The 72,089-nt window shown below is 39.2% G+C and overlaps 3 protein-coding genes across 3 annotated transcripts in view; all 3 read left to right on the top strand.

Moving 5' to 3' along the window:
* The first annotated feature begins 22,639 nt into the window (after positions 1–22,639).
* Positions 22,640–32,348, top strand: LOC134616601 (butyrophilin subfamily 3 member A2-like). Its single transcript, XM_063461497.1, has 6 exons — positions 22,640–22,826; positions 24,936–25,277; positions 25,608–25,812; positions 28,191–28,255; positions 29,591–29,710; positions 29,824–32,348. Exons 1-6 carry the CDS (start codon positions 22,778–22,780, stop codon positions 30,321–30,323), a joined length of 1,281 nt encoding a protein of 426 aa, XP_063317567.1. The 5' UTR covers positions 22,640–22,777; the 3' UTR covers positions 30,324–32,348.
* Positions 32,349–35,381: 3,033 nt separating this feature from the next.
* On the top strand, positions 35,382–40,333 carry LOC134616608 (butyrophilin subfamily 2 member A1-like). The gene is made up of 6 exons (XM_063461510.1): positions 35,382–35,517; positions 37,271–37,609; positions 38,131–38,344; positions 38,594–38,658; positions 38,873–38,986; positions 39,230–40,333. The coding sequence occupies exons 1-6, from the start codon at positions 35,412–35,414 to the stop codon at positions 39,652–39,654; spliced, it is 1,263 nt and encodes a 420-aa protein (XP_063317580.1). The 5' UTR covers positions 35,382–35,411; the 3' UTR covers positions 39,655–40,333.
* Positions 40,334–65,936: 25,603 nt separating this feature from the next.
* Positions 65,937–72,089, top strand: part of LOC134623076 (low affinity immunoglobulin gamma Fc region receptor II-like) — a 7,252-nt gene continuing 1,099 nt past the window's right edge. Inside the window, exons 1-3 of the mRNA XM_063468293.1 lie at positions 65,937–66,036; positions 71,174–71,462; positions 71,540–71,784. Coding sequence (XP_063324363.1) covers positions 66,006–66,036; positions 71,174–71,462; positions 71,540–71,784 — 565 coding nt within the window. The 5' untranslated portion in view covers positions 65,937–66,005. The remainder of the gene's footprint in view (positions 66,037–71,173; positions 71,463–71,539; positions 71,785–72,089) is intronic.

Raw genomic sequence — 72,089 nt, forward strand, 5'->3', positions numbered from 1 at the left:
AGCTGCTGTGACAAAATCTAAAACCTCAGATAGAGATAACAGGTATCACACAGTAACTGTGAGATGAGCTCTATCTGCTAATGAGAGGCTGAGGTGGAGAGGGCTAAATGTGGCTCATCAGCTGCTTTGCACAGTGCAAACCCTTCATCTGTAATTCTGCCCTGGTCAGTGCATCACATGTGTCAGTTCCATTTCAATAATACTGAGAAAATTCAAGATCTTTTAGTGAATCAGTAAGCTGCAGTAACAGTCATGTTAAATAAATCTTTGTCTCAATCACAATGATTACAGGACAGATTAACTTTAACTACAACTTAGTGTGCTTTGTTTAATGCTTAAAGAAGCATCCATGACATTGTCACCTTATTCTGTTCCCTTTGTTGTGGGATTTTGTAAAGCGAGTCTGAAGTCCAGCTTTTATTTTCAGGGTTATTGTTTTGGAGGAAGGAAGGTGAGCCTTTACAACAGTTATCAACTATTCAGAGACATGTTCACCTGAGTTCAGGTGATAACAGGGAGCATGTCACAGGCTGCCAGATCATAGCTACTGATGGTTTTCTCATACACAGCTGGTGCTAAACTGGGATTTACCTCATCCGTTATGTCAAGACTTGTTCTTTTTTTAAAATCACTGTTTATAGTGAAGATCCGGGAGAAGGCACACAGTTTAAAAGGAACAATCACAGCACCTTCTCAGCACTCCCACAGTAAGTCCACCATCTAATGCTTTAAGGTGTAGGGTTTTTTGTTCGTTTTACTTTATGCATTTTTACATTGTCGAAAGAAAACTGTCAACCAGTCAGCGTTTAGTGTTTGCTGTGCAAATGATTGTCCACAAATATAACCAAATGTGGCCTTACTGTCACAAGCAGTAAGGTACTAAACAGTTTAAGCACTGGTTTAGTAACCTCAATGAGACTCCACAACTTTGCCCTCGCAGTTGTGTTTCTGATGAAGTGTTTTTTTTTCTTGCTCTGATATCATCACAGTTCTGCTCGGGCTGCTTCAGGCAGAAGCGTATGGATACATGTTTGAACTTGGCTGGGCGATATTGCGAAATGTGACGTGTTGGTTTTAATAAAGTTGTGTGGATGTCGCTTTAATTAACCCCTGACCTGTTAATACCTGTGATTTTCTCCTCCGTCACCACGCTCCCCATGTTTGACTCTATATTTCACATACGAGTGTTTTTCCCCCAACATGCCATTGTCTAAGCAGTAGGGCCTTGAATGTGGAGAAACTGGTTAGACTGCGGATATTTTTTTTTGTTTTTTGCAAAGAACAAAGACAAAAGATGAGCACTGTCACACACAGCAGGCCAGAAACATGCAGCTGAGGAACGAAGAAGGATAAAGAGTCAAAAGATGGCAAAAGGAGTGCCACGCCGAGAGAAAACCCCTCACAGACAAATTAGAGATATGATAACAAATGCAGAGAGGAATGAGAATGAGGGCCCAGCATCTTCACCTGATTTTTAACCTACGTGGCTTCAGGATTGACAGTAACGTCACAGCCTGACTCACTGTGGAGTGGACTGCTGCTGTAGTGACAGAAGAAACGAGCGTTGTAAGAAATCTATTTATTCACTTCCATGCATACAAATAAATGATAATGATGTTAACAGAAAATGACATTAGAAGTTAAATAAAAACAGAGTAAGTGAAAGCCTTAATCAAAAATCTTCTTTGGTCATTGTTGATTGATTTGTGAATATTTTCTTTGTGAGTTTTACAAATGTTGTTGTCGTCAATAATCTGCACAAAAAACTACAAAGACAGTTCTCTTTCGACAATGTAAATATTCATAAATTACATACCATCACTTCCACCTCTTCTTAAAGTTAATACAGAGTTCTATACTGATGGCATGAAGCTGGCTTTAATAGCCGTCGTAAAGTCTTGGGTTTGTTACAGCTTCACCTTGATCACAAACTACGCCACTGTCGAACTAAAACATAACATAAAATTCAATGAAATAAAGACATAAAATGATCTATATAACATACAAAACATACCTCGCTGCCTGACCCATGCTTTGAGGCAGAAATGAGCACTTTACAGATACTTTTAAGAACAAACTTCCTCTGAATTAAATTAGGTCTGGTCACCAGCTCTGGATGAGTTCCAGGTAGTAGACCAAACCCACGGAGTCAACACGGTAGGTGTGTCCAGTGGAGTGGGCACGGAGCAAATCTGGACCAGTAAGATTTGAGCAGCCACCACACAAAGATGACAGCCAAACACACTCCAGCTGGGTTGCAGTTGCTCCAGTACAGTAACAGAAATAGACTATTTAACAATACAGCATGTTACAGATTCAAGAAATAGTACTAATATATACAAATCATGCTATAATAAATATCAAGGATTGACAGATGTGATTATAAATAAATATCAAGAATATTTACAGCAGCACAGAGTACAAAAGAGCGTGTTAAAAAAGGGTGTAACTATTGCAGAGTGTACAGTGTGTTAGATGGAGGAGTTGTACAGGGAGATGGCCATGGGCAGGAATGATCTCCTGTGTCGTTTGTGGTGGTTTTTGGTAATCTCAGTCTCTCACTGAATGTGCTCCTGTGACTTGCCAGCACGTCATGGAGTGGGTGAGCATTATCCAGGATTGTCTTTATTTTGGACAACTCCATCCCCACAACATTACTGGCCTTGCGGATCAGTTTTTTGGGTCTGTTGGTATCTGTGACCCTCAACCTAGCCCAGCATGCAACAGCATAGACGACAGCACTGGCCACAACAACAAACTCAAATTTACTGACCTCCAGGTCACACCTGCAAATCCATGCAGTGTTAGAGCTACTGAGGAATGTGCTTGTTGCACATGTACATTCTCTGTTATTGTGTAAGTCATCCTTTGTTCCCGTTTCAAGAAATACATGAGGGGAAAACAATGGTGTTTCAGGTTTTTAGCGATGTCAGTTTCCGTGTATTGATTTCCCCGTTCTGCTCTCTTATGTTTTATTACAGCGCTCTTGAGCTGACATTATATGTCATCTCATTTTCACAGCCAAGGACGCAAAGCTGCAATGTTTATTGAACTAAACCGGGCCTAGAAATCCAACCTGAGGCACCGTGATGACTTAGGCTGCTCAGAATACTTGCCTGGAGGGTTTCATGCTTCCTCTCCTGTTATCTTTGTGAATTGTTGTTGTTGTGGAGTCACTAAATGCAACAAGGTCTTCAAATTAGCTTTCAATGCAGCAGTCATGTTAACATGTATCGTCCGTGTTGTATAAATAAATAAAATACAAAATAAATAAATAAAACACAAAACAACATGTCTCCGGTGACCTCCTGCACACGATTACTTGTTCTCAGTCAGTCACGCCCTCACTGGGCAGCCTGCCAGAGTCACTATCAGAACTTTACCAAGCCTAAGTGATGACATTTGGTGTTGTCTTTGCTTGCATTCCAATATTTTCTTATAAATCTTTTTACTAATGAAAAACAATAGAAAAATATCAGCAGTGAGACACCGTAGTAATCGTGCTGTAACTGTAGCCGTTGTTGTGTGTAATCCTCTTCAGGCTAAACTATTCACACTCAAATATGTAAGGTAATTTATCCAGCTGCATTAATTTAATCAGTAGACGTGAAACTATGCATGCACTGTAACTCTTTATAGCTGCTGAAGAGCTTCACAGAGTTTTCTTAACTCTTAGCCTACAGTACTCCTCTGTGTTGGTAGCATTGGGCACTAAATGCGCCTCCACAGTGAAACAGATATATCATGCAGCGTGTTTGCTGTTTGCCTTTAAGCTGAGCAGTGATTTGTAATTCTAGATGTTGTGGTTTGATTATGGTCCACTTGGCTGTGGCTCACTGGATTATCAAGCATTTTTGTTGTCCTTGTTAGAGGCATTTGTTGTTATATTCTGTTTTCCTTCTCTCATCCCAACCAGTCGCAGCAGATGGCCGCCCCTCCCTGAGCCTGGTTCTGCCGGAGGTTTCTTCCTGTTAAAAGGGAGTTTTTCCTTTCCACTGTCGCCAAAGTGCATGATCATAGGGGGTCATATGATTGTTGGGTCTTCTCTGTATGAATTATTGTAGGATCTACCTTACAATATAAAGCACCTTGAGGCGACTGTTTTTGTGATTTGGCGCTGTATAAATAAAATAAAATTGAATTGAAAATGTTTTTTTGGATAACACCATAATTTAAATAATTGAAGAAAGTTATTTACTTTTATCTCTTATGTGTCATCTTTCTAATTGTCCTCGCACCTGTGTTTATGTTAAATCTCTCTCTCTCTCGCTCGCGCTCTCTCGCTCGCGCTCTCTCTCTCTCTCTCTTTCTCTCTCTGATATGATCATTGTTCTGCTCTGGCTGCTTTGAAGGCAGAAACATATAAGTGGAATACTTATTTTCCTTCCCACATTCACGAGCTGCTTACTCATAGGCCTCTGTCGATTGTGATGTTTTTACCTCCAAATATAAAACACATTGAGACGACTGTTGATGTAATTTATCTCTATATCAATAAAACTGAATTGAATTGTGTGTCTTGTTATTAGTCATAATTGATCTTATCATGAAACATTCACTGAATCTGACAAGTTTCTTATTTCACAATAGAAATTTTCACGCTTCAATGTTAATGTCGTTTAAACTATACGAGAATAAAACTGTTACTTTATGCCTCATATTTACTTTTATCTCTTATGTGTTATCTTTTTAATTGCCCTCGCAGCTGTGTTTATGTTTAAAAGTTTTCGTAAAGTATCCACAAGTCTTTTTTCTCTCTCTGATATGATCATTGTTCTGCTCTGGCTGCTACGGGCAGAAGTATGTAAGTGGATTACTCACACGTGTTTGAACTTATTGCGAAATGTGCTATGTTTTAATAAATTAGTCCGGATGTTGGTATAATATAAATGATCGAAGGATGTTACGCCTAACCTGTTAATACCTGTGATTTTCTCCTCCGTCACCATCCTACCCGTGTTTGGCTTTATATTAAGCACACGATTGATATTTCCCCCAACCAGACGAATGTGGACAAACTGGTTAGACGGGCTGAGGTTAGAAAAAGCATTCAGAACAAAGACAAAAGATGAGCAATGCCACACACGGCAGGTCAGAAACATGCAGCTGAGGAACAATGACGGATAAAGAGTCAAAATATGCAAAAGTAGCGCCACGCCGAGAGAAAACCCCCTCACAGGAAATCAGTCAGACATGTTGGGCTATAACAAATGCAGAGGGAGACGAGTAAGTGGCCCGACAGCTTCATCTGATTTTAACACTTAATAAGTAACACTAACGAAATCCTGACTCACTGTTAATTAAGCTGATCTTTATTTAGGCGCTTACATGCAAATGATATGAACATAACTGTAGAAAAAGTGAGGAAATAAAAGCTTTATTCAGAAATCTTTTTTGGTCGTTGTTCATTGATTTGTGAATATTTTCTTTTGTATTTATACAAACACTCTTATCAATAATCTGCACAACAAACCACTGATTGACAGACACATTTCTTTTGACAATGTAAATATTCATAAAATACAAGGACGACAGCCAAACACACTCCAGGTGTAATGCAGACAACAGCAGGAGTTCCCAGACCCTTCTCTTCACAAATCTGTTTTAAAACCGTCTTCTCGTGTGCGGTTCCTGTGGCTAAGTTTTAACCGCTGAATCTGACTCATTCTTTCATGAACATTTTCCTTTTCATATTTGCACCCGGCAGACGCAGGTTATCATCACATCGCGCCGCCCAGGGGAATTTTGTATTTCAGGTTTCATATTCCAGCTGCGATAAGCGTATTTATTATCACTGAGTAGAAATACACCACAACAGAAGCAAATGAGTTCACGCCATTGAATCTTCCATCCGCTATGACCGACTGGTTTTAGTGCTGATCTACGGAGCGTTTTATAAAGCACAGATGAAATCCCTGGAAATCTGAAAGAACTCGAAAAACTAAACAGTAATGTTCAGGATCACGTCCTCCCCTGAATGGGTGTTAGTGTTTTACAATGTTATATCAGCTGACTTTCTTTTTTGAGATAACCTACAAGCTTTGTTCGGAAAGTGTTCGTCTAAAAAAGATAAGCGTGGCTATTTGTTATTGTATCTGCGAAATGTCTGAACGCACCGGAAACATGACTGAAATGTGCAGTTAAAAAAATCCGGGGGTTACATCCCCGTGAATATTTCTTCTTCTTTCTCCTGCAGGGGAGAGAAAAGTCGAAATAATAGATGAAGCTGGCGTCGATCGCGCATCACTGACTTAGCGGAATGATGCAGCCAGCGTTACACCACCCTGGGATATTTTCAGGGTGGGGTTGGGGCTGTGGTTCTGCTGAAGTTTCATCCAGTTTGAACACAACAGTGATGCAAATAAGCAGCACACGTCAGGGCACTTCTCCCCGCAGGCCTCCGTGAAAACATGCTCCGTGGGACATTTCTGGCCTTCGTGTCTTAGTCTTAGTTTTCCATTTTCGGGGAGCTCAGGCTTCCTGCTAATAAACATTAAAAAATAAATCGATTATTCTTGGCGGGACAAAAAGCACGTGTTGAAAGCATGGGGACACTTTGCCACACGCTTGTCACATAAAGTTAATTTCGTAAAACACATCAAACATTTACTAAGTACAAAAAATATTCAAAGCACGATTGCGAATAAGTCTACTGTAGAAAAATGAAACAGGATAAATGAACATCAAACATCAGTCTTGTAACAGTTGAACAGATCATTCCATCATTTTCCATTTTAGTGCGGCTGTAAAAGTATTCAATAGTTAACTCTTTATGAAGTTTAGACGGCGGCCTTTGTTTGTTTTAAATGGCCGAGCACCCTTTTCATTATCTGTAAAACTGTGACTCATCCGTCCTTCAGCTCCTCTGTGGACAGAATCCAACAGATGATTGAAGGCGTGTGTCGCGCCTTTGAACACGGAAACTAACACAGAGTGTTAGTTACACTCAGGTGTGTCCGCATTGTTTGACTTGTTTCACGTCCGAGCTAGTTCAATAAACAACCTAGTCCAAATTTTTACCACAAGCCTCTGGAAGTGGTTAAACAGTTCCTTTATTACCCACACACATCCAAATAAACCAAATCTCAAACTCATGTTACGCCTCTCATGAGACGGACACGCCTCTCCTAAGACGAGAGAGAGCTCACACCACACGCTGAATAGCCTCCACTCTCTTTCTCTCTGAGCACTGAGATCATCCTTCCTGACCTACGATGTCGGGTGCTGCAGTCTCCGTTTTTTTTGCTCTCTGTGTGCTTTTTGTTGGCTGCTGTGGAAAACCTGCGATCCTGGGAGAGTCTGTAGAGTTATCAGCTGATGTGAAGTGTGAAGCGCAAGAATTCAGTCTGATCTACCGGCTGAGGGATGACAGTCCTCGGACTGTGGCCCAGCTGGTAAACGGTGTCTGGATCCCGGGAGAGAGCTACACAGAGCGGGTGGAGCACAGATCCACGCTCAGCTTGTTGCTAACCCGTGTGAACTACAACGATCAAGGCTACTACGAGTTCACCTGCGCCGGGCAGCTTGTCACCACCATCCAGCTGGAGGTCCTCATCATCTCCAACAACAACCTCTCTGTGCCTGAAGGAGAGATGCTCACGCTGCCGTGTTATTTCCACACTGAGGGGGACTCCGTGGACTCTGTTTTGTGGGAAAGAGACGGGGAGCTAGTGCTGAACCACAGCCTCTCCTCCGGGAAGCTCAGACATGGGATCGGGTTTGAGGGCAGAGCGTCTGTGAGGTCTGACTGGTTTGTACTGGGAGACCTGTCACTGACGGTGGAGCGGGTCCAGCTGGAGGACCGAGGTGACTTCTTCTGCTGTGTTAATAAAGTCAAAAAAAAGAGCGGGAAGTGGAGAGAGAAGGGCAGCCCTGCCGCTGTGAGAGTGACGGTCAGTGAGAGGAGCACCCCTATCAGCAGGACCTCTGCTCCCGTAAGTACACCTCATTGCTAAGCACTGAAGCACATCACAGCTGCTGAGTCAGCGCAGTGGGTCTGACATTATTTCATGTTTGTCTCTCTGCAGCCCACGCGTGAAGCAGAGACACACACGGCAGCTTGTGTCACTCCCATCATCATCACAGCCTTCATAACCCTGCTGCTCTCTGCTGCTGCTGCTGCTGTGTGCTTGGTGTGGAGGAGGAAGTCCCGCAGATCAGGATCCACACCTGAAGGCTCTGATGGAAGAACTGCCAGTGATGTGGAGACGCAACCCGTTCTCACTCCCGAGGCGTAAAATACTAGACGATACCTTTCGCTGAGAGGAGCCCTGACAGAGGGACGTTCATCGGATAACTGAAGCCTGTGTGTGGTTTCTACACAAACACGACCTCTGCTGTGATACTCTTTATAAAAAATGTTATGGATTTTTTTGTATCTTGCTCCTTGCTTTAGCCTCACTTCCTGTTCCTGTAGTTTATAAGTTTTATAAGATGTAAATATCAGCTTTTCTGTCAATAAATATTGATTTATAATTTTACTGTTTGATCGTGTTCGTTTTATGTTTTCGTGTCTTCCAGAGTGTCCCTTTGCCTTTTCTCCAGAAATCTGGCAATATTAAAATAATAAATGAAACAAATAAATAAAGTAGCTTAAAAAAACAAAACAAAACAAAAAAAGTTAAATGGAAATGTGGAAAACTGCTTTAAGAAACAAACAAAAGTCAAGCTAAGAATAAGAGACAAAGCCAGACAACAGGTTGGTTGGTATGACATCGACAGATCAAAGGGTGAAAGGTCAGAAAGTACAAAAATATCTCCCAGCATGCCCCTCTGCCATCAAAACCTCCCGTTAATTGTTTTCACTTTAAACAGTGCTGTAAATGAGTAAATACATTTCGATAATGAATTTTAGCTCTGCATGAATCAAGTTAGACTTCGGCAGTTTCACAACAAACAGTCGTGACTTAAACGTGTTCGTCCAACTTTCATGTCAGCTTGGAAATTTACAGCAAACCGGTTCATGTGCATGTAGCTGCTGTGCTCTGCTGTTCTGTATTACTTTTCGTCCCACGGTGAGCCACTCTGTCACTCTGAAATGTATTTGGGACTCAGCCAAAAAGTAACAACGGGGAATACTGAAGCTGCTTGTGTTTAGTTTGTCGACACAGGCCACACCATGACATCGTGTGAAATTTTAGACAGATAATTTACATCACAGCCTCCCATGAAATCTGTCTGAAAGCGCTGAATTTACCTATTCCTGTAGTTTGTGTCAGATTTCTGCAAATGAAGATTAATCTGAATTTTGAAGTTTGTTCGGTTTTTGTTTGTGACAAAGTGCTTCTTGCCCCGCTAACCAAGCAGAGATTTGTTTTTGTTGGCATCCCAGTATTGTAAGAAATCTATTTATTTATTTACTTACATACAGTGGCGGTCCTAGCCTGTTTGGCGTCCTGGGCGAACACTCGCTCTGCGTGAGACTGAGACCAAAAAGCAACTCACCACACAGGAAATCATTCCTGCCCGTGGCCATCTCCCTGTACAACACCTCCATCTAACACACTGTGAACACTGCAATAGCTACAGCCTTTTTACACATGCTCTTTTCTATTCTGGAATATTCTTGTCAATTTTCTTGATATTTATTTATAATCATCTCTGTTAATCCTTGATATTTATAATTAAGTGATCTATATATATTAGTGCTATTTCTTAAATGTGTAAAATCTGTAACATAATGTATTGTTTGGAGTTTAGTCTGTTACTGTTACTATTTTTATCATTTCTTCTTGGAGCAACTGTAATCCACATAATTTCCTTAGGGATTAATAAAGTATTCTGATTCTGATTGTTTCAGGATGACCTGACCTGCCATGATCCAATGACACATCTGCTTACCTGGATCTTTTGCTCGTTTCTCCTCTTCTTTTCTCTTTTTTCTAAACTGAGCACCTGATGGCTTTGAACTTTTCTTGTCCATCTTGGTTTTAATTTTGCACTCCAGTATGAACACCCATCCCTCAACCCGAGGATCACCACTACATAACCTAATAGACCTACACCTTAGTTCACAGATTGCGGTGTATTTCTGGGATTTCGCACAACCCAGGATTCAAATCATGACAACATAATGGGCTTGGATTTATTACATTATGAATGAAATGTGCTCTATTTGGAAGCAGCCGGCCCCCTCTGTGGGAGCCAAGTTAATATAGTTCATATATTTTAGTATTTATATTTTGCTGTTGTTGAACTTGTTGGTGTAATTAATAATTTAACAAGTAAATGCATGTTTATGGTGGTGGAACTAAAATTATTTTATTGCTGTGTTGGTTTGGTTACGTAGTAGGCTACCATGAATACATGTGCCTTAAAGACTTGTGTTGACAGTTAAAATCCAGGCGTCACGGATGTATGCAAAGTAGCGCATGCGGTGCGGGAGGTGGGAGAGAGAAAAAGAGTTAATACGGCTTAAGCTATACGCGGCAGCTGGGGAGAACAGAGCCAAACGGTTTTCCTACCGTAGTAGGTTATTTTGTTGAGGATAAGTTAAATCTGACCACTCCTGTAAGATGACCAGCAAACTGTGGAATAAATTTTTTGTTACATCTTTTCACATCGGATACCACCAGCTCCATCCCCACAACATTACTGACCTTGTGGATCAGTTTATTGAGTCTGTTGGAATCAGCAACCTTCAACCTGCTCCCCCAGCATGCAACAGCAGACGACAGCACTGTCCACAACAACAAACTTAAATCATTGACCTGCAGGTCACACCTGCAAATCCATGCGGTGTTAGAGCTACCGAGGAATGTGCTTGTTTCATTTGTCATACTGTGTACCTTCTCTGTGACTACATGAGTCATCCTTTGTTCCCCTTTTCAAGAAATACATGGGGGGGGGGGGGGGGGGGGGGTGACATCCTGCACACGATTACTTGTTCTCTATCAAAGCCACTCCCTCGCTGGGCAGCAGGGGCGTCACTAGGATTTAAGGACAGGGGGGGCTTAGCCCCCAAGAGATGCACACGATATGAACGAATGTAGTGAATGAGCACAAAATTTCACAAACAGAAAAAGTCTGTTTTATAATACAGTACAACAAGAAAACAGAGGAAATGCGTTTGCTGCATCAATAACAAGAAAAAAACTGAAAATAAAAAAGTACGTAATTTTTATGGCTGCAATCACCAGTTACTTGGTGGGTGGAAGTATCAAAGAATAACGTCTGTTTTTAAGAGTCAGAGTCACTATGTTGTGACTCTGATGCTGAAGCGTGTCTTTTTCAATAGACTGTGAAGCAAGTCTGTGAAGTCTTTTCTGACCCATTGTTTGACGCAGCCAAATGCATCTGAGTGTTTGTCCTTAAGTGTGTCACACACAGCTTGTTTACAGATAAAAGCTTCTGCCAGGTCTAAAGTCTCTTTCTGCAGGAATTTGTGGAGTCCTTCGGTTACAGAAAGAATCAACTGAAACATCAGTAGTGCATAGACTGCTGAGAACTTGTAGAGCTTTGCTCTGGGACCAACAGCTATGGAGGATCCAATTGCAGATAGGCACTCCAAAATGGCAGGCAATGTCTCAAGAACTGCACTGATTGATTGCAACTGACATGCCCAGTGAGTGTTTGAAAGGTGCACAAGCTCAGTTTTTGTCAATCCAAGCTTTGCATGAGTCTCCATGAACTTATGATGATTGGCCAGGGAGGTGCTGAAGAAAGAATACACACACTCCAACAAGCTGAAAAGCTCCACAGCCTCTGGGACAGCCTTGCAAGAATTGCACAAAACCAGGTTGAGTTGATGAGTATAACAATGCACATAGATAGCCTCAGGATGGAGCCTTCTAAAATGTGCTTGTACACCTCCAGTGGAGCCACTCATAACGGCTGCACCATCATATGTTTGTGCTACACACTTAAGTTCTGCAAGACCATAGTTTTGGATCTGCTGCTGAATCTCATTTGCAATGGACTGGCCATCAAATGATTTTATCTCTGCAAGTGCAAGGAAACCTTCACTGCCCCCTCTGACACGTACCTGACACAAACAGCTAACTGCTCTGCCTTTTCATTCCTTTCCTTATCTGCCATGATGGCATAGACTTTGTCATTTCAGATACAATGACACGAGCAACTTCCTGGACACAACAGTCAATCGTGTCATTCTGGGATGTTGGCAAGAAATACTGTGCATTTGATGGGGGATTATGTTTTTGAAGAAAAGGATCAAACTCCTTTAAAAGCTCCACGCACGTAAAAGCTCTGTTTGGGCTGTCTTCACCTTCATCACTGAACAAACTATCATGTTTGATGTTTTTGCCAAACACTCTAAGTGGGAAGCAGAAAGCTGCATTCTGGTTGACTGAATATTCTAACCAGTTGTTCTCTTCAAACCAGCTGTGTTTAAATGCTCGCTTCTGTGTACCAAAAGTATCATGTGAATAGCTCTTCAGCTTTACCTGTCTGGGCCTGTGTCTTTGTCACCTAAATCAAACCCTGTAGTAGAATGAGTTGCTGCAGCTGCTTCATCATTTTCCCTCTCTTGGCCTGTTTGCTCTCCTCTCTCTGTATTAACTTGATCTTCCTCTGCCTCTCGATACATTTACTGCAGCTCCTCTGTCTCTCCTTGCTCTCTCTGACTTGAACTTGCCTGTTGACCTTTTTCTCCCTCAGCCTCTCCTTCTGCCTGCTCCTTCAAGATACATTAAAACATACTGAATTGTAATGTAAATTGCTAATATCATGACTTCTGTTCACACGCCACAGTAAGTTGTTGCTCCCAAATATTTTGAAGTTACAAACATTACATGAGCATGCAAGTGACTAAAATGGTTGCAATTTAAAGCCCTGAAAAATATTACTAAATCACTTGAACTGAAGTAATATTAAAATAGAACCCTCAAAAATGTGAGTCAGGCTAATTTGACTTATATATATCTTTGCTCTATCCGCTTTCTCACCTTGACTCTACTAAATAAAAGCTTAAGTTAAATAGGTCTTATATGTTGTACCGTGACTGAAATCTTTCATATTTCATATCCATATTGAGTTCCATAAAATTCAATTCAATTCAATTTTATTTATATAGTGCCAAATCACAACAAAAGTCACCTCAAGGCGCTTTGTATTGTACAGTGGTTAGCACAATAATAAATACAGAGAAAAACCCAACAATCATTTGACCAAATTCTAATCAGACTGTCTGCATCACAAATGACTCCATCCCGTGAAATCTTTGACTCACCTCTCCAGCAGAGGTCTCTCCCCTCTCCCTCTCTGTGCTCCTCTGCCCTGACTCCTACAGGTTAATGGGGATGGAGGAGTGATTATTATTATTTCCACTGATGATAACCATACCTGAATGAGCTCAGCTCGATTTTTCAGAGCTAAAACGAGTGACAGAAATTAACATTATGCTAACAATTTAACTTAGTGCGCTAGCCAGGTTTTTATTTATCAAAATGGGGAGCACCTGTTTCATTAATTACATGGGACTCTCTGCTGTTAGCTGGAGCTAACTAATTGTTACTACCAGCCAGTGATGAAGACTTACGTTCTTGCGTATATCCATGATTTCTTGCTGTTTGCAGCATGTACGCTAGTGTGTCCGCAGGTGTATACGAGCGGAGTGTAAAGTAGCAGTGAAAACGAGGACTGGATTTTCAGTAATGTGGATGTCCCCTGTGAACAACTGGAACGGATTGGATAACGAAGCACTGATGCTACCTTAACAGTGTAAAGTGAAAGGGACCGACCGAGTTATGATCACATTTTTTGAATAGCAACAGGTTTATATTATTATTTCTTTAAACTCATATTCCAGCATCTTTATATTGAATTTGTCTGCAAGTTCTGTTAAAAAAATAGAATAACTTAAAAAAAAAAACTTTAAAAAAACCCACCAAATTATTTAGGGGGGCTTAAGAATATTTTAGGGAGGCTTCAGCACCCCTAAAATAGGTCTAACGACGCCACTGCTGGGCAGCCTGCCAGAGTCACTGTCTAAACTTTACTAAGCCTAAGTGATGATATTTGGTGCTTTCTTTTTCCCGCATTCTAATAAGTTTTTCTTTTTACTGACTAAAAACAATAGAAAAACAGCAGCAGTGAGGGATGTGCGGTAATCGTGCTGTCACTGTAGCTGTTGCTGTGTTTAATCATCTTCGGTCTAAACTATTCACATTCAAATATGTAACATAATTGATGTAATTAATCCAGATAAGATGACAGGTTACAGTCAAATACCTGACGTAGGAATGTTTATTGAACTAAGTTGGGCGTGTGCGAGTCAAATCCTGGAGAGCTTGATGGTTAACAAAGCGTGCAGACAAACAACCACGAGTCGCCAACAGTCACCGAGTAACGGAGAGTGAAACGTGGAGGACTGACGACACTTGCTTGATTAAAAGGTAAAAAGCAAAGGGATGCACCAGCCCGAGAGATGCATGTTGCTGTGGGTTAGGCTGTGATAACCTCACTGTTTTCAGTCAAACTCTCTTACCGGGCATCCTGCCAGTCATTATCAAAGCGTGACATCAAGCCCAAGCGATGACATTTTCTTAGCTCCTTTTGTTCGTAATGATCTCTCCATCCGCCTTGTTTGTGTTTGGCTTTGTACTACACACAAACAGCGGCGTGAGGGATAGACGATTTAAATCTTGATTTTACTTTTAAATCCCTTTAATCGTGTTTCAGTTGTTGGTTTAATTTCTCTTTAGAATTAATGACGCTTTAAGTCACATTATTTTACTAAGTACACGCTGACAGACCGTCTAATCTTTGCAGAACAGCCTCGGGGTGTTATCGTAACTCTTAGCCTACAACACTTCTGTGTTTGTTAAGATTCACCGGAAAATCCGCGTCAGCGGTGAAACAGATCAATCACGCAGCGTGTGTGCGGATTGTCTTTAAGCACAGCAGTCATTTGTAATTCTAGATGACGTGATTAAAAGTTCATTTCTTCGACCTGTGAAAGTTCAGCAGCGTCTGCTTTTACAGCAAATCACTTTATGACGTTGCTGCTCTGGTATCAGCATTTACTGAGCTTTAACATCAATCTGGATTCCTGGCTAGTTTAGCGTTAGCATCCTGTCTGTGCCGGTGCTTGCAAGTTGCGTTAACATTATACTGCTGTTGAATCTGTACCGGAGCAATCTCCCTTTACCATCGCGCTCTCATCCTTATGTGCAATAAAAAGGCTGTGCGTACATCAAAAAGTAAAAAAACTCAGTAAAACAGTATTTTACAAAAATGCAAAATAATGTTTTTTTTTATTAACCTATACTCATTATTTTACATGTATGGCAATTTTAAAATAATATAGGTAAAATAATTCGTTAGCATTATTTGAACAAGTTACTAAAAAAAGTCATATTCAAGGTAAATAAATATGTTTTGTATATTGTGCTTATCAAAACTGGGATCAGATTAAAATGTATTAATTCTCACTTTTTTAAAATCTGCTGTAGATATATTTTTTTAAATATTATGTTTTAAAACAGCGCCGTTCACCTCTTTGCTCTGGTAAACCTTATGTTTACATCTCTTGGCCTTAGTTCTAATGACATATGTGAGCGATGACAAGAGGCTGTGACATCTGTCACATCACAGGATTTACGAGTTTCTTTTTGCTAGTGCAAAAGAGTTATTCACAGACGTCACAGCAGACAAACAAACAACGACTTCTAGTAGACTGAAAAACAATAGGAAGATATGTGACACAAATAAAGTAAGCAGACATCTTTATTTGAAGTATGAGTTTTCAAAGAGTATTCACCTTACCATGTTTACATCTATCTATCTTTTTCTGCTTTTTGTTTGATAGATGCAGTGAAGAGTGACAGACACAAAAAGCAGAAAGAGAGAGGAAAGGACGCAACAAATGGCCACGGGTCAGATCGACAGTTTCTGTAAAGTGTACACGTGTTTTTTCTCTTTCTGATATCATCATTGTTCTGCTCTGGCTGCTTCAGGCAGAAGCATACAGTTGGATATATGTTTGAACTTGGCTGGGCGATATTGCAAAATGACATGTTGGTTTGAATAACGTAGTCTGGATGTCGCTTTAATTAACGCCATTGAAGAACCCCTGACCTGTTAATACCTGTGATTTTCTCCTCCGTCACCACGCTCCCCGTGTTGGACTATACACACGAGTGTTTTCCCCCTAACGTGCCGTTATCTATCTTGACGAACCGGTTAGACTGCGGATATTTTTTTGTCGTTGCAAAGAACAAAGCCAAGAGATGAGCACTGCCACACACAGCAGGCCAGAAACATGCAGCTGAGGAACGAAGAAGGATAAAGAGTCGAAAGATGGCAAAAGGAGTGCCACGGCAAGAGAAAACCCCTCACAGACAAATCAGAGATATGATAACAAATGCAGAGAGAATCAGAAAGTGTCCCAGCGTCTTCACCTTCAACCTACTTGGCTCCAGGATTGACAGTAACGTCACAGCCTGACTCACTGTGGAGTGGACTGCTGCTGTAGTGACAGAAGAAACGAGCGTTGTAAGAAATGCATTTATTTATTCACTTACATACATACAAATAAATGCTAATCATGCAAACATAAAATGACAGAAGTTTAAATAAAAACAGTAAATTAAAGCTTTAATCAGAAATCCTCTTTGGTCATTGTTCATTGATTTGGGAATATTTTCTTTTGTGATTTATACAAACGCTCTAGTCAATAATCTGCACAACAAACCACTGATTGAAAGACACTTTTCTTTTGACAACGTAAATATTCATAAAATACAAAATACAATTTAAAGTATTCGTAGCTGTTGCATTGCAGTCACATAATAATTACATTTCAAGTTCGAAATTAGGCACTTAAAATGGTTTCATGTTGTGTTGTCGCCACCTACTGGTGGACCTGAGAGTTGTGCTTGTGGCACGCATGCTTTTGGCGGGTGTTCAATTAAGCACGCATTCCGCCAGAGACTGAGGACTCCGTGTATAAGACGAAAATATGGACACTGCGTATCTGTGTTTTCATTTTGTATTAGTTTTTCACAGTGTTTGCTGGGAAAAAAAAGATTACTGGACAAACTCCGTGTCGGTGCGCAGCGACATCCCGGGACTGCGGCTGTATTTGGCGAAGTGTACCCCCTTCTTCACTCTCACAGTTTCCAGGAAGAACAAACGAGTCTCCTAACATCACTTTCACATATGGCATACTCCCCTCAGAACACTCACGAGGAAGAGCGCAGGTAAGAGCAGCTGAAGCAGCTCCATAACGGTGCTCTCTGTGTCCTACAGTGATTCCAGCCCTCTTATTTCCATGGCAGCTCTCTGATTGGCCACGAGAGACTTCTCCTTAACGATGCTCTCTGGCTGTATCCCAATTCAGGGTCTGCAGCCTTAAAGTACGCAGCCTAAGGCCGGAAGTGCGAGGCTTGTGAAATGGGACGGTCTAGCCTCCTTCGCGCTGCCCAGGTTGCCTAGCAACCACGATAGCTGGAAACGTGTGATTGACAGAAATGTTGTTTGTTGTTTGTTTGTTTCTACATGAGCTTTGTGTGATTTAATAAGTATCTGAGGCTGAGACCACAGGACTGTAAAACATGATTGTTGGATTTTAAGATTAGCTAGTAAATAACAATTATTTAATGTTGTACATGAGACTAAAGTCAGTGTAAATATGATATGGCCAATATTATAGTTATTATATTAATCATTATAAGTTATTACAGCAGTGAGTTTTAACTCTCAAATCAAATCACTTCTATTGTCACATCACATACGCAGATACACTGGTACAGCACATGTGAGTGAAATTCATGTGAGTGAACTGTGTGTCAAATACTGAGCTTCAGTAAAGATTCAAGTTGCAGTTGTTTATATGTCCTATCACCTTAAATCTTCACTCAAATGATGTAACACTATAGATCAACTTACCTCAGAATATATAAAGAATATAAACAATTACAGCAATATGATGAAACAAACACAGCAGTACTACTAATCCAAAATACTCAAAGCTTCATAGAACTGAAACACACATTTATTTTTAGCTCCATTCTGCAGCTGATACATACTTTAGGTTTCTGAATATTAAACTTGTTGCTGCCTTTCATAGTGTGTAACTTGAAGGCCCTGAGTACTTTCTCCCACACTGAAAACACTGGAATGATCAAATTATTTGAACATTACCTAATAAGACTGATTCAGGACAGATAATTAGTTATGTTAAACTTTCCTAGCAGTCCTTCACAAACAGGGAACAGTCTGTCTATTCTCTCCATCTGTCAGCTGCTGCTGGCTCTTCCTCCTCCTCTTCCTCACACACTGCTGAGTTTGTCCTGGTGGATCATCAGGGGTGCAAAGCCTCACAGATGATGTGCAGCAGTGGGTCCCTCAGTGTAAGTGTCACAGAAGTGGCTTATGTATAAGACCTTTGATAGATGGTTCCAGCAGTTAATGTTGTTGCTTGTATATTTCTGTGGAATATTGTAAAGGTGCGTTTATCTTGTATAGGAGACATGTTTATCTTGTCACAAAGAACAAGTTTTGTTACACCGCTATTATCGCGAGGTTTGGGCGTGATATTATAGCCTGTGAGCCCACGTTTAATAATCACACTAAGGAGTGCAGCGAGCCATCTGCAAAGGTCTGGTTAGTATACCAGCTGTACAAGGTATTTGCTATTTGCTATAACTGTATTGTAATATTGGGAAAATTTGTAATGTATGGTGTTCTAATTATGTTATGTTTTCATTTAGAATGCGCAAAACTGTAAAGGTATTCTTCTAGAACCTCCGAAGTGGCAGGCCGCCACGAGGTAATTTTTTGTTGTTAAATCACTAGTGTTACCTTTGATAGACTGAAGCGCTTAAAGCCTTTGTGTTTTATGTTTGTAGTTTTCACGGCGTTCAATAAAAGCAGCGAAGCGCCCGTCTCGAAGAAGCCGTGCCTGTGTTGTCATTTCGGAGTTATACTCAGTAAATGGAACTTCGTTTCAATGATCTCAAAAACTCTCAATGGAGAAAAAGTAAACCTGGACCGAAAAACACACGATCATAGATTGACTTGCCCAGAGATTCTTTATTGAAGCAGTGTGGGTCATCTTGACAAAGAACCTAAAAAAGCAGCCATCTATTAAAGAAGAGCTTTGAATGCCTGGAGAACTATTACTGAAGACTACTAAACTAAATGAGAAGAAAGATAGTTCAGACTGTGTTGAAGAATAAAGGTGGTTATCCTAAATATTAACCCTCTGATGCATAGTGGTCACTGGAGTGGACAGCTACTAAAACGTACATATCTCTTTAATGCATTGGTTTCTATAGTGGAACTGCATATTAGCCTTTAGAGTGCTCTCTGCTGCCATACTCTATTGAGGTCAATTCAGTGTTCAGTTAGTGCAACTGCAAGTAAATTTCCTCTGAATCAAAGATGGCAGACAAACTGTCACCCCTGCCGACCACTGCTGGCATATTCTGTCAATCCTTCTAAACCAGGGGTGTCCAAACTTTTTTCGCTGAGGGCCACATACATAAAAATATAGGAGGGGCTGGGCCACTTACTAGAAATTAGGTATATAACCTTAACTTTACTGTATTAAAAATCATTTAAAAGTGGTCAAATGTGTTATATTGTTGAATATAATTAAAGACAAAACTGCCTTCATCACAGTTTTCCATAAATGGATCTTTATTGATTTATTCAGAAAAAGCTTTGGTAGCTCATTCTCAGAACAACAGCCTCAGATTTCTTCTTAGACAGAAGATTTACAGCACAGAGAAAAAACAATAAAGGGGAAAATGGGACGGGTACATTTCAAGTTTGTTATTTAAGTTCTTAGACTTAGCAACACAACTATTAACGTTCGTTTGAAACGATTATCAGCATTAACAGACTGAACTGGACTTAATAACAGGAGTCCATATAATTTTAGTAAATTATTCTGGTGAGTATCAGCTGCGCTGGGTATGTAAATCGGGCCATCCAGCTGCAGTGCTGATCGAACGCCACTCGTGGCAAAAATCCGGACAAATGTCACCTGACCAAGGAGCAGATCTGCATCAGATGAGATCAGCTGACTTTGCGTGTGCGTGCGCTGTGCACAGCGGTGTGTACTCTGTGTGTTAACAAGAAAAACGCATATAAGAAAGTGGTGCGCAAAAGCAGGGTAGTGACAGAATTAATGCACATTATTGATATTTGAAGCATGTGTACTTGCACATTAACACACGGGTACTGTGGAATATATTTTTACTCACCTAAAGTGTCCACTCCCCGCAAAGAAATTAGCAGCTGTGCGGTGTCTGTGGCATCGGTGGTTTCATCGCATGCGATGTAGTAAAAATCAAAAGCACAGCTTTATCAGACAGTTGCAGTTTAATGTTGGCTGACGAGTCTTCAATGCGTCTCACAACTGGATTTCTTGACATGCAGACGTTGTTGAAGTCCTGCACTTTTTCCGGGCACATTATTTCGGTGACTTTAACGAGGCCGTGTTTTATGAGGTCTCCATCTGAAAAAGGCTTGCCATGTCTTGCGATGAGTTGGGCGACCTCATAGCTGCTATTGGAGCCTTTTCCTGGACAATTTGAGCACGAAAAAAATACTGTTGCTGACCCTGCAGGACAGCTAGCATTTGCTTTAATTTCTGCTCTCGCTCAGCACCAGTGTAGGATGCATAGGCCTGATGTTTGGTTTCATAATGACGTCGTACATTATACTCTTTCATAACTGCCACAGTTTCAGTGCAAATCAAACAGATACACTTCCCCTTGAATTCTTTGAAGAAATATTCACTCTCCCACCTTGTCTGAAATTTTCTGCATTGACTTTCTATCTTTCGCACTTTAGTTCTGCCATGTTTAGTAACTTGGGGGTAAATTTCTTCTGTGATTTTCCTTTTTGGTGGAGCAACTGCCTTGATCAACAGCAGCTCCCCCTGGTGTTAAAACTAAGAAGTGCAATACACTCAAGCAAAAGCTGAAGTGCGGGCCATATTCTATTCAATTTATAAAATTACTTGCGGGCCAATTAAAACTGGCCCGCGGGCCGCAATTGGCCCGCGGGCCGGACTTTGGACATGCCTGTTTTAAACTAAAAGAGCCCAACAGGTAAAAAAAATATGATGATATGCAGTAACATCTAGGGAAGGATATTATCTGTTTGGAACAAGAAATTGTTATGTCTAATATGTAGAAAACTACGATTAACCATGTGTCCACTGAAGTGGACATCATGCATTACCCACTATATTTTTTTAACATAAGTCATAAATTGTTTCACTGTTTCTTGGGACTGTTTTGGTTATAAGTAAGCGTATAATTGTTAAATTTATAAGCTACTCATTTAAAATATATATTTTTGTGCAGACCAGCTGTAGTTTGAGTTACTATAATAATTATTTTATCATATTTTGTAGACTTCAAATGCAGCAAAGAATAAGGCAGCGTACAGAATAGTCCAGGAAATTCCATCCAGCTCAAGTGATGATGATTTCATTGATGAGTGCAGTGATAGTGAGTTCAGTGATAAGTCCAGTGATAAGTCCAGGGAGTGAAGGTATGGGTGAGAGCAGGAACCTCAGGCTATATGACAGGCTATAGCCTGTCATATAGCCTGAGGTTCCTGGTTCGACAGTTCTGTCATCCACATGGTCTCGTCCTGTGCTGGCCAATCCCCTAAAGTGTTACCAACAGATGGGTCAAGAAGGAAAAAAAGATGATGATGGTCCAAAAGCCCTTCTTTGTGGCCCTTTACAATCAACACATGGGTTGGGTTGATCTTGTTGACCAATGTCTGGCAATGTACCCCCACAGACGTCGAAACAAGAGGTGGTACATCCGAGTGTTTTTTCATTTTTTGGATGTGGATGTAATACTGTCCTGCATCGTTATAGAACTGTGTAGACTCAAAAATGTTTCTCTTGTTGGAGATAGTTTGCCATATTCAGGTGTAGGATTCACAGCTAGGACTGTTGACTGGTTTTGTTATTTACGCCCAAACATTGGGGCTATACGAGTTGAAAGTTCCAAAAAATTGCTGAGATGTTTTTCAAAGGATACAAGCAAACAAGTGTTTGTATATTTACAATAAAACACAAGGTAATTCATTTTTACAGTAAATTTACAGTATTTCATGCTAAGTGCTCGGGCGCATGTAGTCCACTGGAGTGGACAAGTTTATAACTTTATAAAAAAACATATATTTGGGAAAAAAAGAGTTGAACATTTTTTTTCATGTCCTGAGAAGAATAAAAGCACTTAAGAAAAAAATCTTGACCAAGGCTTTCATAATTCATGCATCAGAGGGTTAACTTTCAAGTTCTTTAGATTTGCGCAAAGCCTTTTTGTTTTGTTTGTTTTACGTGTGTGTTTTCATGTGTTTCACCATTTCACCCATTTCATATTTTCCTAACAAAATATAAAGAAACGAGGGGAGTGGCCCGAGACTTTTGCACGGTACTGACCCGCCCTGACCGGTGTCTGACCCGCAGCCAACGAGCCTTCGGTCCGCCTCCCTCAGTCAGCTGATTAGCAGCAGACGAAGTCAGTTGAGTTTCGAGTTAATTTTTGTATTTTAATTTAAGCCTTTCTAAATAGTTTCAACGGACTTCATTGATTCAAATCTCCCAAACGCAGCAATAAATAAATACAATTTAAAAATGTATGATAAAATTCTTACCGACCCTCCTACTTCCTGCTTTGCCAAACCGTAGTTCGCTATTTTGCTTCAGGCTCTTCCCTGGAGAGGTTATACGGGAGAGTTTAAGAAAGTTTGGGGCCTTTTATACCTTTTTTTTTTTATCTCCCCTCTTTTTTTTTAAATCCCGTGGATCCAGCAGGTCACTTTTTCCGTTTCATCCATGTGTATAAACGTGTTGCTGCTCGTCGCCGCCCTGTCTTCTTGCGCAGGTAGGATTTGGATAAAGGCCACCGTACAAGAGTGGTTCGGGTGTGGATGGCTTTTCCACGTTCCAGTTTCCAAACCAGGCATTAATATACTTGTTATAAAAGCCGCCGGGGACGATCTCCGTGCAGCAGCTGTTCGGTCAAAACGAGCCCGTTCAGAAGGCAGAAGTTGTCAGAGAATAGTCAGGTTTTTAAGGTTTCTTCGCACTTCTGTTGATTCACGGAAAGCTTTCATTAGATGGAATTACCGAACAAAGTAAAAAATGAATTGTTAATGCGTAAGTCGATGTAGCTTTCCAAAAATGCAGGCAAAATGTAGGTTATTATTGAGGAGTGACAATGTAACTTAGGAGTGTAAAAGGGGGAGGGAAAGGTAAGGGCTGGAAAAACCTATCTCCTGTTTAGTATATGAGAAAAAAGACACAACTTATAAGATCATAAAACATCCCATAATTGCGAGACTACAGCGCTATGTTTCGAAAAGAGAAGTCGGTATATCTGAGAAACTGAGATAACGATCTCACAGGCCTGCGTTTAAAAGTTACGACTGTGAAGTCGGGCTTTAAGGCCTTAAAGGTCTGTCCCTGCTGGTTCTGCTAACACGAGTGTGGTCTTGTGTCGTCTATTATGTGTTAAAAGCGTCGACTTCAGTGAGCAGACGCTTGCATTTGTCAAAAAGATTAAAAGGTAAAAACAGGAAGTGTTTAGCTTTCGATGACTGGCAGGGAGAGTTTCACTTCCCCTGGGGGAATGTGGCCCAACTTGGTTTGGCGTTTTGTTTTAATCCCGTCAGACTGGAGGGTTTCCCAGCATGAACAGCTGTTTAAGGTCGTGTCACAGCGTGTTAAGCGGATTTGAATGTGTCATAAACGTTTGTTTGTAGTTCTTGCTGCCAAGTGTGAAACCGATTAAGATAAGATAAGAAAAGATAAGATGGTAAAGTCTTTATTAGTCGCAGAGATTAGAAAGTAACATTGTTTTAGTAGCAGATTGAACAAATATAATAAGAACATAAACTCAATATATGATTAAATACAGATGAGCTTATCCTAAGGACAATGACACCATAACAATATAGAAAAACATTGTACTACCTTGTACTGTAGGTATGTGACTGCTCTGGTTTTTATGGGCGTGTGCAGGACAGTTAGACAGTGTTTGCTCTGAATGTTGACTTAACAACATGTGTTTGTTGCTGAAACACTGCCTGAGTTTTATCCTTTAGATTTCAGGGTCAAGTTCACTGGATGTTTAGAGTATATCAGTGGCATGTTTGGTAAACACCCCTCCCCCTTCCTATTAAACGTGACCTGTCATATTACTCATGTTGCATCCCATCTCCCCGTTCTGTTGAACAAGTGGAAGGTAGCTGTAAATGTTTGTCTCTGCTCAGCTTGTGATTGTGCCGTGCAGACAGACTTGTGCAACTCCAGAGAGTTCAGCAGTTTCACAAGGACAAAAGTGCAGAAGTAGTCAACATCGAACAGACGTAAATGTACTTTTCGTATTCTCACTGCACATGTGCATGACTATACATCGCTTTAACGATTTACAAACCAGAGAAAAAGACAACCCTTGAAAGATCATTTCCACATCCTTTCTTTCTAATGTGTTTAGAGCAGATTGGTGGTCCCTTATCTTTCTCATGTGTAGGGGGCGGTACTAGTAGATTTGTAGTCCCTCTTTTAGTTAAAAAAGTTAAAGAGGGTTTACTATTTTGAGTTTCATCTTCATGGTTTGGTTATTGAGGTCTTTTAGCACCTTTCCACACAAAATATCCCTTATTTGCAGCGTCTTTATCTATTTTAGTCAGTTTTCTCCAACATCAAACAGAGCCAAGCAGAGAAACTGCCTGAAACTGAGTGTTTAGCGGCGTCTGAAGCCACAGGGATTACTCATACAAACACATGCCTCTTATGTATGAGTAATATGTTATCCTCTGGGTTACTAATAAGAAGCTGCACCCTATAAATGTGCATGCTTTAAATTGAATAAAAAGGTTTGTGTGATGAGTAACGATATTGTTGCTACACAGATAAAAGGTGTTAGGAGAACTCTTTTTAAAACCCAGTAATGACCTACTCCATGTTTTATGCCTTTTTCTCTTCACAGGAACAGCAGCCTCAGCAAACAATGTACCAAAGATCGTAGCCTCTGCAGGTGAAACTGTCCTCCTGCCCTGCAACATCACCCCTAGTGGAGACGTCCCAACAGTGGAATGGACCAGGGAGGGTTTACCTCCAGATATTGCCTTCCTGTACCGGCAGGGATGTGAGACCTTTGAGATGAAGAATCCAGTCTTTCAGTACAGAACAAACCTCATCAGGAATGAACTTCACCATGGAAACCTGTCAATGGTGATATCCAACGTGCAGCCAAGCGACAATGGAAAATACCAGTGTGCGATTCGAAGACAGGAGAAAACTGTCATTGCAATACTGGAGCTGTTTGTAGGTACGTCCACTCAAAGTTTAGAGCTGCATTTAATCTCCCCAAAGTCCCTTTCTTCACTTTGGAGATCTGCACATGCTTAGGTTTCTCTAAACACACTGAGAAGTTCATCTCACACATTTCATTCTTTATTCTAAGCAGCAGTAACAGAGGGCATTTTCACCCACATCATTCATGACAAAGATTCTCTTGGGTTCAAATGCAGCTTCTTTAGTTATGTATCTCTCTTAAAGCTCAGATGAGATTTCCTAATAGTTTCCCACAGTTTTCTATAAACATTTGAACTGAGATGTTGGTCACAGACAACAGCCTGAATAATTCTTACTTTTGCAGGTGCTGTTTCTGAGCCGAAACTCTCAGTTGTTCCAGATAAGGGAGGTGGACTGACTCTGCAGTGTGAGGCTAAGTGTTGGTTCCCTCAGCCTCTGATTACATTTCTTGATGATCAGGGAAAAGAGATCAGTGCTGAAGACCCAAAGAGAGGTGACGAATCCCAGTGGTGCCTCACAGTCACAAGAAGAGTGACTCTACAGCAGGGGTAGGCAACCTTTCTGAGGGCGAGTGCCATTTAAAATTTCCTCAGAAGTCAGTATGCCATATGATTGCATTAGCAATAAATAACGCTCTATATTAACAGTTACACATTATATAGAACCACTTTATAGAATTATATTTGTTTGCAGATGTTGGCAGCTATCAGCGAATAGTTATCAGCTATTTTGAAACAAAACAAAGACACTTTTTATTCATAACAAGAACTCCATAACAGCAAATGAACTGTACAACAGAAAATACAAATGCTATTTATGGTCTCCTCACAACAATGATAAGAAAAATAAACTGGGCCAATATGGCATGTTTGTTAATACAGAGACACACATGTTAATGTGATCTCTGGTCTCCCACTCAGAGACACAGGTCTCCGAGTGTCCAGCATTCGGACGGCTACCTGAGGACACTCATGTGAGAGAAAATCTGCTCACACAGATATGTAGAGCCAAATACTGTTAATAAGGCCTCTGCAGTGTTCTGAAGACAGTTAAACTTGTCAGGTAGTGATGTCCAGCACATGAAAATGCAGCTCCATGAACACTCGCATCTATGGATTCCAGCTACTTCGATGTTGCATTAACTGGCATTAACTCAGCCAGTTAATGCGAGACAAATCTAGCTGCTCATCAAAGATTTCTGGTTTGATCAGAAAATAAAACATTGGTCCATACACCTGAAAGTCCCAAAAATGCATTGTGTCTCGAGTCTATGGATGCATTTTGACTACAGACCGGCCCCCCAGATATTAAAGCCATAAAGCCTTTGAATGAAAACAAACGCTGTTGTGACAGTGATGTACACTGTCTTGTTGGTAAATGTATGATTTCTATTCATTTTACTTCAGATAAAAACTTTGGTTGTAAGCTTCAGATAATTATTTAATAACAGCCAGACATTTTAAATGAGAATAAGAAAGTATTTCTTTGTGCTCCCCTTTCCCTGTTAATGCCCTACCTGGCCCCCTGGCAAAACTGCTAGACCCGCCCCTGCACAGTTACCAGCTGTCAGCTACATAGAAAAGGAGCTTGGTCTTTATTTGTCTTTCAGAAACAGTTCATAACTTCCCTTCAACTCATTCATGTCACCTAAAAGGTAAACCTGTTTCTCCATCACCTGTTGAGCTCTGATGATTCAGTAAGGACATCTCCTGGTTTCATCTGCACGTTTCCCTCTCACCACATATACAAACCATCATGACCAGCAGCTTTACAGCTGTGGCTCCAGCAAACATCAGCTGATACTAGAAATTAATATTAAATAAATTCTAACAACAGCTGATCAAGCTTAAACGTGCTGCTGTTGTTTAGTGCGACATCCGCTGGTTTCCTCTTTGTGGCGCAAAGTGGGCGATAAATAAACAAGAGAGAAAAGCTGATCAGCTGATCATTGATCATTTTCATGATTGAAGTAGCAACAGGAGAGAGAGGGGGGAGAATGAGAGGAGAAGAAGAAGCAGCTGTGCAGCAAAGACACAGAATAACTCCAGCTTTGTGTCTTTTTCCATCCTGGCTGAAGTACGGGACAAACTGTGTTCCTTCTCAGCTCAACACGAAACGCGTAATAATTTCTCTTAATGCGGGACGATTCCGTTTGTACGGGACGGTTGGCAACTCTACTAACTAACCTTATGGATAAAATAAAGTTCACTATCAGTAACATCACAGCACCCGCCCAGCAGTATATAAACTCCATCATGCTAGCTAGCACGCAGTACGAGTTATTGTAACTGACTGTAAAAAGTCAGCACAACGAAAATAAACTACACCTAAACTTGGTTTATATCTGATAGACTGCAGGTCATAACTTCTTACCTGAAGTTTAGTTCACCTGACGCTCCGACTGGCGGCTGCCTTGGGTCTCTCCTCCTCCTGCCTCCCCTTCCCTCATCCACCTGCTGGCCTCCACCACTTGTTAATTTTACTGAATCTGTGGAAGCTCCGCCATAGCCACCACCAAACAACTGAGTTATTTTTACACACTGACCAGCGTCTGGCCAATCCACCACCAAAAAAAAAAAAAATAAAAATCATCGGGCCACCGAACAAATGCCCGGTATGCCCGATGGCCAGTCCAGCTATGGTCGTGCGTGCCATCAGTTAACCCTTCGCGTGCCAACGGTGGCACGCGTGCCTAGGGTTGCCGACCCCTGCTCTACAGACTGCTACCAAAAGGTTTCAATTCAATTTTAATTTTCAAGCCTGAATTTAATTTATATTCTAAAAGATCTCTGAGAATGGCTTAATCTGGTTTAGTTAGTTAGGCTAAGTGGGATATGTTTTTCAGAAGATTTTTCATGTACACAGTCTCTTATTTTTCTAGAAAAAACAAAGGAATAAATCTTAAATATGTGTCTTTTGATCACAGGGTCACCTGCAGAGTCCACCAGCCTGAGATAAACACAACCAGGGAGTCAGAGATTTACATACCAGGTACACCAGAGCTTTAACAAACATCTGGATCAGCTGCATTACAAACATTATTATTAATGTCTGTGCTTTATAATCCATCCAGCTGTTTAGTGAGACAAAGAATATAGCACGATGAATAAAAAATTAATATTTAGACTATTACTTATTGAATCTCAGTAAATAACCATCAATCTTAACTATATTTTGGATGTTAAGAAACAAACATTTATAAATTGTTAATATATCTTCTAACTTTGCATTACTGCTGTGGCCTCATGTATACGGACTGCACATAAACAGTCTCTAATTATTTATTTTAATATTTCTAAAAGTATTTAAATACAACCAGAGATAAACAGCAACATGACATGTTAACAGAAATTAAGATTCATAAGCAGCGTGAAACAACATACAGTCCATGAATCAGTAGCTTATAAACCACATTTAGAACAATAACTTGGTGTAATTGCTCTTCGTATAACTTTATCAGTGTCTGACACTGTTGTGGGGGAGTTTTGGTCTGCTCTCCTTCACTACGTTGTGTCAGTTGTATATCCAGAGCTGTCTTACAGTCCCACCACTGCATTTGAGTCAGTTTGGTTTGTGAACTTAGACCGGGCCTTTGCAACGTCTTGTCTTTTTCAGTCATTCTGTGGTAGATCTGCTGCTGTGTCGGGGATCATTATCCCTTTGCATGACCCAGTTTATACCATCTGAACCTTGGGGTGAATTTGCAGGGACGTTTACTCCTGTTAGACTGGCAGCTGTCCTGAACTGTTTCCATTTGTCAATAATCTTTTGCACTGTCGAATTAGGAAATAAGTTTATTTGCAAATGGCCTTTTAATCTATCCCAGATTAATGATAAACAACAGTTGCCTCAATAAGATCATTGCTGGAGTCCTTTTTTTTTTTGCATCGGTCTGACCTTGGGGTGAATCTGCTGGGATGTCTACTCGTGGCAGAGTTGTTGCATTGTGTTAGCACACACTTGGATGCTCCAGACCTGCAAACCTTTATTGCTCACAAACAATTAATCAAGTGCGTTTGATCAGGAGCAGTTGGCTGCTTACCCTCTTTATTCCTATGAAGGCATTAAGAGCATACTTTGGTTTCCCACAGACTGCTTTTGCATTTTGTCTTATTTTTGTTAAATAAATAAAGACATGTGTTTTGTAATTAAATTATTATCAAACTTGGTAAAGTTCAGGTCATATTTTTATATTTATATTACTATGTGTTGATATGTAAACCTTTGGTGGTAACATTTCAGTTAAAAGCAGCTTAGAAAATAAACTATGATTTTTATTTTTAATCCCATTGTTCGTGCTTGATCTTCTTTAAAAAATCATTTCAGATGAATGCATGAAGTCCTCCACTCGAATCATCATAAGCACTGCTGTTGCGACGACCTTCATTGTGTTCACACTAATCTGTGCTCTTGCGCTCTTTTTAGTCATAAGAGGTTACTTGTCTGGTAAGTCAGTTTTTTGGCTCTATGTTTAACTATTACTAAGTATTTTTTCATTCACTAACTTTTGTCTTTGTGTGGAGAAAGTGCTAACTGTGTATGTTTTTGTGTTTATCCAGTGGGAGGACAAAAATCGAGCTCGGAGAAAGATGAGTTAATCAAACAATTAACTAAAGAGCTGAATGACCTCAAATCCAGGCAGAGTCCAACACAACAGCCCAGCCAGTCCTCAAATAACCCTAGATCCTCACCAGGCACCTCAAAGCGTGACATCCCACCCCCACCAAAGTCTCCCTACCACAGCAAGCCCTTTAAGCCAGCATCCTCAGCCAACAACAACAGTCCTGTCGCTTCAGGACAAAATCCAGCACGCAGCCCACAGATGAGAAGAAGCAGTCACGGCAGCAGTTCTGCTGTCTCAATAACTAATGGTGCTGCGTCATTCAATCCTCCAGATTCAAAAGACAAACCTCTTCCCCGTTCGACGAGTCTGTCTGAGAAACGGTCTCGTAATGTCATTGCAAAGTCTCCACGCAGGAATACTCTCTCGGGCATTTCCAACAACCCCTACGGTGTCCTGGCAGATTTATCAGAAGACGAAAATCCGCTGATTGGATAAAGAGGGACAACCAAATGTGATCAGACAGCTTTTATATTTGTATAAATGAAACAAAACATCTCAGGTTAGTGACTGAATCTTAGTAAAAGCTGTCAGTTAGATGGGAGTTTGGGTGGTTTGAAAAAGAAAAAAGGAAAAGTAACGTATAGGGCTGTGCGATATGACCAAAATCTCATATCCCGATATAAGAATTCTATCGTCCCGATAACGATATAAATCACAGAAATGTAACATTTTCTGTAAATTCTGTGACTCTCGGGCAGCTCGTCTTGCGGGAAGTGTTTCCAGCTGCGTGTTTTACCCGATGCATGAAACGATACATTTTTAGACATAAGTTGTAACGGCCGCCGTTTTCTTTGTGAGTATTTATTACACGGCGTGCTGCGGGGCAAAGCCTATTCTAACGTTTTAGTCTCAGGTTTATTTTTTAGCACCTGGCGGCTCTGTTTTACTTCTCATCCGTAAATAATCTGCTCTTTCACGTGATTCAGTTTATTTTGAAAAGTCTCAACAGGATCTTGAGCTTTATTGTGAAAAGTTTATGTGGAACATAAACAAGCGGACATGCGATGCTGTTACCATCGTTGTTGCTAACCACACCGCATAAAAACAGGCGCTTGTCCGTCCGTAGTGTGGTTATATAAAATATAAGAGAAAGAGAGAACTTTAAGAAATTAATATAGCCACTACAGTGACCATCAAAACGATGAAAAAATATTGACGTAAACAGTTTATTTTGCGACACCACGAAACAAACGATAGCGTAAAATGAAACGATAGACGTTTTTATATCGTCATCCGATATATATCGTTATATCGAACAGCCCTAGTAACGTACGTGTACAGAATTCTTCCCACTGAGCCTCTAAAGCCGGCTGAATCATCAGCTTTGAGCAGCAAAGATCAGAGCAGCTTACTCTAAACCTTTGCAGCTTGAGAGTGATCCATATTTTAATACCTACTACACAAGCCTGCTTATAAGAAAAGTTTTAGTGCAGTCTATTTATAAAACAGAAACTTGCAATAAGTTGGGGAAATAACCTTGTTATAAACACTTGTTTTGATAGTCTTAACTTGCACAGACCTTTATTTTTTTTAAAGTATTTTCTCAGTTACACCTGTTGGATTAAGTGCTTGTTGACCACCACTATTCCTGCAAGACGCTCACATTCAGTCACAGTTTATGGGTCAGATTGACCCTCATTTACTAGTTTATTAACAGCATGTCGACACAAATCTGTTGTGTGTATGTGTGTTTCACACACAAATGAGTGATTTAACCCCATTTCCATACAGTTTGTTCATACTTTACGAACAAATTAAGGCAAGCACTGCCATAGGAAATGTAAAAATTTAAAATGAATAGCATTTTACCACTACTACTACCGGTGTATATATATTTTTTACTTGAGCCACAGTGAATGTCGCAGTTCAATGCAATTAAATTTCATATTTATAAAGCACCAAATCACAACAACAGATTGCCTCAAGGTGCTTCAGAGGGCCCTCTGACCTTTCAGTGGCGCCAGTGTCCGGCAGCCTCGCCTCTGTCAGTGCGCCCCAGGGTGGCTGTGGCTACAATGTAGCTGCCATCACCAGTGTGTGAATGTATGTGTGAATGGGTGGATGACTGGATGTGTAAAGCGCTTTGGGGTCCTTAGGGACTAGTAAAGCGCTATATAAATACAGGCCATTTACCATTTATATTGTAAAGTAAAGACCTACAATAATAAGAAATTGTGAATTATATTCAGAGCCTCTGTTACTTCAGCCTTACAGTTTTTTCATCACTATGATGGAAAGCACAGATGCTTTAAGTGTTTACTTTTCACTCTTGGGATTTTTTTGCTGGGAATTAAATTCTTGTTGTTTCGCACTTTTCTCTTTAATGTGATGTTTATAAATGATGTTATTTTGCATTTGTGTTTCATTACAGAGATTTGACTGGTGGAGTTTTGTACAGTTTCCTAGTATAAAAGTTACATTTGTTAAAAAATTGATCGTGCTGCAGTCTTTGTGCATGAAAAGGAGACTAAAGAAAACCAGAGTGCTTCCTGTCTATGAGCAGGATATTATTGAAAGCTTTGCTGGCTGTGGAAGGAAGAATGAAAAGTTTGAAGTTTTATTATATTAATAGGAGCAAACACTTGATCATCTTTGATCCTGCAAGAATTGAGGTCTTCCACATTTGGTGTTGTCACATCCCATTTAGAGACTAAGGATGCTGTGTGTTTTATTAGTTTTTTTAAACATTTGTTTTTACAGCGCTCCAAAAAATTAAAGGGACACTTTTTAACCCAGAAGTTCCCAAAGTGTGGGGCCTGCCCCCTTGGGGGGGGGGCGCGGTATGAAAAGAAAAAAAAAAAAAGAACGCTTGGACACTGCTAGCATAATTGACAGGTTTTTGACGGGGCTCCCACACAAACGCAAAGCAGGAGATGAAGCCTCACCAAATATGTTTCCAAACCAACTTCATTCCAAGCCAAATACTAGAAAATATGGTGAAGCATATCTTCCCTTTGGCTTCACCTGCACAAGTGCCAAGGTAGGTCTGCGACAGAATTAGTTTCCCTTGCGTCGGGAGCACACACTGGGCTGTCCAAATCATGGACAAACAGTATCCAACAATGTTGATTTTTAGTTCCAACACTTCTTGTAATGACTAACTACTCCTGACATTTTGGAGATGTTAGGACTCTGCAAAGGTTTGAAAGGTAGTTGAGCTCCTCCAAAATGGCACATTATTACACGCCAGTCCCAGAAGATTTTCTGCGTCTCCCGGCACAGTCTCAAGAGGAAGGAGGACACTATATGAGATAGACAGGTGCTGTACGAGTGCTGGAAACTACAGAACTTAAGAAAAATAAACAGGAATCTCTAACATAAAGTTTTATTGTAAACCTCATTCACAGATTTTCATACGATGCTTTAAACACTCAGGTTGGCGGAGTCAATTAAGGACTAAACCACCGTCTTTCTGACAGCTTGATGAGGCTTCCTGATTCACAACAATCCACAAAGGACCCAAAACTAAATCTAATAAAGACACAAGACATTCTCTGGAGTTTTCAGTAGGGTTTTTACAGCAGTCCTTCACAGAGTCCCTGCTCACCACTATGGTGACATTGGACTGTCAAAAAAGTTTAATTGTTTTTTAAAATTTCTTTTTATTCTTGGCTACACCGTTCAGTTATTCCTGACAGCTGTCTCTGAGGGACAAAACAATGAGCCCACTGAAGGTATTTAGTATAAAATGCATTAAAAAGGGTGAGATTTGGTCTGACTCACAGTCTTATATGATCAGTCCTCTCCAGGAAATAACAATTAACCAACGATTAAGTAGAAAATGAACTTATGGCACTTCAAAAAAATCAAAGGGACACCTTTTAAATTGTTATTAGCATCATGTCAGAAAATGAATTTATGGCACCTTACTAAAGGCAGTAGTAATAAGGTAACAATAACATCTCTCTTTCTATGACCGCCCATCAAAAAGTCCTCAGTGGACATTAAAGCTGGACCTCAGTGGCATTTTGGACACCAAGCCGATATTGCCAGTAGATGTCAGGCTGACACTGAGGGCAAGAAAGACACACACTCAACATACTCTACACACTAACATGATACACATTGTTATTTGGTTGAAATATTAACCTTTTCTGCTGCAAATTAAATACTTATATTATTTAAACGTGCCCCTTCATTCTCTGTGTGCCAACCAACCTTGTTTTAGTTGTTTTACACAACACAACTGTAACCATGAATACAGTACTTTTAAAAAATCAACATTAACTGCATCTGTTAATTAGCTGATAGAGAAATGTGTGAGAGAGAAAAGTGGTGTCACACTTCTCAGTGTTTCAGTGTCTGTGTTGGTTACCAAGCTGACTTTTATTAGTAGGTGCTGGGTTTGAATCCTCCGTGAAGCTGACAGTTGTTTTTAATCTATAAAGCATATCTGTATGCCCATGCTTGTCTGCTGAGAGGAGCTTAAAAATAAACACTTTATAATTCCAAAGTCGCAATATTTTCACAATACTTGCCTGCTGTTTAAATCATTTTACTGTACGTTTACCAGTTATCTGCCGATATAATCAAACACATGAATCTTAATTAATTTATGTTGATTTATGAAACACACAAAAGAGTCTTCCTTGCCTTCTTTAGGATGACAAAATCACATAAAAACACAACTTAATGTCCCACTTTTTCCACTAACACTACCTTTTTTCCACTAAAATCCCTTGACCTCTTGTTTTTGAGCCTTGTGAATGATGAAGTTTGCTACATAAGCTGGTTGTGTGTGCTGTAATTTGCAGTTTCTTATTTCAGTTTCACTCGCTCAGTTTCACTGTATTGTTTTATAGCAGTGATTTACCTCAGAGTCAGAATCATGGTTTGCACAGGGCTTTGCCAGTGAGTTCAATTAAAGCCTCACACTGTACGTTCAAGCTGCTGATAGCAGAACAGCTGCACTGGTATAATGTTAATGAGATTGAATCAATAATTGTTTTCTGGAATAATAGAAAATGTATCATGTTCATAAGCCAGTTAAAATGTGGACATCTCCTTTAGTCGCAGCACACTGGTCAACAAGAGATGTGCAAACTATAAGAAACTCTGACCTTAAAACTGACCTATAAATCATTCAAGTATTATGAGGCTCCAAAATCAAGGGATGAACCAGCGTTAAAACAGAAAGCAGACAGAAATACAGAAAGCACTTAGGTGTTAAAAAAAGTTACGTGTATGACTGTGTGAATGGATGAATGAGTCATATTGTACTGTATACAGCCTCCGAGTAGTCAGGTATAGTAGAAAAGCACTATACCATCCAGCATTATAAGCTAATTTCAAATTAATGATTATTAATGAGCTTATAATAGATGATGTAAGGAAACCTACCTGTATAAGAGGAAGTCCTTTGATTGTTGATCTACTAAGCGCTATAAATGTGTAAAGTTATCAGACTGCATGATGCAATTCTCACATGGCCCTGATCCCGCCTTCTTCTCGGTTTGCGAGTGAACTACTACAGTCGAAACTGTTCCGCTTCATCTGTGTCGAGCTGCTCTCTGAGGAGGAACCATGGATGAAGTCAACAAAGTTTGTTTTGATGCCTGTTTGAACAGGTCGCCGTGGTTTGTCCGCCTGTTCCTGCTCGCCGCTGTCCTGTCCTCATCTTGTTGTACAGGTGAGATTTATGGATTTATGTTTTCAGCGAGTCACTTTACAAATGTTAACACAGAGTCGCTGCAAAAGTGCATATCTGTCTACCTTTAATGTCTTTGCTACTGACGTTTCTGTGTTATTCTCCATCGAAGATCTGACGATAAAAGCAGGATGTTCAGCACGTGGAGGCTATTTGTTTACATTTTGAGGAAACATGTGCCGAACTAAAGCTCAAAATCTGTGTCAGTCATTTAAAGAGCTGCTCTGTGTTTAAAATTGAAAAGCTGAGCGATATTATTAAAGGTTTCTCACAGTCTGAATGTTGCAGTTCATTTTAACTTTTAGGGGATGTTCATTTTGACCGACATGACTCAACTTGACACCCAGTTCCTCAATTCTCAGTTCATGTTGAAGTTCACTCACTTCCAAAGTTTATTTTTGGACCATTCTTTCAGACATCCTGTTGTAGAGCACTGACCGGAGTCAGCAGGGAAATCACACTGCTGCTGTTGTTTACGTGTAAAACAGCAAATGACCACAGGTTCCAAAATACAGCGATTTACTGTGACATCAATATGCGCAATGCGTGACACCCGTACAGTAACTTTTTTTTTTCCAGAGTACTTTTTGTGTACGTTTATCGGGAATTTTGCTGTCACGGTTGCAGCAGAGGTTAACAGTGTGGTTTTTATGTATTGTGCTAAAAAAAAGGTGTGTTTTTAATGTGTTTTCATAACTGTCCCTCAGTTTTATTCCAAAGGTGCCTACAAATGTTTGTTCTGCATTTATTTGACTCACGTTATGCAGGAAGTTTAAGAAGTCTGCCTCACATGACAGGATTTCCTTTGTTGCTCATGCTATAAAAACGGGAACAAAACAAAAATTGAAGAAAGTTTACTACTTGCATGTACACAGAAATGTTTCAGTGTATTTGTGCATGACGTTTTACCTGTCTGGGAGTATTTAACTGGGTGTATGCTGCTGGAAAAATTATTATGACATTTTGTCTGATTTTTCGTTTGACATTATGCAGGGATAAACTATCCACAGAGACCGAAACTGTCTCCTCCTTATTTCAGACAAAACAGACATCTTATCTTAAAGACATCACATCACACTAACAGATTAACATCGCTCTCAGACATGTGGTTCGTCTGATATTTAAAGCAGAATGAGCAGGCAGCACCTTCAGCTTTCAGATCGCCCTTCTGTGGAACCAGATCCCAGTTTCTTACACTCTAAAGCACCTTTAGCTAGTGTTGTAATTTGTCGCTATATACCGGATGAAAACATCCTTTTATTATATGGTAAAGTTGGGCATGTAAATGTGGCAGTCTGTGGGGACTGACACACTTTTGTAACCAGCATTAATTTGCCACAATAGCGACAGTAGGCTGCATTTCTACACTGACCTCGTTTTTCAGCCACAGAGACTCCTGGTTGGGTAATCTGTGGTGAAGAGGTTAGCTATTACAAATATATACATGAAATTACACATAAGGCTTAGTACTGACCTACAACACAGTCTGTGCGAGTCTCACAGTTTTCACAAACAGAAGAAAACTTCAGATTTGCTGGATTATATTGTGTCGTGAGAATAAACAGTTGTGATGAGACCTGATGTTTGTATTAATGCTTTTTGAGCAAGTTTTAAAGCATAAAACAATAGTGAGGTTGCTGCTGCACACACACAAACTTTTTTTTTAGTAGATTCAGTTCTTTGAATAAACACAGTAATTAGTTCCTCCGTGTTTTGTTATTTCTATTATTCACAGAAAAACCCTCAGCGATTGTGGTACCAAAGATCGTGGCTTTTGCAGGTGAAATTGTCCTCCTGCCCTGCAACATCACCCCTAGTGGAGACGTCCCAACAGTCGAGTGGACCAGGGAGGGTTTACCTCCAGATATTGCCTTCCTGTACCGAGATGGGTGTGAGACCTTCGAGATGAAGAATCCAGTGTTTCGGTACCGAACAAACCTCATCAGGCACGAACTTCACAACGGAAACCTGTCAATGGTGATATCCAACCTGCAGATAAGCGACAATGGAAAATACCAGTGTGCAATTATCAGGAAGAAGAAAAAAGTAATCACAACACTGGAGCTGTTTGTAGGTACGTCCACTCAAAGATCAGAGCTGCATTTAATCCCCCCCAAAGTCCTTTTCTTCACTTTGGAGATCTGCACATGTTTAGGTTTCTCTAAACACCCTGAGAAGTTCATCTCACACATTTCATTCTTTATTCTAAGCAGCAGTAACAGAGGGCATTTTCACCCACATCATTTGTGACAAAGATTCTCTTGGGTTCAAATGCAGATTATTTAGTTATGTATCTCTCTCTTAAAGCTCAGATGAGATTTTTTAATTATTTCCCACAGTTTTCTATAAACATTTGAACTGAGATGTTGGTCACAGACAACAACCTAAATAACTTACTTTTGCAGGTCTCTTTAATGATATCTATCTATCTATCTATCTATCTATCTATCTATCTATCTATCTATCTATCTATCTATCTATCTATCTATCTATCTATCTATCTATCTATCTATCTGTATAAGGTTTCCACACTGATGTATTTTATAACACTGTTGGTTGGAAAGGCCACAATGTGAATAATGAATATTTTTGCAGGTGCCGTTTCTGAGCCAAAACTCTCAGTTGTTCCTGGTGTTGGAGGTGGACTGACTCTGCAATGTGAAGCTAAGTGCTGGTTCCCTGAGCCTAAGATTAGATTTCTTGACAATCAGGGAAATGAGATCAGTGCCGAAGACCCAAAGAGAGATGAAGAGTCTTCACGATGCTTCACGGTCAAAGGAAGAGTGTCTCTGCAGACTGCTACCAACAGGTTTAATATCAATTTAAAACTTACCACAAGTTTATATTCTGAGCGATGTGTTTGAGAAGTTTTATCTTGATCATTTAGTTTGTTTACTTCAAAAAAGTTGTACTTGTAAATATACATTGATTAGTGTGTAATTACATCTTTCAACAGATGCCTTCTCAAGAATTTAGAATTAATCTGTTAAATTCGCTAACGCTAACCCCATGGGTGCACATTTTGAATAAGATGTAAATGTGTGTGTTTTGGTCCCAGGGTCACCTGCAGGGTCCACCAGCCGGAGATACATCAGACGAGGGACTCAGAGATTTACCTGCCAGGTACTCTGTAGCTTTAATCAAACACCTGGATCAGCCGGACACAAACCTTATACTTGTGTCTATGCCTCACTATCCATTAGCTATTCAGACACACAACATTCATTGAGTGGTAAAATGTGCTGATAAAGCAGCTATGAAATTATGCAGGTGTCCTCCTCTTTTATCGAAATTTTATCCCTTTTTTCAGGTTTAATCTCTTTTTTTGTCGTTTCAGATGAATACCAGGGATCCTTCACTGTAACCATTGTAATTACAGTTTTAACCACCTTAACAGCCACGGTCATCTGTTCATGTATTGTGCATTTAGTGAAGAAACACAGCTGCCCTGGTAAGTCAGTTTATAGGCTTTGTTTTTTTAAACTGCTAATTCAGTTCAATGAATCATCAAATAAGTGATGGAAAAGCAAAAAATTCTTAAATTTAATAAAAAATAAAAGGAAAAAATATACATATGGTAACAAGCACCTGGATTTTAGTTTGTGATAACAGTTTGTGTGTGTGTAATAAGAACAATGAAATGTCAGGAATGAAACAGATGCTAACTATATTTGGTTTTTTTGTGTTCATACAGTGAGAAGACAAAAATGGAGTCTCGATAATTATGATACGAATGATGAAAGGCAGAGTCCGGTCATCCAGACAAGGGACTGTACAAATTACTCGGAATCCTCACCAAGCATCTCAAATCCCACGATCCCACCCTCACCAAAGTCACCTCAGAACAACGGCAACCCCAGACCAGAGGGCTTGACAACATCTGTCTGCTCCTCCCAGACCACAGAAGAAGATTCATCACATCTGGACACCAGCCGCAAGATGAAAAGAAACAGTGACGACAGCAGTTCTCCTCCGGTGTTGTCCATTCCTCCTCCACATGAGCCTCTTCGCCGTTCGTCCACTCGTCGGTCTATTAGAGGCAGTATACGTGTTCAGCACAGAAACACCATCTCTGAAGACTCAGAGCCGCTGATGGAGATCGGAGCTGAAACAAAATGAGGAACGTTTCATAATGAGATAAATGAAACAAAAAAATATCTGAGGCCGGCGTTTGAAACGGACTCATGCTGTCAGTCAGGCGGGAGTTGTTCTCCAAATATTCGCTATTGCAGCTGAATTTCCTGTTAACTGATTTGTCATTTATTTCAGGATGCTATCCAAGTGAGTTTTATAGAAATGCATTGCATTTTATAAACACACCAACGTTTTAAATACTTCTTTGATAGTTTTTGTTTTTAAATACAGTAAAAGTTGTCATTTTAATGTACTGAATCATTCAGCTTGTCACAATATCTGCCCTTCTTGATTATCATCATAGGTAGTAATACGGTTTTATAACAGAGGCACCTCAATTCAAACTTTATCCACATTCATTTTGTGTAATATATTGGGATATGTATTTATTAAAGCTTTCTGTAATAGTTTTAGATTTTTGTAATATATTGTATTATGTAATACTGCTGTTTTAACTTGTTAGTTACTGTTCTTGGAACCAATGTCACCAATTTCTATTATTATCACCTGGATTGCTGTGCATGTGAGTATGAAGCTGGCTGAGCTCCAGCCAAAGTAAAACTCCGACACGGACAGCAGTGACAGTGAAAACCACGTCATGTATCATGTAACTGTTTGTGACATTCTGATATAAACACACACACCTGTAACACAAACTGTAATGTTAAGAATAATAAAAGTTGTTGTGAATCTACAGCTGTTGATCATTAATTCTGGTTAAAGCAAGTTAGGCAACTCAAAGGTTTCACTGGTGATAAGTGACCTTAAAAAACACCACAAATTAATTAATTTTTGAATCTTCAATGATCATGTTATCACTAATTTCATTGTATTAAGAACTATAACACCACATATAAAGATCCTGAAAAGGCAACAGGACTTACAGAAAACTTAAAGAAGTCCATCTGGCTTCTTTTTCAGACGCTTAAAATGAAGTAGAAGTGACTTAGAGGACAGACGAACTATTTCTCCCACTTAAAAACGCTGTGTCTGGATAAACAGAATGATCGTTCCGGCAGTATGACGAAATTCCCCACCCATGTCCTGAAATGGGGTAGTCCAAATCTTTGCTCGTCACTTTGCCTCAGTAAGCTCTCTGGAGAGGAAGCATGGAAGAAGTTAGCGGACTTTTCTTTTCTAAAACCTGTGGATCCAACAGGCCTTTTTTCTGTGTCTCTTCCCTGTGTGGCCCTCTGCTGCTGCTGGCTGCGGTCCTGCCTTCTTGCACAGGTAGGATTTGTATGTGCAGAATATGAGCACTTTACGTCAGTATTGTTTTTTCATGAGTCACTTTACACATCAGACATTATTGGCGACTGTCAAGCCTTTGAGTCGCCGAGCAGCTGAATAGGGGAATAATGTTGACGCGCCCGCTGTTCGAAACGTAAGTTAAAGTTCCAGGTTAAAAACTCCTTTATTTGTTATCAAATCCTTAAAATCCATAGGAAAGCAGTGATCAAAAACATTCTAAGCTTGAGCGGTCAGCAAAAGTCAACTTCCCCCATCACCCACTCATTCACAAAATTTCCCTCAGGCCGTGAACAGGTGATATAGCAATCACTATTACTTTTACCGGCACCACGTGACCCAAAGCTACGCCTATCCACAACAGACATTAATACATTTGTTATAAATGCTGGTGAGGATGATCTCGGTGTAGCAGCTGCCTCACAGCCGGGTTGGTTCGATCAAAACAAGCCTGTTTGCAAAGTTCAAAACACACATAATGTTTTAGGTTTTCTTCAGTATTCACTTAATGCAGTCATATTTGAATTCATATCAAATGATTCAAGTTAAAAACGAATTATTTATAGCCAATTCAGTTTTCATCTTTTTCCAAAACCTGAGAAAGAAATGGGCTAAATATTCACATTGCAGCTGAGTAAAAGAAAGTAAAAAAGATCAAAAACAGAAATATAGTAAAAGAGAAAAATATATAAAATGAAGTTATGGATCTCATACATACGTATGTAAAAACAAACAAACAAAAAAACAAGGAAAACTAAAAAAAAAACAATGGAAAAAATGGAGACAAATGTTAAAGTTACACATTTAAAATTGAAAAATGCTCATTTGGGTTATGCAGCAGGACAATGATCCAAAACACACCAGCAGGCCCACCGCTGAGTGGCCTATCATCTGGGCTTAAATGTGACTGGATTGCAGAGATTATCGTGAAATTCTGGAAGAAGCTGCTGCTTTTCCTCTGTCTATGGAAATTCCTTTAGAAATCCTGTTATAAGGCTGATGTCAAATTACAATACCATTGCTGCTTGTGTGTTAATAGTAAACAATCACAAAAAATTTAAGTAGCTTTGACATCATATGCAAAGCACACAGAGTAGCAAAGTGTAATGGTGAGTTACTGAAAATTTTTCTGTTAACAGCCGTGGCAAAGGTTTAAAGTGAGTTTTTAAAGAAACAAGGTATCATTTTTATATCTTTTCATTTTTTACATAGTACAGCTTCTTGTTTTTTTCTGTAGTCTATGGAGGATTTTGTGGTATTTACTGTAAAATGTTAAATCTGTGGGTTTTATAGGAAGAAGTGTCAGGTGATGTGAGAATTTAAGGGAAGCGAATGCAACTATTTTTTGTTTATTTGTTTTTTTCCAGATGTCTTCCCATAATCGTCTCTCATTTCTGCTGAAACAGTTGAAAGTAACTGTAAATGTTTTTTTCTGCTCAGCTTGTGACGCGTGCTGTGCACACAATTCAGGAAATTTGTTTCACAAGGACAAAAAGGATTTACAAAATTGCACAAGTTCATGGTGAACAGAAGTAAATCTACTTAGTACGTGTATGGAAGTATTTTACTGCATTTCTGCAGGACTTTCTACATCACTTGAACTACTTACAGTTATTTTTTTAACTACTATATTTTACAAAGCAGTGCAGTTAAAACCTTTGAAAGATATTAATTCCACAGCAGTGTGTCCATAGTAGAGTGGTTTCTTATATATGAGTCCTTTGCTGAATTTCGTCCTTTATTTTTTAGTTAAAACATTAAAACAGACTTACTATTCTCATTTCGATCTCCATGTTTCGATTCTTGGAGTCTGCTACAGTAGTTTTGCATGATGCCCACTTCAAAAATATTCCTTATTTTTAGCATGTCTTGATCTATTTTAGCCAATTTTCTTCTGATTGGCAGGCTGGCAGGGCTTTTCTTCACAGCCACAGCTGTGTGCCTGACCATATTAGGAAGATCCCTTCTCTTTGACATCATACAAAGAGAACTGAGTGTTTACAGCAGACTTTTGGATTACAGAGATTCATCTTACATTTTGTGTTGTCTTAGGTTAGAATAAGGGATAGTGTAATTTGCAGTTATTTTCATTTCAATACATTTTGAAAGCACAGAAATAAGTGAGTCTTCTCTGTAACAATAATGCAGCTTAAAAAAACCTTTCACTGTGAACCAGCATAGATTTCCTAACAGATGTGTTTTTGTTTGTTTTCTAAACGCTTAAATTAAAATATATTAAATAAATGTCTTTTGTTCCTACTGAGTCACACCTAATAAAACATGAATGCGCAGTCATGTTTGCTGCTCTGAGTCTGTATTTTTAACTAAATTTTAGCAGTTAACATGCCCAACATGACAAAATGTGCCACATCTAGTTCAGCCCCTACTAACATTTGCTAATGCTGTTAATCACAGCTGAACAGATCATCCTGAGTGGGACAAAAAAAATCACCAAGATAGACTGTTTATAAAAGATGGTTTGCTTCTTGGATTCTGTGTATTCAGATGTTAGCGTATTGCAGTATGTTTTTTTGTGTGTGTGTGTTTGTTTTAGAAGAAGCGACCACCTATGTAGCACGCCAAAGATGAAGGTGGAAACCCACTTTAAAGGGTCATCAACTCTGGTGAACAGCAGCTAACAGAGGCTAACAGATGGTAACAGAGACTAACAATGGCAGAGCAACACTACCGACGGTTCACCTCACTATCGCTGTCACTGGTCAAAAATGAGCTTTTCTGACTCATTCACGTGTTTCAGACTCCTTTCACAAGGTTTTACAGCCTATTTCAGAGTAAAGCAGCTGATAGCTGAGGTAAACACTAGATTGAAAGTCTTCCATGGATAGGGAAAAACTCCAGGGTGTATCCGGATCCAGTCTCAATAGTAGTAGAAACATGCCAACCGGCCCTGAGCGTTATGGGGTACAGTCTAAATTTATGTTTTTTATCTCTCTTGGATGACTAAAACATGTTTGTCCTCTACCTGCTAGCATAGCTAGGATTATGCATTTGAATTAGGAGGGTTAAGAAAATCACCACGATCTACAGTCTACTGACATCTAGCAGTAAAAATTTGTAGGTCTTATCAAACAGATGGATTTTTTTCTAATAAGCTGTAGACACAAGAACTTTAAACAGGTTTATTTTTTCTCAAAATATGGGTTTTTAAACATGGGAAACTATGAAAACTGACTTTTAGAGCTAGAAGAACAGGGATCTGCACTTCTGCACTGGCTTTGTTTCTCCAGCTTTCTAGGTTTTTGGTAATTTGTTGTCCACTGTGTTTTTAGTACAAATGGATATTTTCAATTTATGAATAAATTGAAATTAAAATTTTTTATCAAAAAATTGAACAGACAGTAGAAAATAATACATTTGTTTCAATTTTGGTGAGTCCTGATGTTTAATTCAATAGTTTTTGGCAATTATTGGAGTGCAGCAAAAAAGGAGCAACCATGTTGTTGTTGCACAGGTAAAATCGGCTCTATGTTTTGCATCTTTTCTACTGACAGGATTAGCGGCCTCAACGGTTGTTGCACCAAAGATCATAGCCACTGTAGGGGAAACTGTCCTTCTGCCCTGCAGCACCACTGCAAGTGATGATTTGCCAACAGTGGAGTGGACTAAAGAGGGTCTGTTTCCAAACACTGCCTTCCTGTACCGGGATGGATGTGAGACCTTTGAGATGAAGAATCCAGTCTTTCGGTACCGAACAAACCTCATCAGGCACAAACTTCACCATGGAAACCTGTCAATGGTGATGTCCAACGTGCAGCTAAATGACAGTGGAAAATACCAGTGTGCGATTCGGAGGAACAAGAAAAAGAAAGTCATCACAAGACTGGAGCTGTTTGTAGGTATGTCAACTTAAGGTTTAGAGCCGCATTTATGCTCCCAAAAGTCATTTCCTCCACATTTTGATGTGGTTTCTCTGAACACTCTGATGAGTGTGTGTCTGTAACCTTTGCGGTCAAATTGAATAGTTTATAATTAAAGAAGTAAAGAGAGAGTATGAACCATCATCATTGGTCCTCAAACCGCACAACCATTAAGAATCTACCAAAAGATCAGAACAGAAAAATGAAGCAACAGATTTCTGTCCTTTGTTATAAGTAAAGCCAGCTGTCTGTAGACAAATGTTAAACTGTTTCTTTGTGGACATTTTCACCCACATCATTCGTAAAGCTTGTGTAATGTAATGATTTGTATAAACATTTGACCTGAAATGTTGGTTGGAAAGTTCAAAGACCACAAAGTGAACAATTAATAGTTATGTATCTCTCTCTTAAAGCTCAGATGAGATTTCCTAATCGTTTCCCACAGTTTTCTATGAATATTTGAACTGAAATGTTGGTCGTAGGCAACAGCCTGAATAACTCTTACTTTTGCAGGTGCTGTTTCTGAGCCGAAATTCTCAGTTGTTCCAGATGTGGGAGGTGGACTGACTCTGCAGTGTGAGGCTAAGTGTTGGTTCCCTGAGCCTCTGATTACATTTCTTGACAATCAGGGAAATGAAATTAGTGCTGAAGACCCAAGGAGAAGTGAAGAATCTCCAGGGTGCCTCACAATCACAAGAAGAGTGACTCTGCAGACTGCTACCAAAAGGTTTCATATTATTTTAATATTTAAAGTTTCACATCTTAGTTCTGGTTTTATGTGGTTCATTTACCCAATTTACCTCAGTTGGGTGGGATTGTGTTGTTAAATTATAATCAGTGTACAGAGAGCTTTAATTTTCCAGGACAAAACTATGTGAATAAAACTAAAAGGTGCTTCTTTCGATCACAGAGTCACCTGCAGAGTCCACCAGCCGGAGATAACCCAGACCAGGGACTCAGAAATGTACATACCAGGTACACCAGCACTTTAACACACCTGGATCAGCTGAACTACATAAAACACAAATTTTTGTCTATGGTTTACATCCATCCAGCTTTTCTAAAAAAAACACTGCAAACTGTACATGTATATGAAAACTGTTTAAAATGTAATTAATTTTAATTTAAGATTTGGTAATTATTGTGTTGTTTAATGTCACTTCTGTTTCAATGTAAATTTTTACAACATGGAAGTTACGTCACCTGTTTGTGTCATTTTTGCCAAATTTTACTATCCTAATCTTCAAATGTACAGTTTCAGGTGAAAGCCTCAGATCCTGCACTGACATCCTTATAATCGCTGTTGTCGTGACGATCTTTGTAGCAGCAGTCATTGCCTTTTTACTCAAGAAATGTCAGCATTACGGTAAGTCCGTTTTTTTAATAATTTATTTTAAAATTAATTATTTAACCGATCATTTGGCCATCAGAGTGTAAATATTAAAACAAACAAACAAACAAAAGAGATCTGCTGCAATTACTTCTGTCAAGCAGGTTATGTTTCTGGGAGCGTTTGTGTGCTTTTCTTTCTGTCTGTAAACATAGTAGCTTGAAAAGTTTCTAATGCATTCTGATTAAGCTTTGCAGGCGTCATGTTAACAATCTATTCAAATTCAGCTAACATCCACCAAAGTGCTCAATGTCAACTTAATGATTTATTGGTCAAAAAAGCTGCGTGATTTAGAAACCATAACTCATAAGAGTGTGGTGTCTATTGTCAACGTACAGAAAGCTATTTAAAATAATATTTCTTACTTGGACATATAGAGACTGATATAGGTCAAAAACTTAAACTTTCATAAAACTTATTTTATCTTTAAAACTTTTATCTTTAAAATTTCTACTGCCTTAGTTTGCATTGGCAACATGTAGGAAATGATATTGGTATCATTTAGGGGACTGAAAATATCACATTGTCCTCTGACCTCACTTTTACATTTCACATCAGCTTTTCTTTCAAACTGTAAGAACACAAAGATATATGCTGTATCTTTAAAGAATGTATTGTCAAGAGAAAGACAATGAACTGCCCAGTAAGTGACAAATATACTGACATATAATATTATATAATAAGCTTAAGTTAGTTACAAATCAGTACATATTGTCAAACACCTACTACTACATAATGTCTGTCCTTCTTACAACACTAAAGTGAATACTGCTGACATTGTGAACTGACCTGATGGAGGTGTGCAGAGACTGTTAGTTTTTGTTTAATGCCTGGGTCTCAATCTCCGACCCATGTCACCTCTACTTGCGGTCGCATAATGACGTGAAGGAATATTTTTTGAAGTTATTATTCAAAAATTTATTTAATATGAAGGCAACAGGCAGAGTGTTACAGGCATAGCCCTGAAGAATGTAGCTTCATGGACAGTGTAGTCCGTGCTGCAGGGAGGATGGACTGCCATACACGTTATGTGTCTGTGAACGCGAGGGAGGGAGAAAAAGGAGAGTCGAAAAGTACAAGTTGTCACCGACCAGAAACGGGAGCTGGAAGCATGTAAATATAATAATAACCACTGCAGCCAAAAAGAGTGCCTGACGAGCCCAGTTGTAAGTAAGCTATTAAGACTCGACTGTACACTGTGTTCGTGTTTTCCTCTGAAACAATAAGTTTTTTTTTTTCAGCATATTTAAACGAGCAAACATTTTATCTTTGACTCATGTCCCAGCCTTTCAACGCCTCTCTCTGTCTCTCGCTAGCAAAGTTGACCCGGACAACAAAGTAAAGCTAGTTTTCAGTTACGAGCCTGAGGTATTAGCCAGAGGTCCCTTTACTACGGTTTGTAGCCGCGGACCTGTTTTATATACGCGCGGAATAGTTTTCTATACAAGATCGCTGCAAAAAGTGCAGCCTTACCTAATGTCCACCCTACTGTTACTCATTTTATATTAAGATTTAAAAATCTAGTTGGTATTGGTATGGCGAGTGTCCTTCAGTAATAGTAATAAATCGCACAGCAATATTACATTCATGTAGTTGTAAAAAGCATGATAATATATTAAGTAGTCCAAAGTATTCAGAATACGTTACTCTCATTGAGTAACGTAACGGAATACGTTACAAAATACATTTTGGGGCATGTATTCTGTAATCTGTAGTGGAATACATTTTAAAAGTAACCTTCCCAACACTGGGCAGGGTATATATATATATATGTATATGTGTGTGTGTGTGTGTGTGTGTGTGTGTGTGTGTGTGTGTACGGGTGTGTACGTGTGTACCGATCGATAGTGGTCAAGATTTAAAAAATTGCCAACCAAATGATTCTTTTATTTACTTTTTGTGTTCATACAGTGGGAAGACAAAAATCAGGCCTTGAGAAAGATAAGATGAGATGTGTTCAACAGTCTAGCCAGCCCTCGGGATCATCACAAAGTACCTCCAAACCTGTTATCCCATCCCAAACAAAGTCTCCCCACACCATCAGCCACCTGAAACCGGAGGCTTCAACCAACAGAAACCATCCAATCAGCTTAACACAGACCAGGCATTCCACACCTGCCGTTTCAGGACAAAATCCAACATCTGGCGCGGAGATGAAAAGAAACAGCCTTGACACTTCTGCTTTTTCAGCAAAGAATCGTGCTGTGTCATTCAGAAGTCCTTCAGATTCAAAAGAAAGAAAACGTCTTCCCCGTTCGAAAAGCATGCGTGTGTCCTGGTCTGGTGCAGGCGGCTCACATGCGCCTCAGCGCAGCAACACCTTCACTGACAGGTCTAAACTGCGCTACAGCATCCTGATAGATTCACCTGATGTCTGAGGACATCAATAATAAAATCAATATAATAGTATTAGATTTAGTAGCAGCAGTAGTAGTTATAATAATGGTAGTAGTTGTAGTATCAAAAGTTAATAAAATTATTAATACCACTACATAAAAATACTTCTGAGAAAAATTAGAATCCCAAGATGGGAAATGATTCAGTGCAAGAAAAAGGTCTGTGACAGGCTTTATTTTCTTTATGGATTCATCTTCTGATTTTTTTTGTTTGTTTATTTTGCCTGTCGAATTATTTCAAGGGTTTCCCAGTCATAACAAATCTCATGCAAAATGTCAGATTACTAAAAAAATTGTGAAGAGCAGCTAAAGATGAAAATGTATTTTTTCCCCACATGAAAAGGTTATTTTTTCATGTCATGTGGACTTTTGGATACTACATCAGTCAATTTCATGGGAAACCTTACACTTTCACAAATAATTAATCTTTCATTTGTATGTGTATAATGTGTAAAGTAACATACGTAAAAGTTGTGTCTCAATTGATATTTTTATTGCTTTTGATTATTCTGATACTGGAATAAAAGCAAAAATATGAAATTGTCATAAAAAGACAAAAACACCTTTCATTTTAAGCTTTTAGCTTTTAGCTGTTTTATAAACGTGATTGTCTTTTTCTAGCACTATGTTGTATGTCCTATCCTTATATTCACTCATTCAGCCCCTTTAAACTGAGTGTATGTTGACGTTTCCATTTGTATAAAAAATTAATAAACTTTTTTTTCTCCCAAACTTAATTTAAAAATCACATTCACAGAGTCACAGCCCTTACCCTACCCCAGAATTTTTCCAGCTGTTGGCACAAATAAATGCAAAAGACACACAATGAAACCATTCCTTTTCTCCTTACAGGAGCGATGGTGGTGTGAAGGAAGCTTCAGTGCTAAATTGATTTCATTCATCTGTAACCCAGAGGTTTTAAAATGAAAGTTTTGTGGAAATATTTAAGCATCTGTTGATCTAAGCTTATGCAAATAAGAACACCATCACATTAACATCATGTGAAATAAAGAAAGCACATTATACTTCCACCTTTGCTGCTGCTGAGTTCTCCTATAGAGGTCAACTTTTCTATTAAGGCTTGTTTTAGGTCCATGTTTGTCTCTTATCGCTGCTGCTGGACTTTCTGTCTGTGTCTATAACTTCTTGGAGACTTGTCTTGTCATGAAGAGACAAAGCTGTGTAATAAATAAATGAATGAATAAATCCTGTTGAAACTGTTTTTTTTTTCAGCATATTTAAACGAGCAAACATTTTATCTTTGACTCATGTCCCAGTTTAATCCCTGTTCAGCGAGGATGCCAGACTAGTGGCAACTGCTAGTTTAATGTCCATTCTTTCTATAAAGGTTTCCAATAGAGAAACTTCATCTTCCTCTTAATGCTGATCCAAAAATAAGGGAGCTGACAGAAGCTTTTATAGCCTCTGTCTTGCCTGGGCTCAACTTACAAGACTGTACATGTTTCATAGGACGCAGAGCCAACATAGCAAGCTTGTTTCCACCACTGAACAAAAACAACAACAACAAAAAGAGGAAATTTTGTTTCATAGATGACGTTTCTTTATCAGTGATATAAACAAGCTTCCATAGGCACAGACAAAAAATATAAGAGGGAGAAATGTCTTCTCTGCTCTGTTTAGTTCAGTATGCATGGACTCCATTCAACCAAAGATGAGCCTTGTCTTTGAAAAATGGGGTCAGTGCCTGCCAATGCTTATAAAGATATAAATGTAGGCATACAATTACACTTCAGTCACTGACTAAGTAGAGGGAACTGTAATGTTAGGTGACAGTAAGTTTTGCAGAGACTTATGTCAGTATTTGATTGCGTCAGACAGACGAGTAACTTCTCAGAAGTTACTCGGAGTTCATGAACTGTAAAATACTGCATAAACATTTTCACATCCATTAGAAGAAAATTATTTTATTGTTATTGGGAGAGAGACAGAGTGAAGTAAAAACTCAGAAACCAGCGAAGGTGGCACTGCTGATTGATAGGATTTTCAAACAGTTTCACATTTGCAATCGATCTGCTTTTGTTCAGAGGAAGAGGATTTACGACAAAATTATTATGGTTTTATGTTTAAATGGCATTATTTTTTAAACAATATTAGGCTGTTTTAAAAAATACAACACTTATTACAGTAAAACTGATGTTTTACCTCATCCAGTGTCCCTCTGTTTTGTTGCAACCTATGAGTAACTTGTCATGCTGAAAATAATTCACTGTGTGTGCTTAACAGGAAACAGCCATCGTATGTTCTCGAAACCATCGACGGCACCTTTGAATGACTGACAGAGCTTAACTCACTCTTCACTGCATATACAGCAGGTCTATGGCCTTTTGGTCAGTGAAGCTGCACAGTGGTTTATGTTTGTTTAAGTTTTAATAAAGTGCTGTAGATGTGACTATAATTGAAATAATAAAAAAGTTAGCAATAACAACGCATTGCTGTTAAGATTTCAAACTCTGTGAAATTAAAGCTTGGCTTATTTACTCACTCATATAATGATAAACAGCATAACCGTGTGGTAGGATATGATAACTGCATTTTATTATCGACCTCTTGATTTACAGTTTTTCTCAGTTGCTTTGGTGCATTTCTCACAACAGAATTGATCTCTGCACCACTACTAAGGCTTTTCTCAAAACAATTAGTGCAAACTGCAAAACATGGTGGATAACTTGCAAAAGCAAGTCCCTTCATCAAAACAGATAATATATTCATCAAAAGCAAGTACTTATATCAATCAAAGTGTCAGGGCTGTCACAATTACAAGTCATTACACCAGCACCTTTGGTCACAAAATCAAATGGTTTGAACATGTTCTCATTGTGACGGATTTCTTTGTAGGTGCTTCCCAATGACATGTCAAGTCTGGACAGCATGCATGGCATGTTGAAAACCATAAATTGTAAAGGAAAATCAAGACACTTCATATGCACTCTTGATAATATTCAATTGAAACTGTGCACAGCATTGTGCAACTGGGGAAATACAGTAAATCAAACATTTTACAGCAAACATAAACTCACTTAGACAGTAAACCTTACTGCAGTAGTTATGAAACAAAAAAAACCCTGAAAAACAGACACTGCTGCATATCAACCATTGATATCTAGACGCTCCCGTCTGTCTGCCCACATATTTTCATCAACATCACAGCGAATGTCAGCTCTATCGATGCATCGGGGAAAGTATCTTCTGGAGTGTCGAATCCACCCTCTACAGGACTCTGCTGTGATGTCATCACACGCTGCATCCATAGCTGCTAGCAGGGTCATTTGGGTATGTGGATGCCTGTCATATACCTTCCACCTCCAGGAAGAGAAAAACTCCTCAATTGGATTTAGGAATGGAGTGTGAGGAGGAAGAAACTCCATAAGCATCCTGTCGTGTGCTGCAAACCACTGCCTGACTACAGCAGAGTGATGGAAGCTAACATTATCCCAAACCACTACATACATTGTCCGATTGTCACCAGGATCATCCCTTTCATTTTGTGGGATTAGGTCCCTATAAAGAGCGTCCAGTTTTGTAGATTCAGTATGCACCTCATGCCAATCCTGTCTGTTGGTTTACATTATATATATACTTGTAGGGTAGGGGATACTGTAACGCAATTCACCTGTGACTGGGTAGAAGAGGCTTTTCATTGGTTGCAAGTAAGAGTAACACACACCAATTTTCATTAGTGTGAGATAAGGTTCACCTGAGAAAAGTAATTTATGGAGATTTTCATGGAAACTCCTTAAAAATAGGGTTTTCAAAATGGGTGTACAAATTGTTTGACAAGATGTTCAACAATTTTGAGTGCACTGACACAAGCAATGAAATGAAGACTATTAGTTGTATCGACAATGACTATTCAGCTGGTACAAGTATAAATAATTGTGACATTCATGATGAAAGCAAGGAGATAGTGATGAATAGCAAGTCAAAAGTGACCATTCTTTAGATATTTGTACTTACTCAACTGCTTCATGTTCAAAGGCATTTGCCTTTGAACATGAAACCGCCACAAGGTTGTGCCAAAACGACTACATGTTGTGTAGGTTGAACTAACTGTTGTGCAAAGTGTAATTCTGTTGTGAGAAATGCACCAAAGCAACTGAGAAAAACTGTAATATTCAGCTTTTTAAAGTTTGTCTTTATATCTAAATATCCTACATTTTTCAGCAGATCAAAAATTTATTCTGATTGTTCTGGTAACTGTTTATTTTCTTCTTTTTTCTGTTTTTTTCTTCCTCTTCAAAGGACTTCCATGATATACCCTCTATATGAGACCAGATCCCCAAAGTGAAACATTAGATAACTACATGCAGTGCAGGTGTGACTCTGAGTTGGATAATTGGAAAAGGATGAATGGATATACATGTATGTGTGGGTGATACAGGGCTTGAAGAACAGGTACATGACTCAATACATTTGTAGGACACAGAAAGAAATTGGAAGGAACACCAAAGGGGCAAAACACCAGCACTTGATAAATACAGCTGTTGCTTGGAATTGCAAGACCCGACTGGTCGTAAGACTGGCTACGGATACCGACTACAGAATGGAGCAATCTCCACCCACCTCCTCTACACGGATGACATGAAGCTGTATGCCAGGAGTGAAAGAGACACTGTCATTTGAACTTGAGAAGTGTAGGCGGATGGTAATGAAGACAGTAGTTAGAACTGGGGAGGACTGCACTACCATAAGGCAACATTGCAGACATCGAGGACAGCTACAAGTACCTGAGAATCCTACAGGTAAATTGAAACCATGAATAGGCCTCTAGGAAAGCTGCAACCACCAAGTACCTGCAGAGAGTAAAGCAAGTCCTGAGGAGTCCGCTAAATGGGAAGAACAAAATCCGGGCAATCAACACCTACGCCCTGACGGTGATCAGATACCCCACCAGGATAATAAGTTGGCCAAATGAGGAGATAAATGCCACAAACATCAAGACAAGAAAACTCCTGACCATGCATGGAGGGTTTCACCCAATTCCAGCGCCCTGAGACTGTATGCTAAGCAGAAGGAAGGAGGCCGAGGGCTGGTGAGTGTCAGCACCACAGTCCAGGATGAAACAACAAAGAGCAAAGGTATGTTGTTGTTGCCTTGACATTTTGCATCTGACTGTGTTAATGCTGTCTACATCATCTGTTGGGTGGACCTTTTGTGACCTTTTGTAAAGTTGAGAAGACACAGGAGTCTTTTCTTATAATGTGCTCTAAAAAACAAAACAAAACAGACGTAAAGAAGTGTGACCGTGTAATAAGTACTTTCACTTTAATAGAATCAGTAGCCACATTTTATTGAGATCACTGATATCTGGATGAATCATTTAGTTTGTATAAATAGCATAAAATACAACAATATGAATGTTAAATTTGGTGTATTCAGTCATATTTCTTTTTTAACAGATTCAAATGTGAACATAATCACATGGGCTATATTGTCAGCAAATAACATAAAGTGCTACTACATGAGTTACTTCTCACACACAAATTCATTATTATCTTGAAATGCACTGACTGACATGAGCTGTCAAACGACTGTACTGCTGTTGTTTGGGTGTAAACAGGAAATGACCAGAGCTTCAAAATTACGGTAACTTCATGCAATGCACAGTAACAAGGCATGTTTCTTGCCTTTTTTTGTAGGTTTACCAAATGTTTCATGGTATTTACTGTAAAAATTGTGGTAAAGATTAACAGTAAGGTGATTTTAAAAGCACAAGCTGTCAGGTGATGATTCTTTTGTATCCCTTTTTGTGTGTACTAAAAATAAAATTGTGGTTGTGTTTCTTCTTCTCCATCCTTTCTTTTAACTGATGTTCCCACAACTGTCACTCAGTCCTCTTGAAAAAGTTAAAAAGGTTTGCAAGAAGTGTTTGTGTTCTGCATGCATGTGACTCATGCTGTGTGACAAGTTTGAGGAGACCAGACCTCAAAGTCATCTAATGTCTTTGTCTAATGTCAAAGACATTAGACAAAGACATTAGATGACTACTTACAATGTGGATGTGGTTTGTGGCTGTGTTGTACATCCTTTTGTTGTTGCTTTGAGTTATATTTGTTTGCAGACTTTATGCTAAGGGGAAGGAAGGAAGGCGAGGACTAGTAAGTGTCAGTACCACTATTCAGGATGACAAAGAGCAAAGATTTGTAGCTCGGTTGACATTTTACATCTGACTGTGTTAATCCTGTCTACATCATCCGCTGGGCGACCTTTTTGTGTCTTAAATTTGGGGTTTTGTGTCTTTAAGATATTCCTTTTAGCTTTTTTTTTTTTTGAGACACTGGACGATTTCCCAAAGGGTTTCATATGAAATGTGATGTGAATTAGAGAATTACAATCTATGATAACAAGTTGTCAGTTTCAGCACATTTAGCATTACAAAGCTACTTTTGTAGCTGTTTGTATTGTTTGTCATGATGAAAGAAAGCACTTTCAGTTGACTCACTCACTGTTTGACTTGAAGCAGCAGACCTTATTGTCTTTTTTGAGTTTGTTTTCATTTAGCCAGATTTATCTTGTACTGCATTTGAATCTTATCTGGGTGTAGTTTAAGAGAGCACAATGACTCTGATCTCCTAAACTACACATACATTAAAAAACAAAACAAGAGTGTATGATGACATTCACACCGCCATGAACCCACCCAATCTTCCCGTTTTGTGAATGAGATACTACACTCAGAACAGTTGCTTGTCATTTTGCCTCAGGTCGCCTTCTGGAGAGGAAGCATGGAGCAGGTTAACAGAGTTCGGGTCCTTTTTCATTCCTTACTTCTCACCTGTGGATCCGGCAGGTTGTTTTTCTGTGCTTCGGCCACGCACGTCCTTGTGTTCCTACTCGCCGCGGTCCTATCTTCTTGTAGAGGTAGGATTTCTACAGTCCCATGGGAGTGTTTTGTGTGGCGTGACTTTCCCACGAATTACTGTGCAGATCACACGAAAATACATTTGTTATAAAATCTGCTGAAATGGAGAGGATATCAGTGTAGTAGCTGCCTCTGCCCGTTGTCCGTTTATATGCCCATATACAGTGGACTACACGGTTAATAGTGCAGGAAATGCTTCAGAAGTCGCCAGAGATTTATAAGGTTTTTAACATTTCTTCACTATTCAAGTAATTTGATAAAAGCTTTCAACATATCAAATGGTGCAAAGTGTAAAGTAGCTGTTAATAGCAAAAATGTTTTTTTTAAATAAATATATAAAACGAATGGGCTAAATCAGTGGTTCTCAAACTTTTCACAATGAGTACCACCTCATAGAATATACGGCTCTTGAAGTACCACCCTTATGACATTAAAGTACAGTGGTATAGGCCTATTTAACAACAATACAGTTTACACTGACAATTTTATTTCTTATATGAATGTTATTTATTTTAACTGTCATAAACAGGATATGATAAGTGATAATAATAACAACTGTACTGCATTAAAACATTCACAGCAGGTGGGATAGCCAATCTTTAAGTGATGACGTATGAACAAACTACTCTGTGTTTATTAAGCCTGTTGTGTTTTTAACATGTTTTAATTCTTTGTATCTTGTTTTATTTAATCTGAAACAGTCAGTGATCACTGTCACCCTCTCTCGGTTTTTATTACCACTGTTCATTTTAAAGCTCAGTTTTTACAACCTTACGATGTAACTACAGCCCAGGCCATGCAGCAGTATATTAATGACTAAACTTATATTGTGGATGGATTATCTCAGTTGTTCTGCTGCTGCGCCTCTTAGATATGACTGTAGTCATTACTGCTCTCACTATTTGTTTCAACTTCTATTGACTGTGTGTTTGAGGTGGTTTCAGTCAGCCAGAACTGAAAACACATCCACACTGTTTCTTGGTTTCTGGTAATATTTGGTCAAGTGTAAAAAGGATATGCCTCGCAGGTTTTTACAGTTAATGGCTTGACTTTCATTTTTAAGAAACAAAAAAGGAGGAAAAAAAGGTTGTAAATCTGAGGGCATGGGGCACCATGCATTGTTTTCCCACACACCTCTATGCAACCGAACTTCTTTTTGCCCTCCATAAGAAGAATGGCAGTCCCATAACACCATCACTTTTCAGGCCAGGAAGGCCGTATTATCTTTAGTATGCTGTCTGTGGTTGAATTACATATTGTACGTCCATGTGACTGAACCATATGATGCATTGTGCTGGCTGTTTAATTATTACATTTGTCTTGCACGGAGCCATAAAAACTGAAAGGAAGTACTACATTAGTTCATTTATTATAAGAACACAAACCAACAATCAAATTATCTTATAAAGGTACAAAAAAGGATGTTGCTTTACTTTTTTGTGCAACATTTCTTTAGACATCATCTTGTAAGGCAGTGATTGATATCAGCTATCAAGTTTAGATGTTACAGGAAACAACTGCAGCTTCAAAAATAACTTACTTCATGCAATGCACAGTAACAAAGCTTATGTTTCATGCTTCTTTTTGTATGTTTACCAAGAGTTTTGGTATATTTACTATACAAATTGCACTAAAGATTTACAGGAAGGTGGCTTTAAAAGCACAAGCTGTGAGGTGATCATTCTTTTGTATCCCTTTTTGTGAGCATTAAAAATAGATTTTGGCTGTGGTTGTTTTTTGTATAGATGTGTTAACTGATTGGGTTCTGTTGAACAAGTTGCAAGAGATTGCAAGCGTTTGTGTTTGCATGCATTAAAGTCATGCTCTGCACCAAGTTTAAGATCTCAGTCTCACATGACTACACAGGATTTCCTTTATTGCATAAGCTATGACAAAAAAAGAGCGGAAGTAAATGACATTTTATGCTTTACATGCATGACTTTTAAATCTGTCTGTACTGAACACATGCCAAGACTTTCTTCTGACTTTCTTCAACACCTTTAACCTCTGCAGGTCAAAATAACACATTACTTTCTAACAAGTGTGTGTGCACAGGAAAATGGTGTGCACACGCACTTCGTCTTATCTATAGAGGCCTATTATGTTTTCATTGTGAGAGTCCAACATTTTAGTTAAAAAAAGAAGGGGGGGGGGGGTAGTTAGTTAATCTATAAAGACAATATGAAGAATGAAAGGTGGTTAGTCCAGCTGAGATACCTGTGCAGGTACAGAAGACCAGATTGTTTTAGACAGTTTGCCTGAGGAATGGAGAAGAAGTGTACAGGTACCAAGCAGTTTCATGTTTTGATGGCATCCATTATTCTGGGAGAAAAATCATCCCACCCTTTGCTTTTGGGCTTTCAAAGCTTTAATGTTTACGCCTGTAAACAATGTTGTATTTTTGGAGCCAGATTTGACCAAATTTAATTGCTAAATAAATGCTAAATGCTAGCATTCTGTTTAGCAAACTGCATCGATAAACTGTATTTACACAATGGGTATTTGAGGGATAAAAGCCCTAAAAGACGCCAAGAGGTCTTCTTTATACACTTACTTCAACTGAGGCCTAGCAAACAGCTATTGGAAATAGCTTCCAGTGTTGGCAGACCCATCAAAGTAGGCTCAACTGCAAAAGTTAAACCTCAACAAAATTTCAATGAGTGGTAATAATAAATGCATTTAAAAGAATCACTCCTGCTGTTGTCATGTAGAGATAAACTATCCACAGAGGCTAAAGCTGGTTTGTCTACCAAGCTGTAAACAAATGTTTTAACTTGTTTTAATGTTGTTAACTTGGGCATTTTGAGTTCTATAGCATTGAGAAATAATGTTGCTGCACATGTAAACTATATAAGTAGATTCAGTTCTTTGACTGTAGGAAAAACACAGTAATTAGTTTCTACACATATTCTGTTTTTTTTCTTATTCACGTGAATGATGTTAGTGGATACTGGACCAAAGATCGTCGCCTTTGTCGGTGAAACTATCTTCCTGCCCTGCATCACCACCATCAGCAGTGAGGTGCCAACAGTGGAGTGGACTAAAGAGGGTCTGTTTCCAAACACTGCCTTCCTGTACCGGGATGGATGTGAGACCTTTGAGATGAAGAATCCAGTCTTTCGGTACCGAACAAACCTCATCAGGCACAAACTTCACGACGGAAACCTATCAATGGTGATATCCAATGTGCAGCTAAATGACAGTGGAAAATACCAGTGTGCAATTCGGAGGAACAAGAAAAAGAAAATCATCACAAGACTGGAGCTGTTTGTAGGTACGTCAGCTCAAAGTGTAGTGCTGTATTTATCCTTGGAGATCAGCACAAGCCTCACATTTTGGTTTAGGTTTCCATAAAGACTCTGAGGAATGCACAGATTTTACTGTGAATGTCAGATTAAATGATTTATTATTTAATGAAATAGTCTGAGGTTTTCTACTTTCTATTCTTTATTATAAGCAAAGGTAACCAATTATCTGCAGATTTTCCCCAATCGTCTTTGCCAAATGTTCTTAGGAGAACATGCAGATTCTTTAATGATCTCTATGATCCACAAACCTCAGATAATATTTGACATTGACAAGTATTTTCCACAGTGAAAATTTCTGTAATAATGTTTGCTGGAAAGTTCAAAGGCCACACCCTGAATAATTCTTATTTTTACAGGTGCCGTTTCTGAGCCAAAACTCTCAGTTGTTCCTGGTGTTGGAGGTGGACTGACTCTGCAGTGTGAGGCTAAGTGCTGGTTCCCTGAGCCTAAGATTACATTTCTTGACAACGAGGGAAATGAGATCAGTGCTGAAGACCCAAAGAGAGATGGGAACTCCCCAGGGTGTCTGACAGTCACAAGAAGAGTCACTTTGCATACTGCTACCCACAGGTTTAATATCATTTTAATGCCTAAAGTTCAAGACCTCAGATCTCATTTTATCTGTGTCATTTACTTCATCCAAATGGGAATGTGATATTAAGTCATTGCATCACTGCAGTCCTGCATAAGCTATGACAAAAAGTGCACATCAGTTTTCTTTTTCCAGGACTAAACTGTGAATGAAACCTAAAGGTGTGTCTTTTTAATCACAGGGTCATCTGCAGAGTCCAGCAGCCTGAGATAAACCAGATTAGGGACTCAGAGATTTACATACCGGGTAAGCTTAACACCTGAATCAGCTGGACTGCATAAAACTTATATTTCATTATTCTTTTGTAATGATTCTAAATTTTACATTTTGCAGGATAAAAGTGCATCAAAAAGCACCTTCAAAAAATAAATTATGCCAGTGTCTCTTTGTGTAAAATGATCTTGATTTTCTCATTGAATCTCTTTTTTTAATCATTTCAGATGAATACCTGAGATCCTGCACTGTAAACATTGTAATCAGCGTAGCAGTGACGATTGTTTTAGTCACAATCACCTGTGCACTCGTATACTTTATAGTCAAGCGCTGTTGCTCCTCCGGTAAGTAATTTTGTGTCTTTGTTTTTAACTACTTCTAATTATTTGCTAATTAATTAGACAATTTATAAAATGGACAGAATGTTGTCTCCGGATGTTTAGCTGCTTTAGCGTGGCAAGGTATGGTGGGAGAAAACGGAGGCAGCTTCCAAGTTTAGTAGATATATTCAGCTGTGGTCTGTAGTAATGACACACAAAGCAAGCTTCAGTGCTGCATGCGTCAAACATTCAACACGTCCAAACATTATTCTAGCACAGAGATTGCAGATGGAAACTGTATTCAACACTCACATGTATAACAACTTCAATAATTACACAAGGTTTATAATTAGCATTAACTAGCTTAGTAGCTTACATAGCGTATTAGCGTAAGATAGCATTAGCATAGTCACGAAGGAACAAATACACACAAAAGCATTTGACCTACACAACATCATGTAAACAGGACCCACCTTTTGGCATTCACACACAGCAATAAAACAAGAACCCACAAGTTGCTGGTGAGAGGACACATGGAAAAAATGCTGGTTATCAGCAGCTTCGAAAAGCAGTTTTTAAAGCCCACTGTGATGGCATCAGAGCTCTTGTTTTGCTGGAAGAGTCCAGAAATTTATAAGTTAAACATCAAATGAGTCAAGGAGAAGCAGCATTTTCATACAGTTATAAATGAGAACCTTGATACTGTCTAAAATATTGAAATAGTTATTTGTCAGTAAGTAATTTTAATGTCAAGTTGCTAACACAATAGCAACTTGTCTCATAATTGCCCCCAAAGCATTTTTGTTGGGTTCAAATGAAGATGAATGCTATTGTAACTAAAATGCTTGTATCTTACAGTTGGAGTTTTCCAAATTTTACACACACAAAATAAAATGGAACTGTGCCCTCACTGATAAAGAAACAGCTCAAAGCAGCTTTTGTTCATTAAAATAACCTTGTTAATCAAAACAAATCCCAAATATGGGGTCACTCAAGTGAAGTAGAACCTGGATTTGCTATGAAATTTGAAATTATGGTAAAAAGATGCAGTAATGTGCAGGTTTTAATGTGGACAAGAGGAATGCAGCAGTGGTAGTTCAACTGCGACTGCTTTAATTAAAGGAAAGTTGTTTTCATTTGGGGGCATTTATATATTTGGTTGCATGGCTACTCTGATGTCCTCATCCTTTTATGCACTTATGTGAAAAGGCAGGGAAAGACAGAGCAGAGACATAACACGAAATGAAGGAACTCACATGTAGGTGGGCTGCAAGGTAGCTTGCAGAAGAAGCAGCAGCTGCAGATAGAGTAAATGAGCTTAAATAACATGCTATAAATGAGATTAGCCACTGAAGGATATTTGCAACTGCCTTACCTAATGCGAAAGGTTAGTGCATTCATGTATATCAGGTATAGTATGTTTTTTTCCCCTTTGTAATAGAAACAGGGAAATGTCAGGAAAACAAAATGCTAACTGTGTGCGTGTTTTTTGTTCTTTTTGTGTGTATTTCTACAATTGGAGGACAGAAACCGAGTGTTAATGGAGTGAGCATCAACCAGCTACCGAATGAGATGAATGAAAGCACACCCAGTCCGGACACGCCGCCCAGCGAATCATCAAATGACTCCACATCCTCACCAGGTATCTCAAATCCCAGTAATCCATCAACACATAAGTCTCCTCAAAGCAACAACAACCTCAAACCAGAGACTTCAACCAGCAGCAGCCGTCCAAACTCTGACAGATTATCACAGACCACAGGAGGAGATTCAGAACCTGCCGGTTCAACACAAAATGCAGCAGCCAGCTCCCAGACGCAGAGAAGCAGTCAAGACAGCAATTCTGCTCTTTCAACAAACAGTGACGATGTGTTTTCCACTTCTCCTTCACACTCAAAAGAGCTCCCTTTTGTCTCAAACGCGCGTCGTGGAAGCACTGCACGGCCTCAGCGCAGACATACGCACTCTCCAGAAGCAGAGCCGCTAATCGCGATCTAGAGTGGAACTGAAATACGAGGATGTGGTAACTTTTACAATTGGACAAAAAGAAAGTAAAATGTTGCTGTCAGCTGACAGTCAAAGGAGAGTCGGTCATGCAGTTCAAGTTTTACTTTCTGTCGACTGATTTTTCAGCCATGTTTAATCATTCAGCAGAGACGGCTGGATACTTCATACGTAAACTTCATTGCAAAGCAGTGCATTTTATAAGCAGTCCATAAGCAGTTTTTAATATATTACATTATATATAGTCTAAAAAGTAGTAGTCAGCAGTAAGTAAATGTTGTCATGTTAATATATGGTATCATTTTATGACTCACTAGTAGAACTGAATAACTATTATCTTCACATGGTTTTCAGTATGACACTGCCTGAGCGCTTGTCAAGATAAACCTCCAACACAGATGGTAGATTAGAGGTAGATGTATTTTTTTATGATTCTTTACTAATCAAGCTAACAGGACTTTTGAAATAAGCTTTTTCCTTATTTTTTGTTTGTTCAACTCCTTAAACACAACAACACCCCCCCGAATATATCAAACTGTGGGTTTGAAGAGCTGTTACACCCCATTCGTCTGACATACCTGAGTACCTCAACTGCTTCTACTGAAATGCTGTGAAAATGCAGTAAAAGTAAAGTACAAATACTTTAAGTACTTACTTGTTTTGTTATTTTGCACTTTTCTCATGTTGTTCTTTTTTGCACATATGTTTCTGTGATTTTACAGGGAGGGTTGTGTAAGGTTTTCTTAATGCTAATCCTACATATCAACATCAGCTTTACCATTTATCAGATCCTTGAAACTTGGAAGCTTTAAAGCTAACTTTATTTCATTTTGAACTACTTTATGATTGTGATTTTGGTTTTCTACCACAATAATATTTGTTATCAAGTTATTACAGGTTCATTATGTATTTCTTTTTATTTTCTGGTTGTGTAAAAAGAGCGTATGAATAAACTATTTTGGCTTTTTAAAACTGTTTTTGTCCAGATTGAATAAAACAGACCTTGTTTCCGACCCATATTTTCGCAGCTGGAGGTAGAAAATCAAAAGGATGTTACAGTTAAAGTATTTAAAACAAGATTCCAGTTTTTTGTATTTTTTTTCTTCCTTCCCCTTTTCTTCACAGCAGTGTCTTGTTGCAGTATTTATAGATGTCTAACCCTCTCAAATTACAAAAAAAAAGAAATGAACTACAGAACAAAATGAAAATAACTGGAAATCCGCAGCTTAAGGATTAGGATGAGGATCCAAAACTACACACTGTAGCTTGTCTGCCCGCCCGTTTATTGCACTTCTTAATTATGGTAGATGTCAATACATTGTCAGGAAGTCAGGACGTATAGAAAGTGACCATCATAACAATATCTGAACATTGGGCCACATTTGCCATGTCACCTCCGCCTTTATTCAGGTTACACACACATATCACTTGCATCACTAAATACACTATACTATAACTCACAGCAAGCGACTAACAAATAACCATTCATATAGAGCACATTACTGGAGCATTTGTATATTGGTTACGGCATTTGCATCTCCTCTTACCTCGACAAAACATATAGAAAACACAACTGAAAACATTCATGAGCCTGATTAACTTTACTGTCACGAATACTATTTGTACTTCATTAGCATCGCTACTGTACTTGAAGCTTTACCTGCTAGCATCAAGTGCATTAGCCTAGCACGACCATGTTGACGTTACGGTTTCATTCTACTCACAATACTTCGACATTACTGAGTTTACAAAGTTATTCTTTCCTTTGACATGTTCACAACAGGCTTATTGTTTCTACTGTGTTACCTATAAGTCATCTGAGGTCTAGTAACCCACCTGTGTATTAAAATAAAAGGCACAGATCATGAGCTTGTTTACAGTTTGCCTCAAAGAGAGTTTATGTTCCTCCTGAGCGCTTTGCACCACCTGGTTGTATCTTAAAGTAATGCCATAAACTGTAGTGAGACAACCACTGAACCAGTAATTAAAGAGATAATAAACACAAAAAATTAATTACTGGGGTGCACATTTTTTATCTTGTTTAAAAACATGAACTGAACTGTGATTCCATAACTTATGAATTGTCTTTTTTATCTCTTAACCTTGTAACTATTAGTTTAATCCCCATTTATGTCTTCAACACACATTTTTAACCTGTTACACTGAGCACTGTTTACTGTGTTTAGTGGTCCTCTCTGGACTCCCTTCTTAACCGTTTTCCTCTCAGTCCTTGTAAACTGACCTTGAGGAAACATCAGAAACAGAATAAAAGAAATCCTAAATTACCTTTCAACATATTGTTAATTCCTTTGCTCTAAAAGAGGAAACGGACTTCTCCACATGTATTCTGTTTTCAAACCACAGAGGCCACAGGGTTAGGAGGACTGGACAAATAACCAAAAATTGTATTGGGGGAGTATGTGCTGTTTTGCACCTTTGTTGCCCACTACCTCCCCACTTGGTAAGTTCTTTTATTTCCTACTTGGTTAGGTTTAGGAAAAGAATTTGAGAGATACGGCCCAGAGCAACCCTACACACTGAGCAGAGGGAGTGATTGGCTGATCTGGCATAGGTTTTGGTAGGATCTAGGTTTAAATAAATAATTCAGTTAAAGACACATCTTGTTTATACGTATTCATGTAATTTCAATGAAAAATGTAACCAGCATCACCCAAGCACAGAAAACTGCAGATGACTTTGACATCAAATAGAAGCACTCCCAAAGTGATCGTCTGCTGAGACTGTCTTATAATAACACTTTTTATTTCCATCTTTAGAATATTCTCATAGTCTTTGCCAACTCCAGATTTATTTTATTTTATTCATTTGGGTTTGTTTTTTTTTGTTTGTTGTTATTGTAATGTGTAACTATCAGTTAACACCAACAGAGGGCAGCAGTGCACAGTTTTCAGGAATTGCCTTATTGTTACTGTTTGCCTGTTGTCGAAACAGATGAAGTCAAACACGTGGATCTTAAAAGAGTCTTTGGTGGACTAACTAAATACATGAGACTCTGCATCACTGCTTCTTTATGTATCTGATAAGTTGACAGCTATCGTTGAGTGTGCTATGATTTGCAGTTTTTCGCTTCAGCTACACTTGCTTGGTGTGAAGTTTTCTAACACAGCTGTGATTCATAGCGGTGAGTCAGAATGATATTTTGCGTAGTGATTTCCCAGTGAATGGAAATCAAAATAGTTATATCAAAGCATCACACTTCACGTTCGAGCTGGTGATAGCAGAACAGTTGTCGTGGTATATGTTCAATTTAAGATCTTCCTCAGAATCATTGAACCCCACCCAGCCACCCACACACAAGCGCACAAGAGAGAGGAAGTCACCCTACAATGAGCTGAAACATGAACTTGTTATTGTTAAAACAGATTATTATGACTTTCAAAATATTATTTGGTTTTCATATGTGCCTATTTTCAGTGATATCAACTCTAATAGCAGGAAATTAACTAGGCATATAAACCTATAATTCTCTCTCCTTTTTGCCATACTTTTCAAGCAACCTATATTTGACAGCAACATAATAAAAATGTAAATTCTGTTTTTGAGGCGCGACCGCAATATTTTTAGTGGCCCCCATATGAAAAAATTCTAGAGGCACCCCTGTCTTTGTGAACTATTAAATTATGATTATTTAATTAGTTTGCTCTTTTAACGAAAACAAAAAAGGGGATTCAATTAAAGAAGATTTCATAGGCTTGCTTTAATTTCTAAAAGAGTGTAAAAAAGAGACTTTACACTTTTTTCACTTAATGAAGGGTGCCTCATTTCCTGTCATGCTCAAGTGCACGGCATGAAGCCGCTTCAGAGGGGTAGGTGTGAAATGGTGGGGGTGTAAATTCATGAGAAGGATAACTGTTTGGAGGGGGAAACCAAACAGCACTGCATTCTGCAGACAGAGACCGCACGGGGTGGAAAATAGAAGCCCCCTGCATGTGCTCACAAATCAATATGTTGAGCTGACATTTGGAATATGAGGGTTTTTTTTTGCAGAGCCCCCAAACACCTAATCATCTGTGCGACCCTAATAACTTCCTGCAAGTCAGAGAGCTGCTGAAAAGTTTCTAAGAAAGAAAAGAGCACCAAAGCACAATGGAGATCTCTTCAACATGTCTGATTATCTGTGAGTACATTTTACTTTTTTAGTTGTTTTTTATTCAGCTGTAATTGAAAGAATTCCTGAGCTCGCAGGACATTTGAAGGTTTTGTTAGGTTTATGTTTCTTCTAAGATCTCAAAGAAAATACGATTACTTCTTTGTCCTACAAAGTACAACTTGCTGAGAGGCTGCTTCCTCACACATTCTACTTTAAATTTCTCCCATTTTTTTCAGAGTTATTAGGTTTTGATTTATGTTCGGGTCTTCACAAGCTAAAAATGTGATTTGCTGTTTTTTAATTTCACTTTCATTTACTCACTTTCACGTTGCTGTATTCAGACGTACTTGTGATATATTGCACGGACAGAATGATGTTTTGCATGATAATTTTCCTGTGCTGTGAGCTTAAATTGTTAAACTGAAGCGTCACACTGCAAACCCAAGCTGGCAAAGTACACAAATGGTTTTCCTGCTGCAACATGTCAACATATCAGCAGTGGACAAAGTCCAGTTGGTTCCTTTTTGCAACCTGCAGGGACTCTCTGTGATCTGCCAACAATGGTACCAATGCCAAGATAAAATCACTATTCATTATGTTTATCGTGAAAACGGCATAATTGTATATTTTAACACCCTTTGAGTTATATTGTCTCTTGTAAAAGGGACTTCTTTCTTCCCACTTTTTCCTTAAAGTACTTGCTCATAGGAGATTTCAAGGTATTTGGGATTTACTTTCTAATATTGTAGGGTCTTTATATTATTAAGCATCACAAGGGTGTTGTTGTGAAAATCCTTTCGAGACCAAGAAAAAATAAAGGTCTGGACATTTTTTTGTTTGTTTGTTTTTTGGAACATTTTAATTTTTTAGATGATTTGGGTTAAATACAAAACCTTTTTCAAAATAGTGGTTTATTCATTTATTTTTTAATTTTTATTTTCTGCCCCTAACTCGACAACAGAATGATGTGATGTGGTGATTTGGTGTTCACTTTCATGTGGATTTCTGGTTATTGTTTTGTTCACAAACAGTAAAATTGTTAGATGAAGGAAACGAGAGAAGAAATGTCTGCTCATCTACACAGGACTTCAACGGTCTCAGCATAGAGAGGCAGCTTTGTTGCACTCTGTTGAAGTACAGTCTCATCTCCCAGAGATCATTAATTTTTCTTATTATTAGAGACATCAATATCAATTGTTACTTTGATGGAGTAATCTTGAAGATTTGTTCTTGACTTACTAAATTGACTATAATTAGGACTCAAGTGTGTCTGGATCCCAGGGCATCAGGCATGCCATGAACATGTTATAGATACACTAAAGATTGTTTTCAGTTTTCAGGTTAGGTTTCAGGTTAAAACAGTTAGGAGAAGGAAACACATCAGAAAACTAAACCATGAACATATTATATATGCCATGAAGATTGTTTTCAGTGTTTAGGTTGCCTTGTTAGATGAGAACCTCTCTGGTTTGTACGCTCTGACATTTTCAAAAACCTGGTTTTCTTTTTCCTGTTTGAGGTCACCAGAGGGCCTCCAAGCTTGGCAGTTGTGGGCAGTTTTGTCCTAACTTCATGTCTAATACTAAAAACAGCTGCAAGCCAGTTTCAATAGAGCTGAAATTGAACTGAAAAAGAAAGGAAGGGTACGGTTTAATGCATAGGAAATATATTATCAAATGTATAACTCAACAGAATAAAACTGCATGGAAATCAAACTTTTAGCTGATTATGCACTCTTGGTCATCACAACATCTTGTGTAGAATACTCTGGTATACAGAGGAGTTCATGGTTGACTCAGTGACAGCAGAATGCCCAGGTCCTGATGGTTCAAAACAAGCCCAAACATCACACCTCCACCACTGAGCTGTAAAGACTGTTTGTGCTGATGTGCTGTGCATGATTTCTCAAAAGATGGTGCTGTGCATTATGATCAACTATCTCCACTATAGCCACATCTGTCCAAAGTACTATGTTCCAGAAGCGATTTGTTCAAATGCAACTCTAGAAATCTAAGCTGTGCTTACATGTTCATTTTCTTATATCAATTTCATTTAATTAACAGCATCTGGCTGCTACTTAAACTGTTATTTCATACTGGAAGCGGTAATAGTATACTTAGTTTTACACACACTGCTTCCGACTTCTTGCTTGTATGCTATATTATATTGTATTCATGCTTGTACCTTCAGGGTTTGAAAAGTTTAGTCTCTGCATTCTTTCTAACAAGCAGCAGAGGGCCACGTCTTCTGGATGCAAAAAGAAATTCGAGTATTTAGAAATATATGAGAAAATGTCCCTGTTTCTCACTTGATCTGCAAGCTCAGTAAACCATTTCTTGAAGGTTTTTTGCCCTGAATTATTTCAAGCTATTTTAATAAAAAATAATTGTAAGTTAAAGTCCCAGTTAGGATCAGAGGGAATTGTAATAGACATGGGCAGGTAATACCCCTCAATCAGGGATAAAACCATAAAGTATAATTTCAAAAAGCTAAGATGGCTACCGCTAATATGCTCACCTCAAGGCTTTTAAATAAAGACCTCACTATCCATTCTAACTCATGGGTAATATCATGCTGTATACATATACTACAGTGGCTTGCAAAAGTATTTGGTCCCCTTGAACTTTCTCACATTTTGTCACATTACAGCCACAAACATGAATCAATTTTATTGGAATTCCACGTGAAAGACCAATACAAAGTGGTGTACACGTGAGAAGTGGAACGAAAATCATACATGATTCCAAATATTTTTTTACAAATAAATAACTGCAAAGTGGGGTGTGCGTAATTATTCAGCCCCCTGAGTCAATACTTTGTAGAACCACCTTTTGCTGCAGTTACAGCTGCCAGTCTTTTAGGGTATGTCTCTACCAGCTTTGCACATCTAGAGACTGAAATCCTTGCCCATTCTTCTTTGCAAAACAGCTCCAGCTCAGTCAGATTAGATGGGCAGCGTTTGTGAACCGCAGTTTTCAGATCTTGCCACAGATTCTGGATTGGATTTAGATCTGGACTTTGACTGGGCCATTCTAACACATGGATATGTTTTGTTTTAAACCATTCCACTGTTGCCCTGGCTTTATGTTTAGGGTCGTTGTCCTGCTGGAAGGTGAACCTCCGCCCCAGTCTCAAGTCTTTTGAAGACTCCAAGAGGTTTTCTTCCAAGATTGTCCTGTATTTGGCTCCATCCATCTTCCCATCAACTCTGACCAGCTTCCCTGTCCCTGCTGAAGAGAAGCACCCCCAGAGCATGATGCTGCCACCACCATATTTGACAGTGGGGATGGTGTGTTCAGAGTGATGTGCAGTGTTAGTTTTCCGCCACACATAGCGTTTTGCATTTTGGCCAAAAAGTTCCATTTCAGTCTCATCTGACCAGAGCACCTTCTTCCACATGTTTGCTGTGTCCCCCACATGGCTTGTGGCAAACTGCAAACGGGACTTCTTATGGTTTTCTGTTAACAATGGCTTACTTCTTGCCACTCTTCCATAAAGGCCAACTTTGTGCAGTGCACGACTAATAGTTGTCCTATGGACAGATTCCCCCACCTGAGCTGTAGATCTCTGCAGCTCGTCCAGAGTCACCATGGGCCTCTTGGCTGCATTTCTGATCAGCGCTCTCCTTGTTCGGCCTGTGAGTTTAGGTGGACGGCCTTGTCTTGGTAGGTTTACAGTTGTGCCATACTCCTTCCATTTCTGAATGATCGCTTGAACAGTGCTCCGTGGGATGTTCAAGGCTTGGGAAATCTTTTTGTAGCCTAAGCCTGCTTGAAATTTCTCAATAACTTTATCCCTGACCTGTCTGGTGTGTTCTTTGGACTTCATGGTGTTGTTGCTCCCAACATTCTCTTAGACAACCTCTGAGGCCGTCACAGGGCAGCTGTATTTGTACTGACATTAGATTACACACAGGTGCACTCTATTTAGTCATTAGCACTCATCAGGCAATGTCTATGGGCAACTGACTGCACTCAGACCAAAGGGGCTGAATAATTACGCACACCCCACTTTGCAGTTATTTATTTGTAAAAAATGTTTGGAATCATGTATGATTTTCATTCCACTTCTCACGTGTACACCACCTTGTATTGGACTTTCACGTGGAATTCCAATAAAATTGATTCATGTTTGTGGCTGTAATGTGACAAAATGTGGGAAAGTTCAAGGGGGCCTAATACTTTTGCAAGCCACTGTATATATTTCATGTCCAGTGTGCTACAAAGAACATTTTCTTGGGGCAATGTTATAGTAACATCCAATGATGGTCTCTTATGTCTGTTTAATGTCACCAAATAATTTGAATATGTAACATGTACAGTCAAGAACCAATATAGTTGGTATAATAATACAAAAAGGTATCCCTGCGTTGATATAACATTATAGCTTTGTTAGTAAAATACATGACATTTATTGTAAAGTTACTGCAGCATTGCAGAAAAGTCAAGAGCAATAGTCATGAGTGGCTCTTAGGTGTAGTGGCTAACACATTCGCTTTACACCTGAAAGATCCCCAGTATGAGACTGCGAAGGGACACAAACCCAATCTCAGGGGTCACAAGCTAGTGCACTCCAAGCACAGATAAATGGGATAGTTGCGTCAGGAAGGGAATGCAGTGTAAATTCTGTCTGAAAATAACATGCATGTCCTTCTGACTTCTTAGCAAAAACTGAGGTGAAGCTGAAATAAAAATGTTTTGAAAAAATCACCCATTTGTAATGTCACAACTTACCAAATTAATGAAAAATGCAACATTAGCATCATGTAATGTGTTTGCAGGGTAAACTATAACAAACAGGCCTGTATGTGACCAACAAAACTGCCTCTTTGGATGGTAATTGTAGTAACAGCAGCTGGAAGTTTTCTAAATACCAGTTCTAAAAGCCACAAGTGGGTCACCAGTCCCACTGGCTGTTCACCCACTGACAACCAAATCCTAGCAAACTCCAGCAAATGCTAAATAACTGAAAATCAGGTTGTCATTCACTAGGTGGTTTAATGTTGGAGAACGTGTTTTCTCTATCAACCAATGCTTGCCACGGGGTCTCTAGACCTGTGTGTCTGGGGCTTACCACAAGTCTGCAGACTTGCATGTTTTCAAAGAACCAAATCTCAGCCTGACGCTTTTTTCCTCTTCTTTTTATTTCATGTTTCAAACCCCAGCTGCTATGCTGAGCATCCACCCTGACAGATCTCAGTTCTTTTGGTATGACACGATCACGCTGAGCTGTGAAGGGACAGACAGCTCTGGAAATTGGACTCTGAAGAGAAACACCTCCATTCAAACTGCTGAGTCATGTATCTCGGGCTGGGGAGTGTCAAATCAGACGTCATGCACTATTGTGGACACCTATGCATCAGACACTGGAATATACTGGTGTGAGTCTGATCGAGGGGAATGCAGTGAGACTATCAACATCACCGTCACATGTAATGCTCTTTATTATTTGATGTTTTAGACTTTGTATCTGTTATAGAGCTGAGGAGTCATAGCATGGTTTGATTTTCAGATGGAGTGATCCTGGAAAGCCCTGCACGTCCTGTGACAGAAGATGAAACAGTGACACTTTTCTGCTATTACAAGTACGATGAAGAGAGCAGGGCGACTTCTAACTTCTCAGCTAACTTCTACAAAGACGGACATTTAATCAGTACTCAGCCTGCAGGAAACCTCACTTTCTCAGCGGTGTCCTTATCTGATGAAGGTTTCTACAAGTGTGAACACCCAACAAAAGGACACTCAGCTCAGAGTTGGATGGCTGTCAAAAGCAAAGGTGGGTTAAGGCTACAAGACATCTGTTTCAGAAGAAATGTGGTAGACGTGATACATAATCAATAAAACACACCCAGTCTGTTCTTTGACATATTCATTGTGCTCCAAAAGTAATGCATTGACTAATTTCACCTATTTAAACTAGTCACTGAGGATTGATTGACATATATTCAAAAGATTTTGTTATTTTCCAACTGCTGAAGCATAAAATCCTTATTGAGGCAGTCCTGTCTTCCTCCCCTCACCCCAAATGGTCACAACAGACAACAGATGGCCGCCTCTCCCTGACCATGGTTCTGCTGGATG

Source organism: Pelmatolapia mariae, linkage group LG3_W (genome assembly GCF_036321145.2).
Source record: "Pelmatolapia mariae isolate MD_Pm_ZW linkage group LG3_W, Pm_UMD_F_2, whole genome shotgun sequence".
NCBI classification, from domain to species: Eukaryota; Metazoa; Chordata; class Actinopteri; order Cichliformes; family Cichlidae; genus Pelmatolapia; species Pelmatolapia mariae.

Bases quoted from the DNA above. Each gene is read 5' to 3' on its own strand.
- LOC134616601 (XM_063461497.1), top strand. From the start codon at position 22,778: ATGTGTATAAACGTGTTGCTGCTCGTCGCCGCCCTGTCTTCTTGCGCA. The intron at 25,813-28,190 runs GTAGGCAACCTT...TTTTGATCACAG, and splicing joins AGAGTGACTCTACAGCAGGG to GGTCACCTGCAGAGTCCACC. The intron at 28,256-29,590 runs GTACACCAGAGC...AAATCATTTCAG, and splicing joins GTCAGAGATTTACATACCAG to ATGAATGCATGAAGTCCTCC.
- LOC134616608 (XM_063461510.1), top strand. From the start codon at position 35,412: ATGGATGAAGTCAACAAAGTTTGTTTTGATGCCTGTTTGAACAGGTCG. The intron at 35,518-37,270 runs GTGAGATTTATG...TATTATTCACAG, and splicing joins GTCCTCATCTTGTTGTACAG to AAAAACCCTCAGCGATTGTG. The intron at 38,987-39,229 runs GTAAGTCAGTTT...GTGTTCATACAG, and splicing joins GAAGAAACACAGCTGCCCTG to TGAGAAGACAAAAATGGAGT.